General features: G+C 34.6%; 2 protein-coding genes across 2 annotated transcripts; both read right to left on the reverse strand.

The window, feature by feature from the left end:
• Window positions 1-18523: 18523 nt before the first annotated feature.
• On the reverse strand, window positions 18524-19966 carry LOC122306481 (anthocyanidin 3-O-glucosyltransferase 7-like). The gene has a single exon (XM_043118911.1). It carries the CDS (start codon window positions 19964-19966, stop codon window positions 18524-18526), a length of 1443 nt encoding a protein of 480 aa, XP_042974845.1.
• Window positions 19967-43119: 23153 nt separating this feature from the next.
• On the reverse strand, window positions 43120-57745 carry LOC122306482 (anthocyanidin 3-O-glucosyltransferase UFGT-like). Its single transcript, XM_043118913.1, has 5 exons — window positions 57615-57745; window positions 57376-57518; window positions 56099-56152; window positions 55323-55436; window positions 43120-44537 (listed from the first exon to the last, which is right to left on the reverse strand). Exons 1-5 carry the CDS (start codon window positions 57743-57745, stop codon window positions 43120-43122), a joined length of 1860 nt encoding a protein of 619 aa, XP_042974847.1.
• Between the last annotated feature and the right edge of the window lie 14344 nt (window positions 57746-72089).

Raw genomic sequence — 72089 nt, forward strand, 5'->3', positions numbered from 1 at the left:
GAGGGCCCTAAAACATATAAGGACGCCTGTAGTACAATAAAATCCAAAAAGTCCAGAGGATGGGCCCAAGGGCCATAGAGGGATAATTAATGAGAGTTTGAAGGAAGATATGCATGGCACCACCTTTAACGGAAAGATAAAGACAGTAGGAAGTGACTCGATTAGTCCAAATTCTAAGTAGTGATCCGTACTGGTAAATCCTGAATGAGATAGGTACAACAAACGAGCCTATATATACAAGTAACCTTTGATAATTAGAAAAAACTTGAATACAATTACCTCTTAAACTGACTTAAGCATCGGAGTATTTGTAGGAGAAGCCCTCTCAAATTTCATCAACGAATTGCGGCCGCGCAGTGGTAGATTGGAAGTGAGACATGTCCTTAACAATAACAAACGTCACTCTGAAATTCACTCTATAATTGAAACAGTTGCGTTGGATTCCTATATTTGATATATCATTGATCAATAAATAGCCGTTCGAAATTTGTACTCATAATTGAATACACTTTTTGTTTGTTATAAGTGATGATTATTTAACAAAAGTTATTGTAAACATATGATTATTGAGTACAACTTTTTTGCATTTATATATATTCTTTACCTTCCTATTGATCATACACAAGTATTAAATTAATATCATGTAGGAGCATTTCTCATATTTTGAGAACATTTTAACACAAACTTCACAAAGAGAATAGGTGATTCAACTTGGTGCAGACCATGATCAACTCAAGCAACAGTGTCACAAAAAAATGCATGTGCTTCAATTAATCCCATAGAAGAATATACAACATGATCAATTATCCTCCAAACAAGCCAAGCAGTATTTTCATGTGCTAAAAAAACATTTGTATTGTCTATTCTACTTTTGGAAAAAACTAGGACTTTAATTTGTCTATGTTACTCGACTCTACAAATTGTATTAAACTATGGTCTATTTTGAACAAATCTTTTTGATTTCTAATCTATCCAAACATATAATTATTACACTTTACTAACTTATCATTATCCAAAGATATTTCTTAAAATTTGTTTTTATGTTTTTGTGCATTAAATTATGCATTAATTAATTTTTTATGTAAAAAAATCATATTATTTTTATTAAAAACCTTATAATTTTTCTTAAATACAAATGAAGTTAAATTAAGTAATCAACTTTGAATTCACAGCATTGCCTTCTTATCCATTTATAATTTAAGGTGATTATTGATAATTACCGTCATGATGGTTTAATAATTCATTGTGTAGGCTTGTTGATGACATGGTGGCAATTTTTAATTTTATTAATTTGAAGATATTTAAATGTTGAGGAGCATATGGCGTTGAGATTTCATGCATATATGCTGGAGTGAACATAAATTAGAACAGTTAAGTACCTGATTAAATATTGCAAGCCATTCAAATGTCATCATATACAATGGCACTCTCAAGGGGCCTCTCTATGTAAACAAACCACTAAAATCAGTTTAATATCTTATAGGTGGTCTAACGGACCACACGATATTAAATATAGTTTTTAGGGGAAACATTCCAAGCTAGTGGCACGTTTGGCCTGATAAGTTGAATTGATGCACGGGGCTGGCACATTCTATCAAAACCCCTAATTACAACAATTTCTAGCGAGAAATCATTGAATTAAACACTTCTTTTTAAATTATTTGAAATGCACTTCTCGAAATTTCTTTTCAAGTATCTATGCACTCTCAAGATTGGCCAGGACTTTTGTTCTTGAACACCTAATAAAAGTAAAAATTTATGTGTGAATGTAATTTTCCCTTCCCCCTAATAACTAAACTTGCAACTCTTTCCTCTTCACTGATTTTTCTAGGGATTTTCTCTCCAGGTGTTGGTTGATGACTTTTTTTTTTTGGAAAGGACATATCATTGATAAAATTGATCAATTACCGAGTTTGTCTAACAAGATATTACTTGAGATAATCTCAGGACCCTCCTCAATCATTACAATCTCACTCTCATAACAAAAACTTAATTTAGCCAGCTGATGTGCCACACAATTTGCTGTTCTTGAGACCCATGACACTCTCCAATTTGCCCTCCTTTGAAGCATTTCTTGTATATCTTCCACAACTTGTCCAAACCAAAGCCAATTTTCACCATTTGTATTCACTACCTTCACAATTACCTGTTCATCACCTTCAAAAATAACATTACTGAAATTAAGCTTAGCACAAAGTTCCATGGCTCTACACAAAACAAAACATTCAGCTAAAACTGGTTTGGAATGGAATGGTTTGTTAACAAACAAAGTTGCCAATATCTCTCCTTCATGATCATGCACAATCACACCAATTCTCATTCGCCTTGCACCTTCATCCACTCCTGCATTCCAGTTAGCTTTAATAAAGCCTTCAGTTGGTCTCTTCCATCTTTGAGCTATAGGCCTTGTGGATCCCCCTTGAGAAACCCCCTGCCTTTTGTCCTGTGCTTCATGAAATAGCACCAGTAACTCATCAGCACCTTGGATTATATTTCTGGGATCCTCCATCTTGCCTTGAAACAGGAAATTATTTCTTCTTAACCAAATCCTCCACATAGCAACAGCTACCCATTTCAACTCAGCTTTTGTCAAACTGTCTGATAGTCTCTTCCATAGCTCCATGAACTCACTTTCATTCACACTCTATTTCTAAACTGGACTAGTGTTGTCCACCCAAATATCGTTAGCTGCAATACACCTCCACAGCACATGAGTGACCGTTTCTTCCTCTACCTTACAGATCAGACACATATAGTCCTTAAGAACTTGTTTTTTATAGAGATTCTTACTAATGGGCAGAACATTTCGACATGCTTTCCACAAAAAATGTTTCATTGTCTCTAGAATCTCTAGGCTCCACATCCTCTTCCAATATTTCTCTAAACCACTCGCCACTGATGATTCACCCTCCTTCATTCTCTATTGTTTCAGTGCTGCATAATATCCACTTTTCACAGTGTAAGTCCCATCATTTGTATACCCCCAGTAACATTTATCAAGATTTCCAAAACGACTCATTGGTAAGTTACAAATATGCTCAGCTTCCTCATTCTCAAATATTTCTGTTATGAGTTTTGTTTTGCAGCCATGACGATCACTATTAATAAGCATATGAACTGAAGCATCTTGATCTAACACCCTTATTTGAGATTGAACACATAAAGTAGTTGGAGATTGGAGCCATTTATGCCTCCAAATCCTTATATGCTGCCCATTGCCCACTCTCCATCTTAGTCCTTCTTTCAACAACCCAATGACTGACCATAAGCTCCTCCATATCAAAGATGGTCCCCTGCCTAGTTTAGAGTCCATTATATTCTTCTGTTTGTAGTACTTTTCTTGGAAATTTTGAGCAACCAACGAGGAGGGAAATTGCATCATGCACCAGCATTATTTGGCAAGTAATGCTTCATTAAATCTCTCCAAGTCCCTAAACCCCATACCACCCTCATTCTTTGGTTTTCCCATTATGCTCCAGCTCTTCCAATGTATCTTTCTCTCCTTCTCTTTGCTTGCCCACCAGAATCTTAAAATTAGACTTGTGATGTCTTGACATAACTTTTTTGGCAATCTAAACACACTCATAGTGTAAGTTGGCATGGCTTGTAAGACAGATTTAATGAGTACCTCCTTTACAGCTTGAGTTAAAAAAGAGGATTCCAACTACTTATTTTTTGCCACACACATTCCTTTATGCTTCTAAAAGTCTTGAATTGTGATCTTCCCACCAACATTGGCAGCCCTAAGTATCATTCATAACTTCCACACACACCCCCTCCAGCTGCTTTGATGATATCTTCTTTGTCTTTATTTGTTGTATTTGAACTAAAGAAAAAAGAAGATTTCTGTTTGTTAAGCTGTTGACCTGATGCTTCCTCATATCTCTGCAAGATGGCATGAATCTTTTCCCATTCCGAGATCTTTGCTCCACAAAATAGAATGCAATTATCCGCAACATTAATGATTTATGCTAATACCACCTCCTCACTAAAACTCCCCTGATATCTCCTTTCTTTTCTGCAGCATGGATAAGTGAGCTGAGACCTTCAACACATAGAATAAACAAATATGATGACAAAGGATCACCTTGTCTCAAGCCCCTCTTGGGAAAGAACACATCTCTTGGCTTGCCATTGAACAACACAAAAAAGCTTACTGAACTAATAAATTCCAAAATCAGCTTGGTGAATTTGCCACTAAATCCAAGCTTTTCCATAAGTGCCTCCAAGAATCGCCATTCTACCCTATCATAAGCTTTGGACATATCAAGTTTCAAAGCTAGATTCCCCACTCTTCCTTTCTTGCGAGTCTTCATAGAATGTAGAACTTGGTAAGCAATCATAACATTATCAGTTATTAACCTTCCCAGAAGGAAAGCACTTTGGTTACAAGAAATTATAAAAGGTAACACTTTCTTAAGTCTATTTAGCCACTACTCTAGCAATTATTTTCTAAATAATATTACAAAGGCTAATAGGCCGAAAATCACTCACAATTACAACATTTTTCACTTTAGGAATTAAAGCTATAAAAGTGCAATTCAAGTTAGAAAGTGTACCCCCTTCATTGAGGAATCTAAGAACTGCATTGCTCACATCATTATCAACCACTTGCCAATGCTTCTGGAAGAAACAAGCACTGAATCCATCGGGTCCAGGAGATTTTGGAGCCCCCATCATTTTTATTACCTTATCTACCTCTGCCCTTGTAAATTCTGCATCCAACAGCTAATTCAACTCAGGTGTTACACGGGCTTCCATATACTGCAAGCAGCTATTTATAGCCTTAGGTGAAGGCTCGGTAGAGTTATAAATGTTCCCAAAATAGTTCATAAAAGCCCTATCAATATCTGAGGCTTTTGTCAACACATTCCCATGCCCATCTTGCACTGATTTGATAGTATTTTTTTTCTTTCTCTCTATAGCACATGCATGGAAATATTGTGTATTCTTATCTCCTCCTTTATACCAGTTCCTTTTAGCCCATTGCCTCCACTTTACATCTTCTTGTTCTAGCAGAACACCCAATCTTGACTGGATATGCCGAACCTCAGGGATAGTATACTGATCTTCATTGTCTTGTAATTTCTTCAACTGATCAGACAAAAGTTTAACTTCATTCTCATTATTACTATTCTTTTGACTATTCCATCTCCCCAATGCACTACCACAGTTATCCAACAGCCCTCTTACTTTAACCAAAGGATCAGAGGATATCCTTCTATATTTCTAGTTTGCACTAACCACCCCTCTAAACTCATCATCCAAATCCCATTTTGCCTCATACTTAAAAAGTTTTGCACTATTGCTGCATACCTCCTCCCCTTTATTAAATCTCATTGGCAAAGGTTTATGATCAGAACACCTTGCTACAAGCCCTTCTATCACATAATTTGGGAACCTATATGTCCAAATGGGATTTGCAACCACACGGTCCAACCTCTTTTGTATAGGTGTCACCACCATGTTTATTACTCCACGTGTACATATCCCCTCTAAAACCAAGATCATATAATTGACATTTATCTAGAGCTTCACGAAAACTAACCATCTCCGCTTCCTTTCTTGGCATTCCTCCTTTCTTCTTTCAGTTGTACAGGATTTCATTCAAATCCCCACACACACACAATGCATTTTGAAAATCTGGTTTCAAATGTTCTAGTAGGTCCCAAGCTTCTATTCTTTTAGCAACCTCTGGGTGGCCCTAAAATCCCATAAGCATCCACTTTGACTTGGTCTCCTCATTAGTAATCCAAGCACTTATGTGTCTCTCAGAGTAAATGAAAATATCAACATTACACTCAGACCTCAAGCATAAGACTAAACCTCCACTCTAACCTTTTGCATCCACCACAAACCATCAAACCCCAATCTCCATTTTAGAAAGTTAAGTCTACTTGCACAAAGCTTTTTTTCCATAAGGAAAACAAAGTTGGGTTGCTTATCCTTCACCAAGAGGCAAAGGTCATGAACTGTCCGAGAGTTCCCAAACCCTTGGCAATTCCAACTTAGGAGAATCATTAGACTTGGTTGGGCTGCCACGCAGCCACCGCCTTAACTATTTCTTCTTTCTCTTCGGCATTTTCACAAGCACCTCGTAAACATTTTGAGCTTTTATGATTCTGTGCATTGGTTTCTTCCTCAATTAGTGCTCGTTTCCCTAGCCCTCTCAGCACCGCCTCACTTATACTTTTTTCCTTCCCTCTAGCCCTTCTCCTCCAATTTCGAGTAGAATACCCGCCAAGTTCAACACTTCCAGTTTCTGACTTAGCTTCCCCTCCTCTGGTATCGAAAAAATGTGTGCTGTCTTTAACCCCCTCAGACCAACTTATTTCCCCCGGCCTCACGATCATCACTGACTTCATAAATTGGGCCCATTCGCTTAGGGTTCACTAGCCCATTATCTTCATTTATATAAGTAACCTTTTCAGCATGCACCTCCCTCGTTAACGTATTATCAAAGGATTCCCTTTCCATAATTCCTTTGCCAAAATTAATGCAAGAGTCCAACCCCTCCATGATCTCATCATTATTTTGAATCCTATCAACTGCGGTAATTGAATGCTCCATAATCTCGCTATCCTCATCAACCCTCGTAACCCGTACATTTTCAAAATATGAATTCAATTTCCCATAACTGATTCCCCCTTCCATGACAATTCTTCCTTCTGCCTTCACCCTTGCCTTTAATAGTGCATCTCCAGCAGCAATGGCTAATTCAATATATGGCATTTTCCAGTACTTAGGAAAAGGATCCTTTTCATACCGATGAGAACCTCCACTTGAATTCCACTTTTTTGTTGATTCTGCACGTAACCATGCACCGAATTGTGCTTGATCACTTTCATCTCCTACGTCTTTCCTTCCAGCATTTGGACAAACATTCTTAAAATGCACTATGCGACCACATGTAAAACAGATCTTTGGAAGCTTTGCGTAGCGTAATGGAATCCATGCACGCCTACCTTGTACATTCACAGTACGTCTCTTGCAATCACCTTTGTTAAGCATAATTCAACCTTAAGGCAAAGGAACTTCTCCCATCCCACTCCATCGTCCGGTACATCCTTTTCAATGAGTTTTCGCAATGAATTGCCAATACGCAATCCACACTTCTCATTCATATAGGCCATTAGTAACTGATGTAGTTGCACCCAAAATTGTTCATGCTCAAAATTCATTAGGTGCAGCTGTGTGTATGCCTCAAAGTTCTTTAGAACTAATATAGAATTATCAAAGAGCCATGGCTGTCCCGCCATAACTTTCTGTTTATTAGCTTCCGTTGCAAACGTGATAATAAAGAGATTTTTCTAATATTCCGTGAAAGATGCCAGCTTACTGATCTTTCACACCTTTCCCATTGTTGAACTCAATACTTCTCTCTTAATGCTCCTTTTTGCCCACCCCTTGCCCACCACACTGCGATCTCCTTTTCTTTTCACTCCTTCAGGAATCTCTTCTTCCAATTCCAGCGTCACATCCTCCTCCTTTATTAGCCTCAAACTCTTCCATTTGTCTGCTATCACCTCCATGTTAAGCCGAATACTCTTAGTAACCTAAAGGTAGATCCTTTGACTACCAACTTCTCCTCATACTCTTAGAGAGAAAGAGAAAGAGAGAAGACTTTTTTTATCTATATGCAAATAATTTGGTTGATGACTTAAAGATATAGTAAATGCACCATCTTGTACTTCCATTGTTTCTTCCTTAGTCAAATTATAGAGTCAGATTTAATAAATTATAAAATTACGAATTTATCTAGGGAGAGTATTAATTAGGCATGCAACCCGAGCAACCCGTCCATAATTTTAGCTCAAGGCAACCCTTATATATGAGAGTATCAACCAGACCCGACCTAGAATCGGGTCCTTTTTATTATTTTTTCTGGTAGCTGGTTTGGGCTTGTATGAAAATGGAAATAAACTCTTTGTGACTAATTATTACATCCATTTTTCCAGTATGCATAAAATTAAATCATCTTACAATCTATTTAAATTCATGAGTTGAATGAATATGTGCAAATTTCAAATTAAAGAATATCTAGAAAGGAAAATTATCAGTTAATTCCTACAAATGCAGTTTTAGATTCAAGATTTTTTCTATTCTTTTCTCCTCCGCTTTCCACTCTCTCTATTTTCTCCGATCTTCTGCTGCAACTTATTCCGAAATATGCAAATAAAAACAGTAAAATACTCAGTGAAATGAATGAAAGGGAGAGTATTAAATATTAATGCTTAAAACAATAACAAAAGGGAGATAGTAAAAGCAAAATGCAATATCTTTTTCCTTTCTGCATGATTTATTGAAAACCGATGCAATCTGTGGACTACAAGGTGAGACAATAACCATTTCCTACGCCAACACGGCCAAGGAAATTCAGTTCCAAAAAGTGTCAAAAGCAAAATGGGCCTTAATCATAAACGAGCCATACCATAAAGCCCATGTATATCCATTTCTTGGGCCTGTTGAGTGGGTCGAAGATGCTACCATGCATCCACACCATTAAATGTGGGCATTGGGCCGAAGGATGGTTGCACCATCCATCCACAACCAATAATGCAGAATCATAACATCTAATTATATAATAGGATACAAAAATAATAAATTAAAAATAACTCTAGTTTTCGAGTTTTCGATATGGAGTATTTAATTTTGCGAATAATAGTCAAATTATTTGAGTTTTGGACATTTTGATGTTTTATTGGTTTTGAAAATTGAGAGAAAAAAATAGAATAAAATTTTTACAATATTAAAAATTTGTTTAAATATAATTTTTATTTCTATGTTTATAAAATTTATATTGATTTTCATATATTGTTTTGAAGTTTGTAAAAATTGTATTGATTCTTGTATTTGTATAACGATTACATAATTATTAGATAAAGATTTTGAAAATTTAAAATTGAAAAATATTTTATATTTGAGTGAAGTTTGAGAATAGAATTATAAGAAGTTTTGATAATTTTAAAAACTCTTAGCCTATCCAAAATTTTCAATAAATTTAGCCCGAAAATTAAATAGGCCAGGCCATCTTTCGCATAAGAGTAATACTTTTAGAACGATGACTTACCGATGATTTTGACCGATGCTTTATTTTTTTAATTTTTTTAAGTAATTAAGAAAGTGAATGTTATTTAATTTATGTATTTTTTTGTAAAAAAATATTTAAAGATATTTAAAAAATACTTTAAAAAAACAAAAAACAAAAATTGAACATATGATTACCGTGTGAGACATTGTCCGGTACGTAGCATCATCCTTCCCATAATGTTAAAACATTGCAGTTAATTGGATGGAGGGCAGATCGAACGAGTTCAACAACAACCGTTGGTCTATTTCAGGTGGTTAAGGATGTTTATGTTTTTGTTAAGAATGTAAATGTAACTATTAATAACTATTAATGATTCATTATATATATAATGGTTATCATTACTGTTCAATTATTGTGTAAAAAGTCTGTGAAGATGTAAGTTTGGACTATGGTAAAAAATCAGACCCCAACACCATGGTACATGCCACTCAAATAAAATGGTATATTGATCAAAATTTTGAATTCTATTCCGTAGATCACTTGGACTTGGATACTAGAATGTAATATTTCAATATCGATACGTACCAACATACCGTTTCCATATTATAAAATTTTACACATATATATTTCATATTTATATAAAAAAATATTTATATTTATTTTCATGTTTAAATTTAAATAATATGTCTTTAAATTCATCTACAATAACTTATGCATTTCTAAATTTTTGCATAGCTATAAAAAATGATTCTTCAATCACTTTTCACTCTCTAAACATTATTTTTAAAGTTTTTTCTCTCTCCAACCCATTAAAATTAACTTTGTGAAATTTGTATTAAGATAATTTTGATATATGAAATTTGTATTAAATTGATGATACAAAATGTTTTTCAGTACATATTATTATTTATTGATAAAATTGATCATTTTGATATATGAAATTAGTAATATTTACATATATGAAATTGATATTTTTGAACGCATGATGCTAATTGTAAAATATATAAAAAAAATAATAATTTTAAGAAAAAAATAAAAATAATAATACTTTTTTATTATTTAGTTCAAAAATACATAATTCAATGTAGAAATTTTTGTTGATATGTAAAATTAATCTTCAAAAAATATAATTTTACAGATACGTATAGAAAAACCAACGCTAGACTGCTAGTGATCTTAATTCAACCTATATAATATCCAAACTTAGATCTCTAAAAATAGATTTTTAAAACTTAAAGTACTGTTTCTAATTTAAGTAAGCAGGATGATCTCAAGAATTTTATTATTGTTGTAAAATAACATTGTAAAATTGTATGACCACCTTGAGCTAGCCATCAAATGCACAGTACATAGTGCCAGCATAGTACTGCATAGTAACTGGCATAGTAAATGGCCGACATAGCACAGTGTGCATAGTGTCAGCATAGTACTGCATAGTAACTAGCATAGTAAATGACCGACATCGCACAGTACATAGTGCTAGCATAGTACTGCATAGTAACTAGCATAGTGAATGACCGACATATGCACAGTGCCAGCATAGTACTGCATAGTAACTGGCATAGTTCCCTTTGTACGCCTATATATATCGTTGAATTCTTTAAGAAATTCATAAGTTTCATAACTTCTCTGAGTTCTATCTCTCTCTCTCTCTCTCCTTTCGATAGTTTTATAATACGTTATCAGCACGAGAGTTCTGACGATCTTAAAGCTAATAGTCCTCTACTTCAAGTAAGTCTTTCAATATATTTTTTTGTAGTTTTCAAAATGAATATGAAATATTAAACATACTTATGTTCCTGATTTATATATGTAGAAAATGTCAAATCTTACAAAATTGGAATTTGTTGCTTTTGACATTTCTGGGAAAAATTATTTATCTTGGATCCTTGATGCTGAGATCCATCTAGATGCAATGAACCTGGGAGATACAATTAAAGAAGGAAATCAAGGGTCCCTGCAGGACCGTGCTAAGGCAATGATTCGGCACCATCTTCATGAAGAATTAAAAACTGAGTATCTAACGGTGAAAGATCCACTTATTTTGTAGAATGATTTAAGGGAGAGATATGAACACCAGAAAACTGTAATCCTCCCAAAAGCTCGTCATGATTGGATGCACCTGAGGTTGCAAGACTTCAAGAGTGTTAGTGAGTATAACTCTGCACTCTTTAAAATTAGCTCGCTATTGAAATTATGTGGTGAAAAAGTCACTGATGATGACTTGTTAGAGAAGACATATACTACTTTTCATGTCTCGAATGTGCTCCTGCAGCAGCAGTATCGAGAGCGAAAGTTCAAGAAATATTCTGAACTTATATCTTGTCTTTTATTAGCTGAGCAAAATAATGAGCTTTTATTAAGAAATCACCAGTCACGTCCTACTGGTTCTATATCATTCCCTGAAGTGAATGGTACTAGATTTACATCATTCTCAGAAGCGAATGGTGCATCTTTTCAAAGAAAAATAGGGCGTGGACGTGGTAAGAAAAACTATAGAAGTGGAGGTCCTAGAAGTGACCACACTAAAAGGAAAAATAATAGATATACACCGTACCACCAGAAGTGGTTCAACTCAGAAAAGGGCAAAGGTCCTCAAAATAAATTTGTAAAGAAATATGAAGATGAATGCCATAGATGTGGTATGACTGGACATTGGTCTCGTACCTGTCATACAGCTAAACATTTGGTTGACTTATACCAATCTTCCATAAAAGAAAAAACAAAGAAATTTGAAACAAATTTTGCTGAACCATCATATGCTTTAAATTCTATAGATGGAGAAGATATTATAAGTCTTGATGTTTCTGATTTCTTTGAGGATTCTAGTGGTAGAGTTGATCATGGAAGTGTTCCTTTTTAATTAATGTATTTCCTTTATATTATTGTAAAATATTTTTATTCTGTAATGTTTTTTTTTAGTAATGAAAGTTTTATATATTTTGTAGAATCATGAGTCTTATTGATGAACTTTCTATCTCCGAGATGAATAATAAAGATGTATGTCTGGCTGACAGTGCTACAACTCACACAATTCTTAAGGATAAAAAATATTTTCAAAATCTAACATTGAGTAAAGCCTATATTCATACCATCTCCGGTTCATCGAATCTAATTGAAGGCTCCGGAAGAGCTTATATTGTGTTGCCTAATGGCACCAAATTTTGCATTAATGATGCTCTATTTTCTTCACAATCCAGAAGAAATTTATTAAGTTTTAAAGATATACGTCGTAATGGTTGTCATATTGAAACCATTAATGAAGACGATAAAGAGCATCTTCTCATTACTAAAATAATTTCGAGCCAGAAGCTCGTATTAGAAAAACTGCCTGCCCTCTCATCTGGATTGTATTATACAAAAATGAGAACAATTGAATCACATGTTGTAATGCACCAGAAGTGCATTGATCCCAAAATATTTATGACTTGGCATGATCGCCTTGGACATCCGGGATCAATAATGATGAGACGAATAATTGATAATTCGTATGGGCATCCCCTAAAGAATCAGAAGATTATCTTACCCAATGAATATCCATGCTCTGCATGTTCTCAAGGTAAATTGATTATCAAACCATCTATCTCAAAGGTTGGTTTTGAATCTCCATTTTTTTTACAAAGGATTTATGGAGATATATGTGGGCCTATTCAACCATCAAGTAGACCGTTCAGATATTTTATGGTTTTAATTGATGCATCAAGTCGATGGTCACATGTTTGTTTACTTTCCACTAGAAATGCTGCATTTGCTAAACTTCTTGCACAAATAATTAAGCTACGAGCACAATTCCCTGACTATCCAATTAAAACTATTCGATTGGATAATACAGGAGAATTTACATCTCAAGTTTTTGATAATTATTGCATGTCAATAGGAATAGATGTTGAACATCCAGTTGCCCACACACATACTCAAAATGGTTTAGCTGAATCATTGATTAAAAGGCTTCAGCTAATCGCTAGACCTTTACTCATGAAATCAAATCTTCCTATTTCTGCTTGGGAACATGCTATAATTCATGCAGCATCATTAATTCGAGTTAGACCATCAGCATATCACAAATATTCACCATTACAGCTTGCATTTGGTCAGCAACCAAATATTTCTCATCTTCGTACTTTTGGATGTACTGTATATGTTCCAATTGCACCTCCACAACGTACAAAGATGGGCCCTCAACGTAGACTTGGGATATATGTTGGGTTTGATTCTCCATCTATTATCAGATACCTTGAGCCTCTTATAGGGGATATGTTTAAGGCACGTTTTGAGGATTGTCATTTTGACGAATCCATTTTTCCAACAATGGGTAATGAGAAGTCGGTGCCTGAAGCACAACAAATATTGTGTAATGAGAAGTCGGTGCCTGAAGCACGACAAGAAATTACTTGAGAAAATAAAGCTCTTTCCCAATTTGATCCTCGTACAAAAGAATGTAATCTAGAGGTTCAAAAGATTATTCATTTGCAAAGTGTTGCAAACCAATTACCGGATGCATTTACTGACACTAAAGGTGTGGTAAAATCATATATTCCTGCTGTTAATGTTCCAGCAAGGATTGCAGTCCCTGAAGGACAAGTTGCCAAAATAACAATAGGCGAGTCTAAGATACGCCTGAAGCGTGGACGGCCTATTGGTGCTAAGGACAAAATTCCTCGGAAGAGGAAAATACAAAATGAATTTGGTACTCCTGAAGAGTCCATACCAACACAGGCCATAAGAGTAATTGATGCTCATGAAGAGAGTAAATCTCCTGAGAAAGAACCTCCTGAAGAGGTATTTCATGAAATGTCTTCCCTTGAAGAGGGACAGGTACCTGAAAATAACGAGATCTCGATACATTTCATGAGTACAGGAGAAATTTTGAATAGAAATAAAACTGTTGTCGACAACATATTTTCATATAAAATGGCTCTTGACATTACCAGAAGTAATGAAGAAATTGAGCCAAGAACTGTCGAAGAATGTCGACGTAGAAATGACTGGCCAAAATGGAAATCAGCTATTGAAGCTGAATTAAACTCGCTAGCAAAGCGAGAGGTCTTTGGACCAATTATACAAACACCAAAGGGTGTAATGCCCGTTGGATATAAATGGGTATTTATACGTAAACGAAATGAAAGTAATGAAATTGTGCGATATAAAGCACGACTTGTTGCACAAGGTTTCCTGCAGAAACCGGGGATTGATTATGAAGAAACATACTCTCCTGTTATGGATGCAATCACATTCAGATATTTGATTAGTTTGGCAGTTATAAAAAGATTGGATATGCAGTTGATGGATGTGGTCACCGCATATTTATATGGATCATTAAATCATGACATATATATGAAAATCCCTGAAGGATATAAAATGCCTGAAACTTCTAATCTGAGTACATCCAGAAGTATGTATTCTATTAATCTTCAAAGATCTTTATATGGGTTAAAACAATCCGGACGCATGTGGTATAAACGCCTTAGCGAATATCTATTGAAAGAAGGATTTGAGAATAATCCAATATGCCCATGTGTTTTTATTAAGAAATCAGACTCCAGATTTGTTATTATTGCGGTTTATATTGATGATCTAAATCTTGTTGGAACTCCTGAAGAGATCAGAAGAATCCCTACATATTTAAAGAATGAATTTGAAATGAAAGATCTTGGCAAAACGAAATTTTGTCTTGGCCTGCAGCTCAAGCATTTGCCAAACGGAATTCTCATTCATCAGTCAAATTATACAGAGAAAGTCTTGAAACACTTTTACATGGACAAAGCTCATCCCCTGAGTACTCCAATGGTTGTTCGATCACTTGATGTGCAGAAGGATCCATTTCGTCCTTGTGAAAACAATGAAGAAATTCTTGGTTCTGAAATACCTTATCTCAGTGCAATTGGAGCCCTGATGTATCTTGCAAATTGCACTCGGCCTGATATTGCATTTTCAGTTAATTTACTTGCAAGATATAGTTCCGCACCAACTCGAAGACATTGGAATGGCATTAAACATATCCTTCGATGCCTTCGAGGTACGGTTGATATGAGATTATTTTATCAATATGGTTCAAGTCCACAATTAGTTGGATATGTAGATGCAGGTTATCTTTCAGATCCACACAGAGGTAGATCTCAGACTGGATATGTATTTACTTATGGAAATTCTGCTATATCATGGAGATCTGTCAAACAAACACTATCTGCTATATCTTCAAATCACTCAGAGATCATTGCAATTCATGAAACAAGTCGAGAATGCATTTGGCTAAGATCAATGATCCAACATATTCAAGAAAAGTGTGGTCTTCCAGTGATTAATGATAGTCCAACAATTTTATACGAAGATAATGTTGCTTGTATTGCTCAAATTAGAGGAGGATATATCAAAGGTGATAGAACCAAACATATTTCACCTAAATTCTTTTATACTCATGAACTTCAAGAAAAAGGTGAAATTAAAGTCAAGCAGATACGATCAAGTGATAATCTGGCAGATTTATTCACAAAAGCATTACCAACTGCAACATTTAAGAAGATTGTGCAGAACATTGGAATGCGGAGACATGAAGACCTTTTATCATGCACTTTTCAGGGGGAGTAACGTCTTGAAGACTTATGCTGATTGTACTCTTTTTCCTTCGCTAAGGTTTTATCCCACTGGATTTTCCTTCGCAAGGTTTTAATGAGGCAATCTTAAAGCATTTTACGGTACACATGAATATTGTACTCTTTTTCCTTCGCCATTGATTTTTTTCCCACAGGGTTTTTCCTTGGCAAGGTTTTAACGATGCATATTCATTATATGTGGTCATCCAAAGGGGGAGTGTTGTAAAATAACATTGTAAAATTGTATGACCACCTTGAGCTAGCCGTCAAATGCACAGTGTGCATAGTGTCAGCATAGTACTGCATAGTAACTGGCATAGTAAATGGCTGACATAGCACAGTGTGCATAGTGCCAGCATAGTACTGCATAGTAACTGGCATAGTAAATGGCCGACATCGCACAGTGCATAGTGCTAGCATAGTACTGCATAGTAACTGGCATAGTGAATGGCCGACATATGCATAGTGCCAGCATAGTACTGTATAGTAACTGGCATAGTTCCCTTTGTATGCCTATATATATCGTTGAATTCTTTAAGAAATTCATAAGTTTCATAACTTCTCTGAATTCTATCTCTCTCTCTTTCTCTCCTTTCGATAGTTTTATAACAATTATTATTATTATTATTATTATTATTATCATTATTATTGTCGTTCACAGTATTGCACACTTTATAAATGACTACGTACCCACTTCATTGTAGCATTCTCTCGAAAAAGAAAGGAGCAAAACCACAGAGACAACAAAATGAACGCCCCAAACGTACGTACAGGGTTTGAAAGAAAATAAGATAAAATGAAAATGACAAATTATTTGGAGATGGTGATCATGGTACTGATAATTTATTGAGAGATTAGCTCAAGCAAAGTTTTGAAATCTTTGGAAGCAATCCCATCAGGTCCGGCAGCTTTCACTACAAGCTCTTTAAGACCTCTGATCTTCTCCCTCATCCTCCTTCCATGTTGATCATGTCCCAGAACGAGCTCCAAGCTCTTGACCATTCTCTTCTTTGTAAACACCCCTGCCTCAACCCTAACCCCTATCCCCCACACGTCCTCTACCATCCGTCCGTTCATCTTCTGGTCGCCAAAGATCGGCCGGCAGATCATCGGAACCTCACCGACAAGGCTTTCAAACACAGTGGTATCCACAGTGTGTAACGAATATTAATAGCATCACACATAATTCCAAACTCTTCGATTGTGACTGTTGACGACAAATATTAATTATTGAGTACGTACTGAATGGTAGTTTTAAACCTAAGTCTGATTGGTAGCCAGTTAGATTAGCACTCCCGCCAGCTAACTTTACCCCAATCTTAGAGCATCCCCAATAATTAGCTGACCTTACTCCAATCTTTGAACATCCTCAATGATTAGCTAAAATTAAAGATTTTTTTTTTTTTTTTTTTATGAATATGAATTGAATTTAACTATTACCTATATCATTTATATAAGTCTTTACATTAAATTATTTATTTATTTTTTATATAATAAAATAATATTAATTTAATATATTTATTTATATCATATTTTACCATTATATTAATTATATGTTAATTAGAAATTATATTCTAATTAAATTATTGGTTAACAACTCATATTTTTAATGGTAATTTAATATTAATAATTATAAATGTCTAATTAAATTTACTTAAAATTTAATATAATATTAATAACCCTTGTTGATATTAATTATTGGAGTAAAAGCTAAAAAAATTGAGTGTTATGAGAAAATATTGAGGGACGAGAGAGAGTGTTACCAAAAAAATAAATATTTAATATTAATAATTATAAATGTCTAATTAAATTTACTTAAAATTTAATATAATATTAATAACCCTTGTTGATATTAATTATTGGAGTAAAAGCTAAAAAAATTGAGTGTTATGAGAAAATATTGAGGGACGAGAGAGAGTGTTATCAAAAAAATAAATATTTGATCATTGAATAGTTCAAATTAAATTTGACTCTACTTTTATAAATACTGTAGTTAAAAATTAAAATTTTCAACTTTACATTATCTATTACAATTAATTTTTGGTCCATAATAACTAAAAGTAACTTTTTGTTATATATGCATATTCCATCAACTATACTATAAAAAATTATTATTTTATTTACTTCAAACTATACATTAATGCAGGGTGCATCTTTCTCGATCGTGGTGAGCAGCCTTATTTGATTCTCTCTTAGTGTGCTGAGCAGATCAATTGGCTCCAATCTGTTTCGTTCTTACTAAGATTATTTACCACTTAAAGAGCATCTTTTTCCGTAATTTGAATTCCCATGTCTTGATAGGATTCTGACATTGGATTCTGCAGTGAAAAGACTGGCAGATAAGATTGATGGATCTGACATTATCTTTTAAGTCAGAGTTCCACCAGCACCATTCCACCAAGTTTTCCACCAGCACTATTCGTGGCAGCAACTCCTTCTCTTGTATATGATGGCCTCCATTAGATTTTTAAAACTTAATGTACTGTTTCTAATTTAAGTAAGCAGGATCATCTCAAGAATTTTACTTTTTTTTAATTATTTTTTAATATTTTTAAATATTTAAAAAATAAAAAATTTTTATAATAATATTAAATAATTTTTTCTTAATCATAAAAAAAAATAAAAAAACTGGAAGCATTAGCTCCCAGGGGAAATATAGTATTATTCTTTATTATTATTATTATTATTATTACTATTATTATTATTATCGTCGTTCACAGTACTGCACACTTTATAAATGACTACGTACCCACTTCATTATAGCATTCTCTCGGAAAAGAAAGGAGCAAAACCACACAGACAATAAAATGAACGCCCCAAACGTACGTACAGGGTTTGAAAGAAAACAAGATAAAATGAAAATGACAAATTATCTGGAGATGGTGATCTTGGTACTGATAATTTATTGAGAGATTAGCTCAAGCAAAGTTTTGAAATCTTTGGAAGCAATCCCATCAGGTCCGGCAGCTTTCACAACAAGCTCTTTAAGATCTCTGATCTTCTCCCTCATCCTCCTTCCATGTTGACCATGTCCCAGAACGAGCTCCAAGCTCTTGACCATTCCCTTCTTTGTAAACACCCCTCCCTCAACCCCAACTCCTATCTCCCACACGTCCTCTACCATCCGTCGGTTCATCATATTGTCGCCTAGGATCGGCCGGCAGATCATCGGAACCTCTCCGACAATGCTCTCAAACACAGAGTTGTATCCACAGTGTGTAACGTACACGCCTACTACTTTATGTGACAAGACATGAGCCTGGGGTGCCCAGGGAACTATTTTTCCTTGCTTCCTTGTCCTCTCGAGGAACCCGTTCGGCAGAAATGCTTTGAAGTTTTCCCTAAGAGACCAAAGAAAAGGAACGCAACTCGCTTCCAGCGCCTCTGCTAAAGCTGCAAACTCGTGGGGTGGCACCGCCGCCACTGTTCCAAAGCTTATATATGCTACCGATGTTGGCTTTTGCTCGTCCAACCATGGGAGGCAGCCCGTGGCGTCTGAATGTGATGGGGGTAGGGGTGGAGTTGGGAATATTAATGTGAGAAAACCCACGTACAGAATGTCTTGGAACTTGGACTTGAGATCATCGGTGAGTATGGTTGAGTTTAGTTCTTGGAAAGAGTTCATGACAACAGCATTTGCTCGTGGCAGGACCTCCCTAATTCTGTGCAGTTCGCGTGCTAAAATTGGTGAAGAATTTGAGTGATTACCTTGATCAAGTATTTCTTGGGGTAAGTCACCGAAGCGCATTACGGAGAGTCCTGGAATGGCATCTAGGGTTTTGTCAATAGGATTTAGATCTCCCCCTGCACCGCCATTACCATGAGCTTCACCGCCACCGCAAGCTTTAGCATAAGTCTCGTGGATGAGAGCACTGTAAATGTAGGCAGAGAGGTCGTAGGGTGCGGGAACGTATAAAGGGACCCACTTTGCATGCATGTCCGCAGCCATATCGCAACCAAAGACCAAGAAAGCATCGTTCAAGATGCAGGTTATCTTTTTCTGCCCAGTCTCGGCCACTGCCATATCCATGCCTTTTCGGAAGCTCTCAGGTGCAGCCTCAAGGAACAGATCCAATTCCTCGAGGGGATTCTCGGGAGTGAGGACACGTCCCTCCGGCACGCCATCCGCAACATCGTAGGATCTAAGGTTGTGTGGGAGGTGAGCTCCTGAGGTGGCAGAGAGCTTTCGGTTGGATTTGGCAGTGTTAAGGAAGGAGAAACTCACGTCAGGGGCGGTCGATGCTAATCTGGAAGTTAGGTTGAGTAAAGGCCAGGGATGGCAGCCAAATGGAAATGCCAAAACTGCAACATGTTGATTTTTTCCTGATGAGCTTTGATCACTCATTTTTTTGGGCTTGACTTGATTTGCTGCTAGATAAATCGGACCATCGGTATGCAAGAACCGAGGGAGATTTATAAAATATATTAATAGCATCACACGTGACAACAAATATTATTGAGTACGTACTGAATGGTAGCTTTAAACCTAAGTCTGACTGGTAGCCAGTTATGTAAGCACTCAACTACTATTACTCCAATCTTCATTAATAGCAACAAGATTATGATGGCTTCTGTTAGTATCGGGTGGCTCAATACAAATTGAAATTTAAGATGAAATTTAAGTTAGTTATCCATATTTATATATGGAATAAAATATAAATTATTATATAAAATATTTTTATAATTTTTAATAAAATAAGATTTTATTTAAAATTTTTAAATAAAACTTTTTTGAATTTATATTAAATAGTAACTTAAAATAAGGCTTCAATATAAATTTAATATCTCAATTTAGTAAAATCTTAAAAAATTATTTGAAATATAAATAATTCATTGTAATAAATAATAAATTTAGTATTATAGACCTTGTAATGTTGAAAATATAAAAATTATTTAAAATTTTATATAATAAAATAGTTTTTATTTTTTTTTAAAAAAAAATTAAGAAAAATACATTTCATTTTTAATTTTAAAAACTTTATATAAGATGGAGGGCTTATAACTTTACCATTAATCCGGGCCTGCTTAGTATTAATAAAGTTTTGAAGCTCCACTTTTGTTTTGGGGACAATAGAGTTTGGGAGAGAGAAGCACGCCTTTCCCATGTATAATATTATTCCTTCTATGGCAGATCAGCGGGGCAATCATAACATCTTTATATAGCTCATCATGCTGTAGATTTTTTTGTAGCTGGCTCCATACCTCCATGAAGGAATTGCTATGGCATGAGAACATTCACATTGGCTTCATTAAAGTTATATTTAAAATTTAATAAAAAGTACAAGTTTTCCATAAATTTAAAATCTTTATATCGGTAATCCCACATTGGATTAGCCATTGGACATATGATTACCGAATGAGACATTGTCCAGTAGCATCATCCTTCCCATAATGTTAAAACATTGCAGTTAATTGGGTTGAGGGCAGATCGAACTAGTTCAACAACAATCACTACAAGAAATTAAGATTTTTTCAGCGATTTTTATTTTGTTGTAAATAAAAACGCTGCAAAAAGTAAGTATTAGCAGCGATTTAATTTTCATCGCTGCATATGAATCCCGACTTTACGATTAATAAGGAGCGGCTGTTTTGGCAGTTAATTGCAGCATTTTTTGAGTTATTGCAGCGATTATTTTCTTTGAAAAAATAAAAAACATGTTGCAACAAGCTAACTATCGTTGCAATATCGTCTTGGGTGCCAAAACTCACGAATTGTTTTATTTTCCCCCGTTGAACCTAGTCATTCCGATTACTTTCCCTCTCAGTGAATTTCTCTCTTCATCCCCATCCCGAGTACATACCATCGTTGTCATACCCACCCCGCACGGCTTGACCATCATCTTCAATCCCACCCAAATGACCTATTCCTCCATTTCGTTAGCCTTTTCAGCGGAAGCTACAGTACGTCGTCTTCTCCTTCCCTTACAACTGGGTGCCCTGCAGCGATTGGGGATTTGAAGCATTTGGTTTTTCAACCATTTTGAGCAAATCGAAGGTGGAGATTTGTGGTGATGACTCTTGTTTACCTTCCGCCATCACAGGTATGGTTGCAACGATTTATCGTATCTCTTCCCCTTCATCCATTATTGTTGCAGTGTAAAAAATTGCCATTTTTTTGTAGATTAATTTCTAGGTTTTTGAGTCTGCAATCATGAACTTTTGTTCACGAGATTTTGATTATATACCTGCATTTTGTGGACGTGTTGATGTGGGTTTAGATTTCTAGGTATCCTCTTGTAATTTGTTGGGCATATTGTGGGTTCTGGGTGGTCCAGGTCGAATGTATACAATCATGTATGGAAGCTTTCGATTGCCATGGGATTGGGTTGTTTGCATCATGTGGCTTATTAGATATCACAATCTCAATATCAAGTTTGTCACACAGCAGACCAACCACACACGCACAGCACAACAATCATGTCCACTAGAATATGCACTACAGATTTCATATGAGATTGCTACTCTCTGTTGTGCCATATAACCAAAAATATTCTTTTCGATTCTTCTATAAAGTCTATATATAGACTTTGATTCTATAAGGAACTTGAATGGAAGAATCCTTGTCCAATTCCATTATCTTCACACGGCTCTCAATTAATGGTTTTTTTGTTTTTTTGTTTTTGGGAAAAAAAGAAGAAGAAGAGTGGTCATGAAGATTTAAGGGTATAGGTTGACTTGATTATAACCTAAAATGCAAGCTGAGGCTCTCAGCCTCTCTGCACAACTCACATTAATTTAAATACATTTAAACCAATTGTTGCTGAATGTACATAACCATGCAACCTCCATTGACTTGGAAATTATTCTTGAGAGCAACGTTGTGGATCAATCTTCTTATCATTTGGGTAAAGTCAGACCCTTGATCAATTTCAGACACGCCCATATACATAGTTACTTGTATTTACTTGCAGCGATTTACCTGAAAAATGATGAGTATATCAATATTGGTAATTAGCAGGGAATGGCTTTTTTTTGTTTACCAAAGGTAATATTTGATTGATATTAGGTAGAAAAAGTCATTACAGATTTTATATTTATTAATAACATGGATGGTGTAACTGGTGTGCCGGACCATTTCTCTGCTTTATGATGTCTTTTTTGGGCTTATTTTTAATTGGAGAGATGACAATGTGACTCTACCTAGAGACCTTTTCCCCAACATTTATGTGTGTGTGAAAATATTACACAGTCCACTTTTGACAGCTTTTGCTAATTAATGTTGGGTTAGCCGCTTAAACAATTAGGGTCACAACTGATGCTTAACCTTAAGCTGTAATTTCAATCTAACCCATCTCATTATATTAAAACCATTTCATGTCCAGCAAGCTATTTTCCTGAATAATAGTGGTTCTTAAAATGTTGGGTAAAAATGAGAAGGCTAGGAGGTTGGACAAAGGCTTTAATGGGCGCATGGATATGTTGTATGTTGTCCATGCATGCATGATGGTCAAAGCTGGCATGTAGTACATGAAGCTAAACTTTGAGTTCAATCCCTATTTGGGGATGTCAAAGAATAAATCTCATGTTACTCCAATGAATACCCAGAAACAACCAAAATAAAATATTTTTATTCCATTGAGAACCAAACTGTACATGAGGAGTTTCCTAAAGTTTTTTTTTTTTTTTTTTTTTTTTTTTTTTTTTTTTTTTTTTTTTTTTTCAGATTAATACTTTGGTTTTAATGTAGATTGAGAGTGGAATTTACTAATAGATATATTTATTGATTTGTTGGAGTCAATGTTGTCTTATATCTTCTTGTGATATACTCTATTTGGTATGTATAATAAGGTATTTTCCAATTACCAAGATTCTCTCTCTGTTTTTTTTTTTCCTTATCTAATCTCTTTTCATGCCTGTTAATTTGAATGAATATTAATGCTTGTGGGGACTCAAACTCAAAAACAAAGTTAAGTCCAATGAATGAGTTAGATGGCAAGGAAAACAAAACTAGTATATATTAAATATCAATTATGCAGATCACTTAAAACTCCCATGCAGGAAGAAGCTGCCACTGACAGGGCCAAATAATATTAATAATTTGACTACATTGGTTATCTCATCCCATTAGAATATTAGAAGAGCTTCCACCCATCGATATTTACTATAATCTGCAGTGAATTTCTTTGTTTTTTAAACAATAAGGTTCATGCCATGATTGTTCTCTACATGTGTTTAACATTTATTTTATATTTCAATTTACTAAAACTTATAAAGAAATTATAAAAGAAAGAGAAGTGGCCTTCAGCTTGTATTTTTTGCATTCTACTAGCCTTTGGTTCTGCTTGCACTACAAACTTCATCTGTTGTGTGGTTCTATTTCAGTGCAGTGGCGTTTTAGTGCACATAATAGTTGTGGTTTTGTTTTGTGCATCTGAGTTTACTTGCTTTTCTGTGCATCTGTGTTATGGGGTCTGTTTTGTGCATATTAAATCGTGGGTCTGGGTTGGTTTGTCAATTATTTTGGTTTTTAAAATATACTACTACCATGCCATGGAATTGTGGTTCTGAGTTATGGTTCCAGTGCATGATAGCAGCTTTGGTAATGAAATTTGTATAAAAGTTATTTGATTGAAAATAGGATTTCACAAACATATACCTGATCAAGCAGCAAGTTAATTAATCAAGCTGCAAGTTAACTAATCAATCCACATTGTATTCTAATAAAAAGATCACTCTTCTTTTAGAAGAGTGATCTTTTGGCCTTGGCTCTTAGCATAAAGTCACCCACATATCAGAAACTATAGGGAATGGAATGGGGTTGAATTGATAATGACATCATGCATGTCCTAATTTGAAGGGAGAAAAACAAACAAATAAATTACATGAAATGTTTTGGCGATAAGTTTGGTGCCAATTAATTAATTTGGCAGATCAAGGCAGTGAAGTTGATAACCTAGGGTTTTTTATAATTGCTTGATTTACAACTAACTAAACTTGGATAATACAGTACTTTCATTGCCTTAATTTCTTGTCGATCATGTAATTGTAAGCTGGCAGATAGTTTTGTGAAGAAGACATTAATGGTAGGGTGATTATGGTCTTAAGCCCATTTGCTCTTAAGTTTGATTGTTTTTATTTATTTTTCTTAGCCAGTTTAAGACTGTGATTGTGCTATTAACTTGTATGATTTATCATGTGATATTTTCTTATTATCTTCCTCTGTCACAAGGAATACGAAACAGTTCATTGTCTTACTACTTAGAATCTTATCTTGTATTCTAGTTGTTCAAGTGAGGTTGACACATTTCCTTCAATTATTACAGAACACATTGAGAGCATTAAACGCCATTTGATGGAAGGTTTGAATGGTTTAGTAGCTATAAGCAGTCTTCCTTTCTTCATTTCTCAGTTGTTATAACATATGTATTCTTGCCAATTTACTCCAGGTTGTCCCTCTGTTATTTATTTTAGTTTGTTTTGGTCTTGAGCTGAAATTCAATTGAATTTGAGGTCTTAGCACTGGTGTGTTTTTTTTTTCAAATGATTTAGGTATTTTTGGGGGATAACCTTCTGAAATGAGCAAAGAACACCATCTGGATTTCTTCTTTTGGACTGTTGAGGTATACTCTCTCTCTCTCTCTCTCTCTCTCTCTCTCTCTCTCTCTCTCTGGTTCTAATAATTGTGGATCCTTCTTCTTTGTTTTTGTTGGTTATGAAATATTTTATTGCCCTTAGATGGCAGTTTGTAGAATATAAAATTAAGTCCAAGTTTTCACAATAATGGGCGAAGTGGATTGTAAATCATCTGGACTTTATGTACTTAATTAGGTTTTTCTAGAGATATTTTATAGCTACTAGAATTTCGTGCTTGAATGGTATTGATCCATCTTGACTGCATGCTTTTGCTGGGTAACTGGTGTAGTCTTTTGCCAAGTTTCAGTTGTGACGGTTGTCAAGAATTCGCCGTGGGCTGGATGAACAGGTGATATCATGATTCCCTAACGTAAATTTCTTTTAGAATGAGTTGATTTTAGGTGCTAAAGTTATTTTAAGATATTGAATGGTCTTTTAATATGGAGTTGACTTAGCTGCTATAGTCTTACTTTAAAGGCTGCAGCTAGTATTTTTTTACCTTTATAATATTCTTTTGGTTCTATACTCCATATTGATTATGGCCTCTTGCATAAAGCCAATAAGAACCAAATGAGTAACACTGGTTCCTAGTGTTCCCTTCAAAGAACACTGTCTCACTCACTAGTATAATCATTTTCTAATAAACAGAGATGTTTAGCTTAAGAACTTCCACACTTTAATGAAAATAATTTTAAATCTCACCCAGCATGATGGAAATAAAGATGTATGTATCATTTGAAAAGAAATGGTAGATCCTGATAATCAATTAGCATAAAATGCATCCGAGTACATTGGTTGCCTAACAAATGTTAGATGCAATGGTATTGACCATTGCTGAAAGGAATGCTGGGGAAGTGTAGGACAAGGTTGCAAAGTACATGTTCAGAGTCAAACCCTGCATGGCAATAATTGAGTCTTTGTTAGTCTTCCTTAACACATTTTAGACGCCATAGTTATTAGTGATTAAGTAGGTTATTTAAACTAGAAGAAATAAATGAACCTCTCAAGAAAACAGGCAAAATGGAACATAAATAGTAGCAGCAACACTCTGTATTTAAGTAATATAAAATTGGGGATGTCATTCCATGATTGAAGGAAGCTAGTGTGATAAAGTACATCCTTCATAGCTTTGGAACTTGATAGAGTAACAATCTCTGAGACCTCTTCACCAACAATAACTGTATCAGCTAGCAACACCTAGAATTTTTGAGTTTTTGGGTTGTTGGTCTTATGGAATAATAGTGACATGTTAACTACTATGCACTGGTTTTAGTATTTGATCATTCTTAGCATTAAGACTAAGACCCGACTCATGAAACTCGAGGTGAATTCTAGTCCCTGCAGTTTTAGTCATGCTTGCAGCCAAGTTCAGGGCATCCTTCTCAACTACTGAGCGAGCAGCAAGATATGCAGCACTGGCTTTGCTTCCAGATTTGGCATGCACTAATTGTTGCTTCTTGTGCCTTGAGAAGAACCTCATAAGCCTTGCTCTGTGAGGCATTGGCATCGATCAGAAAAGTTTTAGTAACATTTGAGCAATAGCTGTTATATCGAGATCCAATTGCACATATAATCACACTATTCGAATCATAGTAAAGGTTCTCTTTATTGCTTGAAACACTCGGTTTTAGATCAAATCTCCTCCGCTTTGAAAAATTGAAGGGTAACAAATATCAACATTCTCTGCATTCAGCTTGACCTTAATTCGTGTTGGTTCCATTATGGCCTTCTCTATGTTATCCATTAATGAAGCATGTGAAACCTTCTTTTCCTCATCAATAATCTTTGAAGTATTGGGACTACAAAACTCCTAATCACTGATGAAGTCAAGAATGCAGCTTTCTTTACATTTGTTAACTCAACATTGTCTTTCAATTTATTTATTGATCATCATTACATTTGTCAAAGTTTGCTAAAACTAAAAGTATTCAATGCAAGTGGTGAAAGATATGGAAATTCTACATATCATTATAAATGGTTTAATTATATATAGAGTTAGTGATGATGGGTCAGTTTATTAGTCAAATTGATGTTGTCGTAACATTGATATGTAGATATTGTTCCTTGCATATCTATAATATATATGGCTTATATAGAGGATGGTTTAAGTTTGTTCAATGTTGTTAGTCCAATGATTTGATACAGCCTATCTAAACCCCAAGAGTACTTTTTGATCTAAAGAGATACATATCATCTTAGTACTAGCTACTTGGATATAGATAATCAATATATGTTCTCCTATCATTTTACAGAGTTACAATAGTTAGTGCCTACACTTCACAATCCCCAAATCGACAGTACTGTTGGATTTCAAGTGTCTATATATTACTGATTGCAGTTTTGGTTGTAGATATGCATGCATGTTCTTAAAGATTATCTTTGGGTTTATCATGATCAATGTTCAGCAGCCTTACTAGAAATGGGGTAATTTTAGTAGTGACTATTTTTGTTTTAGCATAGACAAAATGCAAGTGAAACTATAAAAACATTTGTTTTTTACTAGAGTTGATGATGCTCCCACTGTAACAGGAAGAGGCTACTGTTTAGACACTCACTTTGTATTGACATTATGCAATCTTTAAATAATCCCAATAGGAAAAATTAATTTATTGTGGTGCGTTTTTTTCTCTTTCATACAGATTTTTTTTCTTGTGAAGAGGTGTTGCCTAGTGTGTGGACAAAAAACTACTCCAGTAAGGAGATAGATAGGCCTCTTGGGTTGGGGGCTTTTCCTAGGAATGGCAAATGGTTGGATGAAAGTAAAAACAACATTTCTCTTTGGTATTTAATTCCCTAATGATTCATGAAACTGAATTACCCTCATTACTCTCAGAGATTTTGCTTCTCTTCTATTGTCTCCAACTCTTTTTGCAATCTGTTGTGAATCCATTTATTGATTCCACAATCCTTGTAATTGTTAATGGTGATTTTAAGACAAATGACACTGGCAACAATTTATCAGAACATATATATGATCGATTGTATCACCAAAATAGATAACATTGTATTAACAAAAATTCTATTCACTTTTAAGTACTTCTTTGTGTACTCCACTTGGGATGATGATCAAGATCTATTTCACAATATTGAGGATGCTACACATGTTTTAGAGATGATCAAGAAGAGGATGCTACATAAGATGAAATTTATCTTATGGTTTCTTTCACCTATCATTTTCTGTTTCATATTAAGATATATGTTTTCTTTGTATCTTAATTTTGTTCTTCAAGTTAGCTTTTTAGTTTATTTTTAAAAATTATTATTCAAATTGTTGCCTAGCAGTTTATGGAGATTGCCTCATGTTGATTAGACAATTTTTTTTTTAAAGATTGGAATGCAGGGAGCAGGAAAATCAGCTGAGAGTGATAGGTGGAATTCTGATCAACTGTCTGGTGAAAGGTACAATTATGGTGATATCAATGATGTTGATTCACTTTCAAGTATTGGATTCAAATTGGTCCACCCCAATGTATATAGCCCATAACTACATTAATGTGAATTTCCCACTGGGTTTATCTTTGGATGTGTTTGATTTATTATATTAGATGAAAAATGTGCTCAAAGATTTGATTTATAATGAAAGTTCCAGAATTTTTCTTTATGTTTCCCATTTCTAAATTGGGTGTTAGATAAACACTATAAGTGTTATATAACAATGGAATAGAAAGAATCAAGAATCATAGGTTTATGTGTGATCATTTCATGTAGGTGAAAACTTGTGGTAATTATTATAATTTGGATTATGATTGAAAAGTGTTCCACAATGAATGATGAATTAATCTTAATTTAAATGACTTAATTTAAATGCAGTTTAAGGTATTAAAAAAAGTTAATTTATTGTTTCAGGTTTTTTAATAAATTGATTAAATAATTATTTAGTGATTGACATGAACAGGATAAAAAAAGTATTAACAAGATAAATAATATATTTCAGATCAAGTGCGAAAATGACACTTATATATATATATATATATATATATAAACAACATCTCTGGCGAGAGAGGGGGAAAAAAGATGCACCAAAATGCAATTGCAACGATTTACATGGTTTTTGCAGCGATTCTATATGCTGCAATTATACTTTAACAACGATTTTCTATACAGCCATGACCATATTTGCAACAATTTTTTTCTTTTTTCCAGCGCTTTTGATTTTATTTTCAACATTTACATTACGCTGAAAAAAATAATTTGTAACAATTTTTAAATAAATCGCTGGAATTGAACTTCTCAATTCCAGCGATTTTATAGTAATTGCAGCATTTGCTCAATTCTAGCGATTTCCATAGTTTTTGCAGTGATTCTAAATGTTGTAATTACATTTTAACAACGATTTTCTATACACTCAGGACCACATTTGCAACAGTTTTTGCCATTTTTGCAGCGCTTTTGGTTTTATTTTAAACATTTCTATTACGCTGAAAAAAATTATTTGCAACAATTTTTAAATAAATTGTTGGAATTGATCAGCTCAATTCCAGCGATTTAGAGAGTATTTGCAAGGATTTAAAATGCTGTAATTAAGATTTCTTAGCGATATAAAGTTATGGGCATGAGGACAGTTATAGCGATGTTGAGAGTATTAGCAAGGAAAAAAATTCGCTGGTAAAGCTATTTTTAGCAGCGAAATTTTTTTTATTTCTGCTTTGAGTAAAAAAGACGCGATAATAGCGGCGAACGTGCAAGGAATTTAAAATCGCTGGAAATGAGTATATACAGCATTTTAGATAGTTTTTTGCAACGATTTTAAGCGCTGCAAATGACCTGATTTCTTGTAGTGAATCGTTGGTCTATTTTAGGTGGTTAAGGATGTTTATGTTGATAGTTTATGTTTTTGTTAAGAATGTAAATGTAACTATTAATAACTATTAATGATTCATTATATATATAATGGTTATCATTACTGTTCAATTATTGTGTAAAAAGTCTTTGAAGATGTAATTTTAGACTATGGTAAAAAATCAGACCCCAACACCATGGTACATGCCACTCAAATAAAATGTTATATTGATCAAAATTTTGAATTTTGTTCTGTAGATCACTTCAACTTGGATACTAGAATGTAATATTTCACTATCAATAGGTACCGGCATACTGTTTCCAAATTATAAAATTTTACATATATATTTCATATTTATATATAAAAAAATATTTATCTTTATTTTCATGTTTAAATTTGAATAATATGTCTTTAAATTCATCTACAATAACTTATGCATTTCTAAATTTTTGCATAGCTATAAAAAATGATTCTTCAATCACTTTCCACTCTCCAAACATTATTTTTAATTTTTTTTCTCTCACCAACCCATTAAAATCAATTTTGTGAAATTTGTATTAAGATGATTTTGATCTATGAAATTTGTATTAAATTGATGATACAAAGTGTTTTTCAATACATATTAATATTTATTGATAAAATTGATCATTTTGATATATGAAATTAGTATATTTAGATATATAAAATTGATATTTTTGAACGCATAGTGCTAATTGTAAAATATATAAAAAATAATAATTTTAAGAAAAAAAAAATAATATTTTACTATTATTTAGTTCAAAAATACATAATTCAATGTGAAAATTTTGTTGATATGTAAAATTAATCTTCAAAATATATAATTTTAGAGATACATATAGAAAAACCAACGCTAGACTGCTAGTGATCTTAATCCAACCTATATAATATCCAAACTTAGATCTTTAAAAATAGATTTTTAAAATTTAGGTTCTGTTTGGTCACTGAGAATCACTACAACAAAAATAGGTTTTAGTGACAGATGAAACATGTCACAAGAAATGCAAAAAACGTCACGAAATATATTTGGTGACGGTTTCTGACCGTCACCACAACTGTCACGTAATGTGCCTCACGGATTACATTTGATGACAGTTTACTGTACAAGCGTCACTAAAAATATTTTTAGTGACGGTTGGAGATGTGCCGTTTGAAATAACGTTCGAACGTATTATTTTCTGTGACGGTTAGAATCTATCACAGAATATAACGTTCGAACTTAAAATTATACGTTCGAATGTAAAAAAGACAAGCTGACATCCGAACGAGAAAAGGTAACGTTTGTTGATTATAGTTCGGACGTATAATGTAAACGTTCGAACGTTTATACGTGCGAACGTTACGTTCGAATCTCGAATCCAACGAAAATGAAATAATGTCCGAACGTTTGTATCATGACGTTCGGACGTTAATTCGAATGTTAAGAGAGTAGAGTTCGAACGTAAAGTGTACGTTCGGATGTTTGTAACGTTAAACTTTTTTGACATTCGAACGTTTTTTTAAATTGGGTTTAAACGTTCGAACGTTTTGTTACTATTTTGCCTGGTTACGTTCGAACGTATTTTCGAACGTTTAATACTGTTGAAACGTATTTTTTTTACATTCGAACGTACATATCAGAAATGCTAAACTCATCCACTTAATAAACAAACCAATTGTTTCACATTACAGTACATATTTCACAACCAATATTGTTTGAGACTGTTTTCAAATTAGATGTTAAAAACGTAATACAGAAATAAGATTCATTTATTTTTCTTTCCTCGCCCAGCACGATTCTGTTGCAATGACATAACACGCTCCATTTGCAGCATCATCTCCCGCTGCACTTGCTCTTGGACCTAACTACGGATTCTTTCCTCATGTTCTCTTTGTTGGTCCTGCAAACGCGTCTCTAAATGAGACTGTCGCTCTAAGAGGGACTCCAACTCTTGCTGTCTAGACCTCATATACTCATTCTCGCGTCGTGCAGCTTCTAAATCTTTGGTAAGATTATTAATTTGTGATGTCGATGAGGTTGAGGAAGATGAACCGGAATGCTTGAAAGATCGTCCCAAACCTCTTGCCATACTAGAGTTGGGCCCAAGCACCTGTGAAAAAATGTCCAAGTCACTAGGAGAGGAATCCCCAGAAGCTGACTGCATCTCCATCATTTTTCCCTGCAGTTTGAAAGATCAAAACACACAATAAGTAACATATTAAAAGAAATACAAATAAAAAATAATTTAATCACGTGTTACATAATTTATTCAACAAAAGGAACACCGCTTACATAATTAATTGCAGCTGCAGGATCCATCCACTCACTATGCTCATTAGTGTAAGCAGCAGCATAGACATGAATGAGGGAAAAGTTTTCAGGATCATCACGTTTCTAAGAAAACGACATTAGCAATTTGAAAAAGACAATATTAGTAGTTATATAAAAGAATAATAAGAAAAAATATGAATTATTGCGTTTATTAATTACCATTTTTTCAGCAAGACGATGAAATGATCTTGAACCAGCACTATGGTGAATAGTCAGAGCAGATCTATTATTTGCATTTGTAGAACTTAAGTGCTACAAAAATAATTCTCACCGTTAATTGTAATATATGTACATACATATAATATAAACAACAAATATAAATGTAAATAATTATAGAAAATAAATCTAGAATACCTGATATTCTGGAGAGGCAAAAAGATCATAACACTTTATCCAGTCGTCTAATTTCATCTGCTGGAAAGGGGACTGTGCAGTCTCTTCAAACGACTCAAATTTCTTGAAATGGTCGTGACATCGTCCCTTGTGACGTTGGAATAGTGTAGCCATTAACTCATTCACAGTTCTCAAATCCTCGCTACGACCAAAGTCGAGGTCAAATTCATCCTAATTATAAATTAATTACGTTAAAAATATAATAAACTAATGTAGGTGAAAAAAATGATATAATAAGTAAACTCACCAGCACACGACTCCGAATGTGTTCCTTAATCTCATTCGGCACATCTCTCCAGGAGCGCACATAAAATGGAGCGTAAGCTCGAATTACTGTGCCAATATAGGAGGAAAGCGCTGCTGCACTATCATTCACTCCTCCAGTGGAATTATCAGGAATTGTGATTTTCAATTTACCATGCCTTCGATTTTTCTCAAGTGAGATGCCGCGTGTATAGCCACGACCGCGACGAGCCAATTGTTCATCAACTAATAGATGATAGTATAATTTTGAAGGTTATATATATTATTTATTGAAACAAACATCTTCAAGTATATATAGTATTAACGTAAACATTCCTTACCGGTAGGTGTCGACTGTGCATCGTTCTCTGTAATGTTAACTTCATCTTCGGGAACAGACTCCTCAGGTGGGGAGTCCTCAATGGGTTCAGGACTTGGACTCGGTGGAGGAGGCACATTTCTCCTTTGTCTTTTTGGTGGCATACTTGGAAATGATTATATATAACAAAAAAATATTATTAGAATAAATTTATATTTATTATAAAATTCTATAATGGCTGTATATGAATAAACTTTTAGTACTTTTAGTCTTCATCTTCGGATGTATTTTCCATGTTTGTTTTAGAATCTCTCTGGATAACATCTTCGTCATCATCATCAAGCTCTTGTTCGTCATCCTTATCCACTTCCCCCCCGGATTCTTGTTTGTCTTCTTCTTCTGACTCTTCTTCTGTACTTTCTCACTTTCTTCAATTGAGTGATAATTTAATGAAGACGGGTCGAGATGGATGAGTGGGACGTCATCTCTACATAAGGGGAGCAACTCGAGTGCACCGAGGTCAACAAATAAGTTAATACCCCCTCCTCCATCTTCCTGGTAGGCCTCTACATTGAAAAAGTCATCTTCATCTCCACTATTATCGTAATCTGCACTCGTTCCTACTTCATATATATTTCAAGGGACAAATTTTTGTACAACTCGCCAAGTTATCTCTCCACTATCTTCATCAGCACTTTTCATTGGATCAATCAAGTAATAGATTTGAGTAGCTTGACAAGCCAGTACGAATGGATCATCTTCGTACCATTTAGATGCAATATTGACACTCGTAAAATGATTATCCCTATATATCGAATCCCGACCACCGCCTAGATCCCACCAATCACATTTGAAGACATATGTTATAGACCCACCCAGATATTTCAATCCGATAATATCACGAATGACACCATAATAATCAATATCATCTGTTCCATGACTCCCCTCGACCAAGACACCACAGTTTTGAGTTTTTCTATTACGTTCACGGTCCAGAGTATGGAATCTATAACCTCGAACTGTGCATGCAGTGTATCGAAGTGCTCTGTTTGATGGACCACGAGCCAATGCATACAATTCAAAAGAGACTGATTCGGGATCACGAGCACGTTGTTCCAATATCTAACAAAATAAATAATGTCATTTATTATATATGCTCTAGAGTTAAAACTTTCATCATGTAACATATAGTATAGAGTTTAGTTCATACACGTTGTTCAAACCATCCAGAAAATTCTGACTCGTGTCTTGCCACTATATCCTCGACGCCTTCCATCTTAAGTTTGTCCATGTGCTCACTGTATAGTATATATTATCATATTATTTTACATAACAATAGTTAAAGTTGTATATAATCTTTAGAATTATTTAAACCTTGTACAACGACATACCTGAGATAGTGATCAATCTCCTGACAATTATTTAGTACGTACCGCCGAACTTTACCCAACTCTGTATCAAGTAAATCGTAATTCGTTTGTGCACCCAAAGGTCGTACATTTTGAGAAAACACTGATAGCTCACGAGAAGGCGGAGCAGCAAGATCAGCATTTCGTTCTTGACTAATAAATCGTGTCTCAACACCACGAAGATATAAAGAGCAAAATGTTAACCATTCATCGTGTATATAGGCCTTTGCTATTGAACCCTCAGCTCTGGCTTTATTCCTAACAGTGCGCTTTAGTCGACATAAATATCTTTCAATTGGATACATCCAACGGAACTGTACTGGTCCACCCAACATGATCTCCCGGGGTAAATGTATTGCTAAATGGACCATGACATCAAAAAATGACGGTGGAAAGATTTGCTCAAATTTACATAGTATAGTAGCAATGTCTTCTTCCAGTTTCTGCAGCATATCTCGCTTCACTACCCGAGCACACAAATCCTTAAAAAACATACACAGTTCAGTTATGGCAACACGTACAGCAGATGTTAGCTTCCCACGAATTCCCACCGGTAATAACTTCTGTAAAAATACGTGACAGTCATGACTTTTCAATCCACCAATTTTCCAGTCATCATGACTTACGCATCTACTGATATTTGAAGCATAACCATCTGGCAACTTCACACCTTGCAACTATTTGCAGAAGTCCATCCTCTCCTCCCTTGTCATTGTAAAACATGCATGCGGCATGACCACCCTCTCACCATCCACTCGTAAATGCAAATTATGTTTAATTCCCATTCTCTCAAGATCTTTCCTTGTCTTAATCGTATCTTTCGTCTTTTTATTGATGCTCATCAATGTACCCAGTATATTATCACAAATATTCTTCTCAATATGCATTACATCCAAACTATGTCGCAACATGCAGGACGACCAATACGGCAACTCAAAAAAAATACTACGCTTTGTCCAATTCAATTCTGCTACGCCTCGTTTTCTCTTGTTCTTTCCCCGACCTTTGCCAAAATTGTTCGCTGCCACATGTACCAATTGTTCCAGGATCTCTTCCCCAGACAACTCATTTGGCGCAATTCTATCTTCTACGTGTCCATCAAACTTAGCGGATTCTGTTCTCTATGCATGATTAGTTGGTAGATAACGTCGATGACCCATGAAACACAACTTTTGAGAATATTTTAACCACTCACTAGTAGTTTCTTTATTACACGTCGGACACGCTAACTTTCCTTTAGTACTCCAGCCAGAAAGATTCCCATATGCTGGAAAGTCATTTATCGTCCACATTACCGCAGCATGCATCTGAAAAGTTGTTGATGTGGATGCATCATAAGTTCTGACGCCTGCTTCCCATAACTCTTTCAACTCTTCAATCAACGGCTGCAAATATACGTCAATGTCATTCCCAGGTGATCTCGGGTCGGGGATAAGCAAAGTTAACAAAAAGTTGGGCGCCTTCATGCACCTCCATGGTGGAAGATTGTACGGAATCAACACTACAGGCCAAGTGCTATAACTTGTACTCATATTTCCAAAAGGGTTGAATCCATCAGTTGTGAGTCCGAGACGCACGTTCCTTGCTTCTATCCCAAACTCTGGATACTGATTATCAAAAGATTGCCACGCAAGTGAGTCAGCAGGGTGCCTCATAAATCCATCATTTTGAACTCTTTTCTCTTTGTGCCACTTCATATCGTGAGCTATTTTCTTACACATGTATAATCTTTGCAACCGGGGTTTCAATGGGAAATATCGCAATACTTTAACCGGAACGCTTTTCTTATCCTTCCACCTCGACTCTCCGCATACAGGACATGCTTGTTTCTCCTCGTTCTCATTCCAAAATAAAACACAATCATTCTTGCACGCATGTATGGACTTATACTCAAATCCTAATCCCTTTCTCAACTGTTTCGCTTCATAAAAGTTCTTCGGCAATGCAGATCCTTCGGGAAGCACTTCGTTAAATAAGTCTAATACCATGTTAATTGCTTTGGTTGACATTCCACACAATGATTTTATGTGAAGCAACCGCACAATAAACGACATTTTAGAATGTTTTGTACAACCTGGATAAAGCTCACGCTTTGCATCTTCCCACATTTCTGGAAAATTATCTGAATCATTCCGTCGCCCACTTGAGCCATTGTCGTCAACCTCATCCATAAACATCCCAGCTCCAATGTCACTCAACATCTCCTCCATCTCATCTCGCTCATAATCATCATCCACGTTGTGTAAATTTTCCCGCTGACTGAATAAGTCATCCGCTGATTCAGCATACGGCTCACCATGCAGTACCCATCGAGTATAGCCCAAATCCATACCATTCACAAATATATGACTTTCAGCATCATCCAATCCTATTGCACACAAATTTTTACAACCTCGACATGGACACTTAATGTAACCACGACTATCAGCAGACGCCTTTGCAAAATCAATGAAGGCCCTTACTCCACGCGCATAGGGTATGTAATCTTTTCCAAGTCTATCGCGTAGACGCATCCAACTTTTATCCATTTCTAAAAACATAATATTTTTTAGTAATTAAGGTAAAGTTAAATACACATGCATGTCATGATACATCATGTTCAAAGTACTCTTTCTCAAGGTAGTTGGTCCTATCCCATTCGAGATTATATCCTCCATATTGCACAAGTCCCGTCACTCTACTACTTTAAACGTTAGTAAAAATTTCGGCAGCACTTCCCCATAGTTCTCCAAGTATACATGTTCACATATAGGGATTATGACCCTAAGAACAGTATACCCGAAGAACAAATGAGGAAGACACCGAAACTTCATACTAAACGTTCAAAGTAGGAATAACGTTTATGTGCAATACAGATAATATAATCTCAAACTGTCCACACTGGACAATTCAGGAATTAATGTACACCTAAATGTACACTAATTCCCAAACGGGTCTAAGGTTATTTATGCAATGTTATACAATATCTAACAAAAAAGTCTACAAATAAATTAGCGCACATTGTTTGAATTATACCGATGTACTAATAATATTTATATTATTAATGATTGATAACACTTAGGAATTATTTGTAGACTTATATAATTCTTAATTTATTATATTATATGTCATTTATCAGCTATATAATATATAACACTAGTATAACAATAAAATATATATTACTATTATAAGTTACTAATAACACTTATATTTTATTTGTTATTATATAGCATAAAATGACAATTTTTACTTATTTATCTCGTATTTAATATAATAGCAAGTAAATTAGATTATAATTACTAGTGCCACTATATATTGATAACACTTAATTGTTATCAGTTATTATATAATTATTACTATTATTGCCAAAATTATTATAATTATTATAATAATTTTTATTATTAAATAAGTAATCCATATTATAATTACTTATCTATTTCTTATTAATCATTTTTTAATACTATACATTACATGATAATTATTATTATGGATTAATATTAATATATACTCTATACTATATATTATTAGATAAAATATTTAAAAATTATTGAGCTATTAGATAAGTAAGTATTATTATTTGATAATACTTATTTATATTATCATTTTAGTAATACGATTTTTTATATATACTATATAGTTATGCCTTATAATTGACACTTAGGGTCATGTGATAATTTATTATATTAGTTATTTAACTAATTATATATATAATTGTTATAATTGTAATATTATAATTTATAATTATGATCATCCAATAAATTATATACCAAAATTGTTATTCTTACACAAATAATCACACTATTTATTTATTAAATAAATTGTTATATATATTCTTTTATAACAACAAATTATTAAAATAGACACATAAACTAACAAATAATTATTATTCAAAAACATACACTATACTAAAACATTATCACATTAAGAATAAACATATTCAATAACAATAATTTTTCTTTTTAATTCATCCAAACAACACAAACTTAATCACAAATTATATCCACAATAAAATATAACAATAGAGTTTAGTATATATACCTTGTGCTTTAAATAAATTCTTCTTCAAAAATCACAACTTCTCAACAATTCACAACAAATGATCCTTCAAAAAATACACAATACTAGTTAGTTAAATATATATGAAATAAAACATTGATAATTATCATGTATATTACAAATAAAAAATGAGAAAAACCATTTACCTTAATACTTAAAAAAATACCTTTGCAAACATATACTCACTATATACCCTCCACTTCTTCTCTTCCTCTCTCTAAAACTCTCTCTCTCCCCACTGCTTTCCACTTCCCCGCTCCGTCTCTCTAAAACTCTCTCTGTCTCTCACTCTAACACGCACCGAGGAAAGCAGAAATGAATCTGCTTTCCCGTGCGTGAAAGTTTTATTTTCTGCTTGTTATGCGATTAACGTTCGGACGTTCATTAATAAACGTTCGGACGTTTAATTTTACGTGCGAACGTTTAAGCATTAACGTTCGAACGTAAACTTATTCCGCCCCATAATTATACAGTACGTTCGCACGTATGTACGTCCATCCAACGTATTCGTCATCAACGTTCAAACGTTTATATAGTACATTAGAATGTACTGTGCAAATTTGGTTTAAGCGGAAAATTTCCCTCCGAATTTATTATAACGTCCGAACGTCCGAATTTAAGTTCGAACGTTAATATTATTATTTACATATTATATATTTAGTATATTCCTCATAATATACTTATATATTAAATTATAAATTATACAATATTAATTAATATATAATTTGTACCAATTATATAATATATAAGTCTAATATTATATAAGAACGTATATATATATATATATTATAACTTTATATAAATATAATATATATAAAATATATATATATTTTATATATATAACTATAAAATATATATTATATTATAACTATAACTATAATATAAAATATATATTATATTATAACTATAATATATAATAAGTATATTATATATTATAGTTATAACAAGTATAGTTTTAATATATTATATTGGAAAAATTGTATATTATCCTAGTATAGTATACTTTAATATAATATATCTTATAACTATATTACTTTTCTAATAACTATATTAAAGTAATATAGTTATTAGATAATGTAGTATAAATATTATATAATATATTATCTATACTATACTTATAATATAGTATAAGTATTATATACTATATTATCTATATTATAGTCTATAATATAGTATAAGTATTATATAGTATGTTATCTATATATAATAACTATATAATATCGTATAATATATTATATAGTAAATATATTATAGATATAATATAGTACTAGTACTATGTTATATATACTACTTGTATATAATATAGTATATATACTACAAATATAGTGTAATATATAGTATACTATACATATACTTTATATGTATATACTATATATATTATATACTATATAATTACTATATAAGTATCTATAGTTATTATATAGATACTATAGTATATACACTATAGTATTGGATATATAAAATTACTATATAATATACTATAGTTATTATATAGATACTATAGTATATACACTATAGTATTGGATATATAAATAACTATATAATACTACTAAAAATATAGTAGTATTATAGTATTTTGAAATGCATATTTTGGTTGTTTGTGGCTTCAAAACATGCGTTTTGAAGCTTTCGGTAATGGCTGAGTCGACTCAGCGATTCCGTGTCGTAACGTTCGGACGTCACGACACAACGTCCGAACGTGTGACATTTTGTATTCTTTACGTTCGCACGTTATATTGTTACGTGCGAACGTATTAGTTTTATGTGCGAACGTATTAGTTTTACGTGCGAACGTTTTTATCCAACGCTTTAACGTAACGTTGGATAAAACGTTCGAACGTAAACCGTTGATCTTCTTCGGCTAATAAGAACGTCCGAACGTATGACGGTTCAAATTCATTACGTCCGAACGTTTAGGTAATACGTTCGGACGTAATGAACTTATTCGCACGTTTTTATCATTCGATAAGAACGTCCAAACGTAGCATCTTTGTATATTTGGACCTATTTTAACGTGCGAACGTACATTGTATTAACGTTCAAACGTTTCCTATTAAAATTTTTTTATATTGTTTCTTTTAGGTATTATTAGTTTATATATTGAAAAAGTGAGTTTCTTTAAAAGTTTTACTCACAAAATTATGTAAATTTATAAGGATGATATTTTAATTTTTAGTATAATCTATATATGTCATAATACGTATGTATCTGTGATTATAATCATTTTTTTTAAATGTTATAACTTATATATTTTTTTTTATTTTCAGGATATGGCTCAGTATATGACGACAAGGAAGCGAGGGAGGGATGGAGGCAATCCGGACATCGCTCGACTGGGGGCACGAACTGTTATGGGGGAACCAGAAATCCTCATTAATGAGTTTGATGAGCTCAGCTGGGAGCAAAAGACGCTGAGAGACGTCTTCGTCACCAGAGGCTGGGGCCCCATATGCACATTGAGGGGAAAGATTTACCCCACAATGGTTCGAGAGTTTTACATTGGGATGACCACCATGCCTAACGATGCATCATCCCATACTCTCAGTGTACGCGGTGTACAGTTTCAGTTCTCGGCGGATGTTCTTGCCGACTTGCTCCAGATTCAGCGTATGCTACCTGAGTCAACAGCTGCTCAGGCTAATGACATAGCAGCTGCATTTTCCCCGGGCATATTCGAGGCAGATCCAGCCGCTTCTGCTTCATCTTCGGGCCCTGTTGAGTTTATGCCCAGTCATGAAGAAGATCGACCCGAGGGCGATCCTATTGCTGCTGAGGTTGGTGAGGATGAGCGGGACCAGGATTTCTACATCCTCACTAGCACGGACCGCACAAAGCTCGATAGGCCGAACTCCTTCAGCCAGAATCAGTTGCTGCCTTTCTTTCGCATGTTGCACATTTTTGTTGCAACAAATGTAGACCCGGTGGCACATAAGAGCACATTCAGTCGGGCTCGTGCACAGTTCCTGATTGGCTTGGCACGTGGTGAGTCCATTGACTTGCCCCTTGTTATATTTGAGCGGATCCGTTACGAGGCCAGCATCGTTACCACGGATAATCTCCCGTACGGAGTCATCATCAGCCGCTTATTACTAGCCCGAGGAGTGCCACGACAGGCGGAGGAGATGGTGATAAACCAGATGAGCCCTATCGACATAACCACACATCGCCGGAGCATTGGACAGGGGAGAGGCTCAGCTCGGCGTCAGTCTGGTCCTACGCCAGATCTTGTTCCCCCGACTGAGTCTGGGGCCGATGTTGCTCACCCGTCGGCGAGTACTAGTCAGCAGCCGGGAGTTACATCTGCTGGGGATGTGCGACCTGCTTGGGTTGATACAATGATGACAGATATGAAGGCGCATATAGACCGACAGATCGATAGACAGATTGCACATATAGATCAGGCTGTCGCACATCTTGCACATCATGTAGATGTGCTAAACAATAAGGTTGAGACATTGACTGAGGAGTTTCGATCTTTTGTAAACCAGCAGTTCTGAAAGTGATTTGTAAAAATTTATCATTCGATCATTTTTTATTTTCGACATATGTAATGGACACACATATTTAATGTATGTATTGTGTAGCTTAATTTCTACTCTTAATTTTTTTTAATATCACGTTACTCAACCTTACTATTAAAAAAATATATATTATGGTTAATTTATGTAATTTAACATATAACGTTCGAACTTTATCACATTAACGTTCGAACATTGACGCTAATATATTTACGTTCGCACGTAAATAGTTAAAACGTTCGAACGTTCGCGCTAATTTTTTTACGTTCGCACGTAATTTATACATAACATTCGAACGTTACTGTGACGTGCGAACGTATTATGTGAAACGTCCGAACGTTTTGAAATTCTTGCCCAACATTTAGTGATAGTTCTCACAAACCGTCACAGTAAATACGTTTTAGTCACAGTTTGGAAACCGTCACTATTTATAATCTGTCACTAAAAGCCATATTTGTTGTAGTGAATTTTCAGATGAAAATTTTGAGTTTTAAGAGTAAATATTAAAATATTATATTTTAATATTATTATTATTTTAAGATTTAAAAAAATTAAGAAAAAATTGAATTATTTATTATATTTTGTATGAGTAATTGGAAAAGTTATAATAATAAAATAAGAATTTTGTATTTAATGATGAGATGAAAAATTTCAATAGCCAAACGGTAGTTTTGTTTCTAATTTAAGTAAGCAGGCTGATCTCATGAATTTTATTATTATTATTATTATTATTATTATTGTCGTTCACAGTACTGCACACTTTATAAATGACTGCGTACCCACTTCATTATAGCATTCTCTCGGAAAAGAAAGGAGCAAAACCACACAGACAATATAATGAACACCCCAAACGTACGTACAGGGCTTGAAAGAAAATAAGATAAAATGAAAATGACAAATTATCTGGAGATGGTGATCTTGGTACTGATAATTAGCTCAAGCAAAGTTTTGAAATCTTTGGAAGCAATCCCATCAGGTCCGGCAGCTTTCACTACAAGCTCTTTAAGACCTCTGATCTTCTCCCTCATCCTCCTTCCATGTTGATCATTTCCAAGAACGAGCTCCAAGCTCTTGACCATTCCCTTCTTTCTAAACACCCCTCCCTCAACCCTAACCCCTATCCCCCACACGTCCTCTATCCGTCCGTTCATCTTATGGTCGCCAAAGATCGGCCGGCAGATCATCGGAACCTCACCGAAAAGGCTTTCAAACACAGAGTGGTATCCACAGTGTGTAACGAACACGCCTACTACTTTATGTGACAAGACATGAGCCTGGGGTGCCCAGGGAACTATTTTTCCTTGCTTCCTTGTCCTCTCGAGGAACCCGTTCGGCAGAAATGCTATAAAGTTTTCCCTAAGAGACCAAAGAAGGGGTGGCACCGCCGCTTCCAGCGCCTCTGCTAAAGCTGCAAACTCGTGGGGTGGCACCGCCGCCACTGTTCCAAAGCTTATATATGCTACCGATGTTGGCTTTTGCTCGTCCAACCATGGTAGACAGCCTGTGGCGTCTGAATGCGATGGAGGTAGGGGTGGAGTTGGGACTATTAATGTGAGAAAACCCACATACAGAATGTCTTGGAACTTGGACTTGAGATTATCGGTGAGTATGGTTGAGTTTAGTTCTTGGAAAGAGTTCATGACAACAGCATTTGCTCGTGGCAGGACCTCCCTAATTCTGTGCAGTGCGCGTGCTAAAATTGGTGAAGAATTTGAGTGATTACCTTGATCAAGTATTTCTTGGGGTAAGTCACCGAAGCGCATTACGGAGAGTCCTGGAATGGCATCTAGGGTTTTGTCAATAGGATTTAGATCTCCCCCTGCACCGCCATTACCATGAGCTTCACGGCCACCGCAAGCTTTAGCATAAGTCTCGTGGATGAGAGCACTGTAAATGTGGGCAGAGAGGTCGTAGGGTGCGGGAACGTATAAAGGGACCCACTTTACATCCATGTCCGCAGCCATATCGCAGCCAAATACCAAGAAAGCATCGTTCAAGATGCAGGTGATCTTTTGCTGCCCAGTCTCGGTCACTGCCATATCCATGCCTTTTCGGAAGCTCTCAGGTGCAGCCTCAAGGAACAGCTCCACTTCCTCGGGGGGATTCCCGGGAGTGAGGACATGTCCCTCCGGCACGCCATCCGCAACATCGTAAGATTTAAGTTTGTGTGGGAGGTGAGCTTCTGAGGTGGCAGAGAGCTTTTGGTTGGATTTGGCAGTGTGGAGGAAGGAGAAACTCACGTCAGGGGCGGCCAATGCTAATCTGGAAGTTAGGTTGAGTAAAGGCCAGGGATGGCTGCCAAATGAAAATGCCAAAACTGTAACATGTTGATTTTTTCCTGATGAGCTTTGATCACTCTTTATTTTTTCTTTGGCTTGACTTGATTTATAAGGAACCGAGAGAGATTTATAGGATATATTAATAGTATCACACATAATTCCAAACTCTTCGCGACTGTTGACAGCAAATTTTAATTATTGAGTACGTACTGAAAGGGAGCTTTAAACGTAAGTCTGACTGGTAGCCAGTTAGATTAGGACTCCCCCAACTAACTTTACTCCAATCTTCGAGCATCCCAATGATTAGCTAACTTTACTCCAACCTTTGAACATCCTCAATGATTAGCTAAAATTAAAGGTAAATTTTTTTTTATGAAATAAATTGAATTTAACTTTTAATTATTTCATTCACACAAATTTTTATATTAAATTATTTATTTATTTTTTTATATAATAATAAAATAATATTAAATTAATATATTTATTTATATCATATTTTACTATTATATTAATTATATGTTAATTAGTAATTATATTATAATTAAATTATTGGTTAACAAATCATATTTTTAATGATCATTTAGTATTAATAATTACAAATATCTAATTAAATTCTAAAATTCAATATAATACTAATAACCCTTGTTGACATTAATTACTGTAATAAAAGTTAAAGAAACTGAGAATTTTTTGAGAAAATATTGAGGTAAGAGAGAGAGTGTTACTAAAAAAGTAATAAACTAAACATCTGGTCATTGAATAGTTCAAATTAAATTTAACTTTACTTTTATAAATATTGTAGATAAAAATCAAATTTTTTAACTTTACATAATCTATTACAGTTAATTTTTGATCCATAATAATTAAAAGTGACTTTTTGTTATGAGTTTTGCTACATATAAGTAAAGTCGCGTACTAATATGCGTACTAATACCGATTTCTTCATATTTAAAATTTAAATTAACACTATTTTTAATAAAATTTACTTTTTAACTAATCACAATAGATTAATACAATTAAATATAAATTATTATATAGAATATTTTTAAAATTTTTAATAAAATGACATTTTATTTAAAATTTTTAAATAATTTTTTTTTTGAATTTATATTAAATACTACAACTTAAAATGAGGTCTCAATACAAATTTAGTATCTCAATTTAATAAAATCTTAAAAATTATTTAAAATATAAATAATTCATTGTATTAAATATTAAATTTAATATTATAAGGCCTTGCAAACATTAAAAAAATATAAAAATGATTTAAAATTTTATATAATGAAATGGTTTTTATTTTTTTCAAAAAAAAAAGAAAATACCTCAATTTTAATTTTAAAAACCTTATATAAGGTGGAGGCCTTAAGCAATAGCTTAACTGGCTTACGATTGAGCCAACCCTGCTCAGTATTAATAAAGTTTTGAAGCTCCACTTTTGTTTTGGTGACAATAGAGATTGGGTGAGAGAAGCCTTTCCCATGTATAATATTATTCCTTCTATACTAGATCAGCAGGGCAATCATAGAAGCTTTACCTAGCTCATCATGCTGTAGATTTTTTTGTAGCTGGCTCCATACGTCTAAGCAGGAATTGCCATGGCCTGACATCTTCTATATCCTTTGGTCAAGGCACATGCCAAAGGTAACTTCTAGACCATTTTTTGAGAACTGAAATCAAGGCTTTAAAAAAAATAGAAAACCGGTAAATCAGACCAAACCGGTGGATTCAATTTAATTCTAAACTAGTCTTGTCCAGTACTAGTTCCTATTTAGCAAAATCAGTACTATTCTAATCTTGATTTTTATAGCACCAGTTTGAACCAAACCAGACTGATACATATATATATATATATTACTTTAAATTTTTTATATTATATCTAAAATATTTTTATATGATTTTTTATATTATATATAATTTTTTGAAGTATGCTTTTGTTTATCTGTAAAACTAGAAAATTTGAACTGAATTGAAATCGAAAAAAAGGGAAGCTTACATTTAATAGTAAATCGGTCCGGTACCGATATTTAAATTTTTAAAATCGATGTATACTAGTTTGGTTCTAAAAGAAATCCAAAACTATACCGCTACACCCCTAATCGAAATACTCTACACACTTCATCCTAATTTGGGCATTAGAGATATCCCATACCACACTAAGCCACCGCCCTTTTTTATTTTCTTCGTGCAAGTTGTCGGAGACCATTAGCAGGAATGCAAAACACGTTCACTACATGCAGTTAGCACCATACGTGGAATATTAGTATAACAAATTCAACATACTTTTTGTATGCCTACGACAATAAGTTATCAAGTAGGCTTTTTTGATTCTGATCATATATAGGCTACATGTCGGGCCCTTTTCCAGTCTTTTTTTGAATTCTGACCATATTAATGACCATATATGTTTGTTAATTGGATAGAACATATTCTATTGTATTTTAGATGATATTCCACATTAACAAGTTTATCCTATTACTTATCTTTTCTAACTGATTTTAATTTTAGGATCATCGAAAAACTCATTTCCTTAGATAATGTGTATATACGAATTCCGTAACTACTAATAATCTAAATTAAATAAAGCAACTAAGATTAGAAAAATAATAGGAAAGGATGATTAATTATGTCCAATCTGTTAGAAGGAAACAGAAACTAGTCAGCATGCTTTATGAACAATTGCAAGATATCATCCCCACAAACTCTTGTTGGACTTCTTTGAACTTTGCAATGGTGTACATATCTTGAATTTTTTTCTTTATGAGAGAAGGAGATATACATGAAATCATGCTATTAAAAGAATTGAAATCAGCTTTATCCTCATTATCAATCTTTTTTCTCAAAACGCTGTCAAATTGGTCAAAAAAATCCTTCACTATGGTCTTTGAGTGCAGAAAACCATCAAAATATGTATTCGCATTCTCACGCTTTCGCGTAATACTCATTCTAGCCCAAAATACATCCTTCAAATATGCCGGTACCCAATAAGTCTGTTCACTATATAACCCACGTAACCATGCATTGTCATCTGTTCACTATATAACCCACGTAACCATGCATTGTCATGAAGATTATAAGTATCAAGTAGCATTTGCCAGCTCTTCTCAAATTTATCACAAGTTTGAGAATCATATAGACAGTTCTGTATGACACTTTTTAAGCCACAAGTGTATTGTGCATACGATCCAAGCTTTTCTGGAAGTTTTCTCATAATGCACTATAGACAAAATCTATATCGGATTCTTGGAAAAACTATTGCAACAGCACTTTTTATAGCCTTATCTTGATCTGTCACAATTGCACTTAGAGTTTGACCATTCATGCATTCCAAAAATATTTGAAATAACCATACAAATGTGTATGCATCCTAACTTGATATTAAGCCTGCTCCAAAAAATATTGATTGACCATGATGATTCACACCCATAAAAACAACAATTGGTATTTTGTGCCTATTAGTCAAGTATATTGTGTCAAATGTAACGACATCCCCAAAACTTTTATATGTTGCCCTACTTATCCCCAAAAGGAACAATTGGTATTTTCTCAACCTATTATCATTATTAAAATTCATCACAGAATAAAAGCCATTACTCCTTCCTTCCATTCTCTGGAAAAACTTACAAAGTGCTGCACCACCTCATTTGCTAAGCTAAAGATATCTTTCCTCATCAATAAAATTGGGGTGATCTTTCTCTGTAGATGAAAGATTCTTGACCCCCTCTCCTTCAACAAGTGGGTTAAAGCTCTTGTTCATATGTCTTTCAGCTTAAGCTCAATCTTTCTTTTCATGATAGGATCTAGCTTCCTTTGGCATCTAAAAAAGATTGATTCGTTTTGGCTTAATGCATGATTGTGGGCAAGCTCAACAGTAGTTACAAGCCAGTAGCCAAAAAGAAACATTGCATTAATCTTAGCTTTACACTCCGTTTTTGTTGTTGGACATGGCTTTGAAATATTATGCGTGCTAGGTCTTGCCTTGCCAAAACGAGCACATGCAAGGGTGAGGTATTTAACTTTTCCACCTGGTTTCTTTTTAGATCTTTGATGTATCAGCGCAAAACCTGTTTTCTTGGCATATTGCCTGTAATATTTGCAAAGTTCTTGTTCGGAACTAAACTTCATACTGTACCTGGGTTCTTTTGTAAGAGTTTTATTTAAACTTTATGTCCCACACACCCATATCTAATGGGTTTAGATTAACTCAATCTTATCACTTAATTTATTAAGTTATAGTGGGACTAGAATGCCTCTATATCCAATCATAGTGGGACATAAAATCTTTAGATTTCATGATGGCCGTAAATCTATAAATAGCACTGAGGGGTTAAAGGGTTCTCACCTACAATATTATTGTACCTCTAGCCATTTGGAGACACTTGGAGGTAAAGTTATTAGGGTGATCATTTTCTCATAGTCAGGTCAGATTCTTTATCAAATAGATATAGAAATGTACGTATTTATTTATTATTATTTTATTATTGTGGATCATAGAAAATCGAAGATCTAATTATTAATGTTCATGTTAAAATATCTAACATGTGATATCAGAGCATCAGGTTGTAGATTTTTTATGATCTTCATAAAATATACAGTAAATAAATATTTGGTTTTATATATACTTTTGCATATGTAATTTTATCATTCTATAAAAGAATAAAAGATTGTCTTGTTTATCTGAAAGGGTAATTACGAGACTCTCTTTTATTGTAGTTTTTTCAAAAATCCATGCAGCGATACACATTCATTAATGTATTCAGTTTCCAGTTTATCTATCTCTCCCTTTGCCGTACTGTGCATTACTTTTGATTTTATTTAATGCTTTCCTCTGTGTATTGTTTACATTGATTGCATGTTGAGGAACCATGAGTCGTCAACTGTTGTGTTGTATGTGTTACTATGGGAAGGAAGTTTGGGAACGTGTGAGCCGCTATGTATGGTGTAGTTGTTGTGTATGGTGGCTGGTGCCTCAACACGACGCCGGGGTAAAGGGGCTAAGGAGCCCAATCACCGAAAACACGGTGCTACCGTAAAGGGTTTGAGAAGCTCAAAGTCCCTACCTATTTAAGGTTTTATCGGCTAAGGGGAGGTCAGCATCGCCATGAGGGTGAGAACCTCCTAGTCGATGCCTCTGTAATGGTGGCGTTGGGGGCTTTAAAAGCCCCAGTAACAGCAGCATAGAGTTTTTTTGTAACAAAAAAAAAAAAGGAATATGACCTAGAGGTCAACGATAGGAGGTGGACGGAAGCCCTTGCCTGCCTCTCCTTGCCGGCGCCAGACCGCAACTGCAGTCGCGCAGCTTAAGGGCTGGAAGAAGGTTGTGCGGCAACTAGAGGTTGAAGAGAAGAAAAGGGTGCAGGCATCTTAGGGTTTCCTTTCATAAGACCCGGTTTATGGTATTTGACCATAAACCGGGTCTCAAATCGGTTTTCTGAACTAGTTTGGTTCAGACTCGGACCGGTCAGATTAAAATACTCTTACTTTATTTATTTATTTAAAAAAAATCTGAAATTTTATTTTCTTTTATGTCCTCACTGTTAAATACATGTACGAATTGTTTAATTTTGTGGTTCTTATTTAAATTATTGTTATATACATGTTATTATTGTCATCTACATGTATGAAAATTTTATTAAATACATGTTATTATGTACATGTATGAAAATTTTATTCAATCCTATATACATGTTATTGTTATCTACATGTATGAAAATTATTAAATTTATATGCATGTTATTATTGTTAAATACATGTATTAAATGTCATATGCATGCTATTATTTACATGCATTAAATCTTATGTACATGTTATTATTATTAAATACATGTATGAATTGTTTATTTTGGTTCTTATTATCATGCCATATATATATATTATCCAATATGGAGCAAATGATTCACATTAAAATTAAAGAAAAGATTTGTTATCCAAAGGTACAAGACTTATCTTAAATTTTGGTGAAAAATCATTAAATTCCATAGTAAGGTGGATATGATCGAGTGAATAATTTTGTGTGTCGAGATCTACTCCCAAATGAGGGTCTTGATGACACTACTAGTTTTTCCATCAAATTAAGGTTGGAGTGAACAATTTTGTGCATTAAGATCTACTCCCAAAGTAGGGTTTTAATGACACTACTAATTCATCTATTAAAGAAAGGTTGGAGGGAACACTTTGTATATCAAAGTTTACTCCCAAAGGAGACTTCTGATGATACAACTAGTTCATCTATAGAATTTAATATTAGAGGAAACACTTTGTATGTTAGAGTTTACTCCCAAAAGAGAATTATGATGATACAACTAATTCATCCACAGAATTTAATATTGGAGGGAACAATTTGTGTATTAGAGTTTACTCCTAAAGGAGAATTCTTATGATACAGCTAGTTCATCTACATAATTTAAAATTGGAGGGAACACTTTGTGTATTGGGACTCATTCCCAAAGGAAGGACCTAAATGAACTTATTAGTTCATTCATAATAGTTTAAATTCTTGATAATGTATGATTTAAATTCTGAAATTAAAACTGGAAGGAACATTTTGTACATTGGGATTCACTCCTAAAAGGAGGGGAAAGATCTCGATGACACTATTAGTTCATCCATAATGATTAAAATTCTATTATTGTTTATGAGTGACGAACTCAAAATATTAAAGTGATCAAAATGCTTTTCTTGCAATAAGTATATGAATATCATTACAAGTTTCATATATAGAATGGACTCTAATAAAGAGAAACATGAGCATATCAAATTTACACTAAGAGCTTTTTATGTTTAACATCAATTATCATTAATAATAGTGATAAAGGTCAGAAAAGTACAATGTTTAACTACTTACATATTAAACTGTATGAATTTTTGTACATAATGGTTTACTTTAAAGGCATTATTATTTCATTAAAATAATGAGATATGAACAAGTTAATAGCATGGTTGTTAGCTAGATATAATTCATTTGACTAGTTAGTATTTTTTTTTTCTTTTTCAAAAAGGAATGAAATAATTATGATGAAAATATAAGAATTGTGTCAATTGAAGTTTGAAAGAAATAGTGACACATGAAGGTTTATGTGCCCTAAGCATAAGACATAATTCGAAGGAAAGGGCAAACCAAATAAGTTTGTTTTGAATCATATCTTATACATGTTTATACATACTTTTTAGGTTAAACTCGAGTGCAAAATTTTTATTTTGTCTGTATAAGTTTCATTCTATAAATGTTTATACTTATTTTAATTGTTGAACTCGAGTAAAAATGTTCAAATTTCAATTTGTTTCAAACTGCCATTTATGTGGTTTTTTTTGTCCCTTCCAATAAAATTTTATTTGTCATGCCTTCATAATAATGTTTTTGTTAAAAGTTTTTTCAGTCATGAGGTATGTACAGGAGCCAAAGGGAAAAATGATTTATGAAAGCTTTTACAATTTATGGCATAGAATTTGAAATATAATTTGTGGCATAAAAGTTTGGAGGATATCTTTAAGAAAAGTGAAAGAGATTAGTAAATAAAATATTTTTCGCATTTAGATTTTATATTCTCAGGACGTGTGTTGATTTGTATAAAAGGAAAATAAATGAAACATATCAATAAAAGATGCCATAAGAAATGGAGATTTTCTTAAGATAATACATATAGACGCATGTAAATCTTTTTCCCTATAATATTTGATATAAGTATTTCATTACTTTTATAGATGATTTTCATGATATGAATGTATCTATCTGCTACATGAGAAGTCTCAAGCCATTAGTAATTCTTGTAGTACTTCTCATGGAGAGGAATTACAGTTAGATTGAAATGTGAAAATCATTGAATTGGATTGAAATAGTGTCATGAAAAATATTAAGAATTGGGCTATAATGGTTTAGAACTTATATCATAATAGTTTAGAATTTATATTGTGTTTTTAGCCTTAATGATTTATTTTTAAATCATGAATTGTTTTAAGGCATATTCATGTATGGGTAGTCAAATTAAAGTAATAATTTATAACCCAAATGAAAGATTATTGAATCTTATAATAGTTATTGGGTACATTATTATTACTGATTATTTAAGGAGATTCAAATGATCTAAGCTGTATTGTTTCTACTTATGGTTGGAATTTTGAGAAAATTGAAATATCAAATTTCTTATGGTTGGCAAAATTAGTGGGAGTATGGAAACTATAAATGTGATTATTGTGATGTGCATTCTCGTACTTTTAAAAAATTTTGTAGTTTCCTTTACGATTATCTTAATGATAATATGGAACAACGAGCAAATGATCATTCACCTCATCAGAGAAATACCAAGCAAATGATCATTTACCTCATCAGAGAAACAACACTAAAGAATTGGCCATAGAGACATCAGAACAGGTAACCTCATGCAATCTTCTTGATTTACTATTTGGTTAAGTTATGTGGTGTATCTTTAAAAGTTGAATCTGATATAGAAATAAATAAAATTTTACATATGTTTTCACAAATTATAGAAATAAGTGATTCTATAAAAGATTGATGCATAAAAGAGTAATTGAAATCCATGGATCAATGTAAAGTTTGTAATTTTGTCTAAATTGTCTGAAATGCATGAAAAGTCGAATGGAAATGGGTTTTGGAGACAAAATCTTGACTTCAATGGCAATGTTGAAAGATATAAATTAAAGTTAAATTTGTAATTAAGGATTTCACTTAGAAATGAGCATTAATTAGAGATTTTTTCTATTAAATCTGAAAGAACTCATTGAGGATCACTATGACATTAGTAACTCATTATAGTTTAGAGTTACATCAAGTGAATGTGAAAACAATTTTAGAGTAAAAGTTTGAAGTCTACAAGAAACGAATAAAATGATTACCTAAAAGAGATAACACTTTTTTAAAAATTGGTATATGAAATTTAATAATACCAATACTGTTTTTGAGATTAAAAAAATATTTATTGTTAATGTATATACCCGTAAGTCAGTAGGAGTATATTTGTATTTATGGTCATGCATGTATGTGACTTTTTGACAATTATGAGTCATCGTTAGTAATATGATATTAAAGTTATGTCTCTAAATGAAATTTATGAATGAGACATCATTCGTAATTGAGATTGAATTTTAATACCAAAACTATGACTGTTAAGATTGTTTCAGTATCATTGCATAAAGTTTTGAAAGACTTTGCATGAAAAATAAAATGTGACATGCTCAGTATTTTATAGTATTCTCGAATTGATTAGGTTATTAAAGAAATTCTGTATATGCATTTTAAGGTTGAATATCAATTTTTCAGTCTGCACCTTTGGTTGTTGCCAAAGTAACATAAGGATGTTTAACCCAAAAGCTGTAAAAAGAGTGCAAGGTTATTTGCAAGAAATTAAAGACTATATTGTTGTCTTAAGAAGAACTGATACTCTTAAGGTAACTGGATATTCAGGCCCTATTTTATGGGATTACTCTAATGATGGAAAATACAGTTATGAAAATGTATTTTGCTATCTAGTAGAGTTATTTATAAAAAAGTATGAGGCAAATCTTTTAATGCTTCATGTGCATTAATAGGGATTGAGTTTCTGGTATGCTCTGAGGCCACAGTTTATAGTATCTGACTGAAGAAATTTATCTTAAGACTTGGAATTGTCAACTTATAGCCAAGCTGCTAAAAATGTATGGTAAGAATTATTCAGAGTATTTTTTTTGCTCAAAATGATGAGTATTTAATGAAATTTTAAATACCCAAGTGTTAAGGAGAAAGTATAAAAACAAATATGTCCATATCAATAGTGTGTTAACGACTATAATTTAAAAAACATGTTGAAAAGATGGGTTCAGTGCTTATACCCATAATGTGAATATGTTATATAAATCATTGATATGATGAGTATTTTGTTACTGGACATTGAAAGATATCTATTATGGATGTTTATGTTTTCTTGTCTTTTCACTTTATATGTACATTAAATGGTATGGATGAATAACGACAAGATAATGTCTACAATAGACATGAATTGGAACCCAAGACATCAAGGTATTGGGCTTAATTGTCTCAATTAAAGATCGTGTTAAATTAGTTACTGATGTTGTGGTACATGGAAGGGAATTTGTTCATTATATAATAAAGGAACGCCATGACTCACATTAGTAGTTGATTCGACATTGATATTACGGAACTCATGTAATGTATTTTGAGCTAAGAAAGTTTTCTGGAAATGAATTTGTGCAATATGGTTAATTTCCTATAATAAACCCAAAAACAGAAAATGTTATTTTATGGGTGTATGGGCTAAGTGGGAGAATGTAAGAGTTTTATTTAAACTCTATGTCCCACACACCCATATCTAATGGGTTTAGATTAACTCAATCTTATCACTTTATTTATGAGTTATAGTGGGACTAGAATACCTCTATATCCAATCATAGTGGGACACAAAGTCTCTAGATTTCATGATGGCCGGAAATCTATAAATAGTACTGAGGGGTTAAAGGGTTCTCACCTACAATATTATTGTGCCTCTAGCCATCCGGAAACACTTGGAGGTAAAGTTGATAGGGTGATCATTCTCTCATAATCAGGTCAGATTCTCTATCAAATAGATAGAGAAATGTACGTATTTATTTATTATTGTGGATCATAGAAAATCGAAGATCTAATTATTAATGTTCATGTTAAAATATCTAACATCTTCAACACTTTCATGTTCTTCCATGTCATTGTCTCCTTTCTCACCCAACTCTAAATCACATACAGTTTCATTTCCATTTATATAAAAAAAAGAATAAAGCAAAGTTTAATGAAAGTCATTAAGCTAATGTTAAGTAAATGAAGTTTGCAAAACCTAACTAACCAACTTGAGGGACAAATGTGGGAAGAGGGCAATTAGTTTTAGGCATAGAGATGGGCTTCCCGTAAACTGAAGCTTTAGCAGTGCCACCAATAGTGGTACTCTGAGCATTGGCTCCTGTAAAAGTTGTAATGAGCACAAAATTATCAATAGTCAAAGTAACATATGAAGGAACAATTAGGTTGAGGATGAAAAATATACCATCCACAACCATCACCTAGAAATCATCCTCTCTACTTCCAGCAAAGTCCTACAGGGTTTGGCATCAATTTTATAAAATATCCAATATGGTCATGTGATACTGCAAAAAATATTAACATAGATATGGTGTACCTTTTGGTCATTATTTTCATTCCTTTAATTTGACGTACCCTCAGTACCACTTTTAGCACTAATAAGAAAATGAGACGGGGAAAAAGGGGAGGAAGCAGATTTTTTATTAGCAATTTGTTTAGTGTTGCTTGAACTTCCATGATTATATAAAGTAGGGTATGGAGCTGATGTCCCATATGTTGGGATCAACGAATGCTACAAATTTGCCAAAAAAAAAAAAGATAATAAAAACCTTTACCATGTAGAAAATGTATTGCGCTACATAACCTAAAATGGGAATATATTCACCTGGCTTCCCCTTAGATAGGGGTGGGGAGTTGAAGAAGCAACGAAAGGTGGAAAAAATGAAGGTGGCATAGCTTCATAATATTCCTAAATGAGAGCTCATCAATTAGCTTCTAACATTAATATCCACAATCGAAAAAATAAGCATTGCCATCACAAACCTGCATTGAGCTTGACCAGCTTGACCAATGGGGATAAGATGTTGTTGGTATTTCCTGAGAACACATATAAGAATGTTTAAAAACAAAAAATGAAATGAATAAATAGAATAAAAATCATTAGGTGGGTAAGCAGGAAGATGAGGATACCTGAATGCAAGAAGATGGTTTAGAAGACTTAGGAGTTCTGCTTTCTTTCCCTTTACCCAACTTATTGTTTCATGAAATCCCTTCAGGTCCCTATAGGGTCTCAACCATAAAACAAATATCACTTCCAAACAAGTGGAGAAAACATCTTGATAGACAATGGAGATAGCAAGTCACTGGTGGTAAAAATATTGAATACTTTGAGGCATGGTGAAGAACTTTAACTGATATCCTAGTGAACATCGAATTAAGCAAAAGTTTAAGAAAATTTAACTATAAATTAGAGGTTCATCCAAAGGGTTCAAGAAAAATAGATCATTGTCATTTTTAAACTGTATAAATTGACTCCTAATGACAACTCACTAATAATTTACTTGGATACGTAAACAATCTTTATAATGTTCACAGATATACTAGTTTCCTACAAATTTGTTGTTGCTTTGCACTCACAACTTTGTGCCCTAAATCTTCGTAAACTTAATGAACACCAACTAACTTTGGAAGCTAAAGAGCAAAAATTGCAATTAAAAATTGAAATGAAGGAGAATGGCTCATATGGCTGAACCCACATAGTTTCATATGGTTTACCTTTAGAGCATTTGTAACCATTCTATGCAACTTTAATGCTGAGCTAGATAACAATAGTATTGCTCTCAAATTTTCTCAAAAATTGAAAAAATGGGAACCAAAACGAGTTGATGCCTTGATTCTCTATACATTTGTTACAAGATTTTTTGGCCATATAATATGGATAGCAATTTAAGTTTCAAGATTCTCACCTAGATCGCCAAAGAAATGAGTAACAGAGGCTTATATGGGGACATTGATTGCCATCTCAAGGTAATATGTTATTAGAAAGCAAGTAGGTTTCTTTACTATAACTGCAGATGTAATCAGTTGCTTTAAAAATATATCAAGGTGTCAATATGCAAAGTTATCATTATCATTTTGTTAGTAGAAAATAAGAAAAGCATCAACTAATTCATCTCAAGTTAGATGAATATTTGACTTGTAAGTCAGCATTTGCCTTCTTAAGAGTTTTCACATTATAGTTATCACAACAAATATATGGATATATGACTCCGAGAACCTGAATGATTTGTAAGTCTGCATTTACTGGGTATTTTGCTTACTCCTACACAAAGATGGCTTGGAAGTCTCAAGCTTGTTTCCAGGCCAACCCACCAACAAGATTCGCAAACAAAGATCATAAAGAGAGAGAGGGGCCTTATCGAGATAGCGGAAGAACTTTGAACGACATTCGCCGTTATTGCACCTACCATCAGTATATCACCCATAACACCGAAGATTGTCATTCCTTGAGAGGAGGAAGAGACCGGCTGGATTGGCTAGCACAAAGATATCTCCCTACTCGACTGCCATAATAGGTGTGGAGGAGGGTGGTCCTGATAGAGAAGCACCGAGAGGGACAATAGGCCAAGGGGAGAAAAGAGCCCGAGGCAAACGGTATCTAAGCAAAGACCCCCATGCAACCTCCCCCATCCTCTGCGACAAGAGGGACCCCCGCAAGGGGAGATCAGGACCATTGTGGGAGGGCCTCGTCAATGGAGGTGTGACCTCATCCAGGGGAAAGGCTCACGCCCGATAGGCTAGATACAGAGAAGTGTACTCAGCCGAGTACTGCCAGGCCAAGTATAAAAGAAGCGAGCCAACCTCCACAATCTCCTTTAGAGAAAGCGGCGAGAAAGGGGTCCTTAATGCTCATGATGAAGCCCTTGTAGTAACCATATTAGTCACCAACTTTACTATGAGAAGGATCATCATCGACCATGGCAGCTTAGCGAACATCCTCTTCCAGGGAGCGTTCACCAGGATGGGGATGGACGCCGCCAGACTCCAACTAGCTCCAATGCCACTCAAGGGTTTCTCCAGAGAGACAGTTCAACTGATTGAGACCATCATGTTATCTGTCTTTACGAGCAATGCTCCCTACATGACCTTCACCATGGTCAACTTCTTGGTGGTGAAGGCCCAATTGTCCTACAAAGCCATAATCGGTCTGCCAACCCTCAACAGCCTGAAGGCAATCACCTCTACCTACTACCTGAAGATGGAGTTCCCAACCTCTCAGGGGGTAAGGGAGAGCAAGGGAGAACAGGTCCTAGCGCGAGAGTGCTACATGCAGGAGCTGAAGCCTAGAGCTAGCGGGGTAAACCCAGCATGCCCCCCAGCCCTTTGAGAAGGGTAAAGCCTCGTACGAAGAGGGCGGCGAAGGAAGTGAGATATACACCTCACATGAAGCTGCGGTCGATCTTAGTTGACAATTCGCCTTGTCAGGCTGGAGGAGGAGTGGAGGGGCGCATATCACGAAGAGCAAGGAGAGCAAACCGCCACGATCCTAGAAGCCTTGCAAATTTACACTTTTGTCTTGTATAAACTTTATTAATGAAAGTATGAATTTTTTTAGGAGTAAAATGTGTCAAACCGATATCACCCTCAACGTATATCTCCATCAATGTAAATCTTTGTCAACAAAATCTACAATGACAAGTTACCTCCCGCAAAGCACCAAGGGGATAAATAATGCCTTAGTGCTGCTCTATCCTTCTTGTGGACGAGTGCGAGGTAGCTTTCAGCTGCTCTACAATTTACCTTCCTCATGAGCGTCAATATGTGGGAGCGGATGCAATCCCAAACTTCCGATACTTACCTCCTTGTGGGGCTCCAAAAGGCTAGTTCACCCTCCTAAAGAGGAGAGCGGGTCAGGCCCTTCGGCCACCTGATAACTTACTCCAACTTCCGCCACGACGAAGAGTGGGATCAGCACCAACTTATCCCTCACTTACCTTCTATGTGATGCCAACGGACGAGAGTGGGTACAGTTACAAACTGCCCCAACCAATCCCTACGATGACCTGACCTTCTCTACGGAGGAGAGCTAGTCCAACCCCTCGGCTACACAAACTACTTACCCTGTCCCTGTCATGGCGAAATGCGAACCAGATTCTTGGCCGTTCGATATTTACCTTCCTCGTGGGATACCAAAATGATGAGTGTAATAACTAAAGCTGATTAATGCCTCCTGCGGTGAAGTGCAAGCCTGTCCTCAATTGCCTGACAACTTACATTTCTTGTGACCGTCAATAGGCAGGAGCGAGTCCAATTCCAAACTGTCCTAACAGATTACCTCCCCTCCAGGGCCAGGGTCCCATCAAAGGACCTTAGCCCTGGGACATAAGTCGGCCTATGAAGTCGAACGTGCGGGAAACCTGTCATAACATAAAGGAAGGGGGAACCCATTACCTTAGCATCCCTCTATGGAGCTTAATCCCCTGTAGCTTTAAGCAGGCCAGTGGGTGCAAATCACGGGGAGCCCTTGATCCTCTAATGGATGGAAAAATTAGAGTATGATGGTGTTCACCCATAAGATAAACGGTGCAGAGAGCCACACCACATTAATTGCACCACCCTAGAAGCCACGCCTTATTAAAAGAACCTGATTGAAGGAACTGTTGATGGGACACATCCCCTTAACACAGAGCATGGGCAGTCGACCCCTAAAATCTATTATTAAAGGCAACCCCCATGAACTAGGAAGTCTCTTTGAACTCTCTCTCTCTATTCTCTTGCATTAAACTCTAAAACGATATTGACTTTGACATTGGAGACTCCTCGGCCCCCACCACAACCACCATTTCAGGGTGTTCTCTTTGTGTTTGTAGGTCCCAGACCGAAGACTCGAGTCACTGAGAGCCTGGCCCAAAGGCATGCAAAATAGAACGTTAACACCACTAATTATGCATTTAAACTTTTCATAAGTTGCAATTATGAGAAGAGGTTGAAATATGGAAATGATTTATTTATGAATCATAAGAAAAAGGTAATATATGTAAATTATAAACTAAGTTTTGTATTTTGCTATATGGCAATAACATCATATATTGAAAAGTTTTTAAATTTCGCAATTGAACACTGCATAGATGGAGAGTTAACTCTCAGAATATTTTTTGTATGATATCTTGAGACATAGAATGCAAAACTCTTATATCGAAGAGTTGGGCCTCGTTGGATTTTGAGATGAAATAGAATGAGATGAGATGAGAAATCTGTAAATAATAGTGAAATGATTTAAGTTAAAATGTTTTATGAGATTTTAGGAAAAGAGAGAAAATTTTAAATAAAAATATTATAAAGTTAAAATATTATTATAATATTATTTTTATTTTGTAATTTTAAAAAGTTAAAGTGTATTTTGTATTCTATTTATAAATTTAGGAATGTTATAATAATTAGGTAATGATTAATTGAAAAATTTGAAGAGTTTAAATTAAAAAATGATTATATTTTAATGATATTTAGATGTTAAGATGAGATGATGCACGTTAATTGCTCTGTGGTTACATGGAGAAGCCTTTTGGAAAGATGGAAATTGAGTAGAGCACACCAACATAAAGGAAACTAGATTCAAGGATTTTGCTTACGTCCAAATGAAGCTCTGTATTTATCTCAAATAAAAATTACTCCAACAATACCAAATCATATTGAACCAATGAATTACAAGCTCTGATTCTTGCAAAGATGTATCATCTCACCTCCATATGCTTCAAACTGGAAGTAAGGAACACATGCTTCATTCTCTCTCTCTCTCTCTCTCTCTCTCTCTCTCTCTCTCTCTCTCTCTCTCCACTATGCACCCATCAGCCATCAATGACCAAACCCCTTTTAGTTTTTTCTTTCTTAATTTTTTTTTATTCCAATTTACTTTTGCTTTGAACTTTGAGTTGTTCGTGCTTCATTCCATGCGTTCGTCTCACTTTTATCATATTATATAACATGTGACCTTTTTATTATCATTTAATTATCATGTGTCTTTTTTATAAAAAAAAATTAAAAATTGATTTACAATATCATCTCATCAACGTTAGATCAAAGTCGGATGAGAATATGGTATATAGTGACTTTTTTAATTTTTAACATATTATCTGCACTACAAGAAATTGTAGTTTCAGCGGCAATTTATAATCGCTGCTATATAAAACGCTGCCATATATATACATTTGGCTGCGATTAGAAACTCACCGAGCAGTTCTAAAAATAAGCAAGCGCATGTAATTAAATGATTTTAGCGGCGACTACAAAATCATTTTACAACGACATTCCACGCCGCAACATGGAATATTTTCAACCTTCCTTTCATTTAGTGTTGGGATAGGACCGAAGGGTGCCAAAATCACTCTTTCCCCCCAACTTATTTCCCCGCCCTCATCTACGCATGACCAACTTCGGGACTTCTATGTTGCGGAATCAGTGACCAAAATCGTCGCCGGCAACCTCCCCTGACTGAAACCCTACCTCATTGGGAACCAATTTCCACTCCTAGTTTCCCTACACTGGTCTTCTCCTATTTGTTCTAAACCTTCCCCTGTTTCACAGTCTCCAAAATTCCACCGGTGTAGAAGACCCTCGTTTGCATACGCCATTCTTTAAGGAAGAAGCCCAGTCGTTTCTCGTTGATGCAGCACCACGCAAGGCAAAACCCAGCCATTTTCTCGCTCAGCATCTGGAGGCGCCTTAATCTTTGAAGCCAAAGCCACAGTCGTAAGTCCCTCCTCCTCACTTACTGTTAGGACCCCCGAATTATACATTTACTTTATCCCTGACCTCCCAACCCCAAATGAAACACTGTTCTTCCTCAAATCATTTGCTGGGGAAGCGATTTTTCACATAATAATTTCTCTTGGATTTGACAGCGAAACCCCTTTGTTGGTTTATATTTTATTTTTCTGGTCTTGAGTGGTGTACTTCTTGTAATTAGTCAGTGATTAATTTTTGAAGCTTGGCAAATTGAAATTTTGGATCAGAAAACACATATTCATCACTGGTTTATTAGAAATTCATAAATTATTGGATGAGTAAATATTTAATATTAGTGGCCATACATAACAGATAAATTGGGGTTTTCTAATAAATTGGTGTAGCTGATGAAACCAAGAGGTTTCATCAGCTACACCTGATAAATACAGTTTAGTTTTTCAGGACATTCTAGGAGTCCTCATTATGAGTTAGTAAACTTGTAGAAAGAATAATTTGAAAATTTTCGAAATTGTGACTATGCAAGATGAACTAATTAATTTGGAATGGGGCTGAAATCCTCAATCTCTATATATCGAGAAATGGGTGAGGATTATTAATAAATATTGTGGAAGTAGGTGAATGTTATCACCTACTATTACTTCATCGATCCTTTGAACTATGCTTACACTGACTTTCTTAATAAGTTGTATTTTCATTGACTTATGTTTGATTAACTTATGTTATATGCATGGTGTACACCATTGCATACCATTAATTCTCCATTGTAGAGTAGATAGTACTTTTCTTTTTCCCAGAACCAAACAAAAAAACATTTCCGCTTAATATGCGGATATGTTTAATAAATCATTAATATATTAAAATATATTCTTACGTTTTCTTGTTGCATACCAGTAAGTTTCTTTGGTTGTTTAATTACCTAATACATTTACTGTTGTACATGATTGCACTGATAAAGTAGCACCATGCTGTCACCCTCTGTTGAGCAAGTGCTGAATGTTGTTAATGCTCTCACTTGTGGCTTTATATCTTTTATTAAATGCTCTGATGCCAGCAATAGGAGGTTAAGGTTGTCACCTACTGCTTTTAAGAAATGTTTTGATTACTTTCTTTGTACTGTATAGAGGATGACAAGAGATGCAATTTAGTTTGAATTTCCTATTTAGGTTGACTGTACTCAACCTGTTTTGAGACTTTTATCCTTACACTTTTGATTATAAGCATGAAAGAAAAAGAGAGAAAAATCATAATTTTCCCATCTCGGTGCAAGAAAAATATTTTCGTTGCAGCTATATACATATATAGTTGATTTCACAGTGTTTCGATCTTTGAAACAATATATATATACACATTTATATATTATAGATTTATGTTTTGAAGAGATTTTAGTATAAACTATCCATCTTCATTAGTACTCTTCATAGATGGATTACGTTCTAACTTACAAATTTACAATTTGTATGAGCGCGCGTTGAACAATATTTGACTACAGTATAGGCAACACATGCTGCTAGCACGTGTAATTATTCCCCACCATTTCCATCTTCATTGAACATGAAATTAGTTATTTTATTTCATGGGATTCTCTTTTGATATATTTGCTTCCTATCTATGATTCTAAATATATATTAGTGATGTTAAAATCCAAGACGGTTTTTATTTGGTTGTCTCTAATCGTTTCTTTCCTTTTTTTCCTATTTTTTCTGTTGCTTTTGTTTTCAGGTTGGTAGGCATCCCAAGCTGTAATTTTGAAACAGTACCCCAAATGTCAAAGGCTCGTGAACTTTAAGTGGACAATGAGGTTTGCTTATAACTATACCTACTATGTTTTCTTTTAAAAAGATTTGGATGAGTCCTGCAGCTAGCCTAACTCAGTTAGTGACTTTGTTATGATATGGTATATGCGTTCACATGCATTGAATTTGTACTTTGTTGGATGCATGGATTGGTTATTGAAAATAACAATATTCTTCCAGCATTCTTATTAGCTCAGAATTGCTTATTACCAGTAGTAGGATCATGGCAGTTATTGCTTAGTAATAGACAAGGAGAAGTTTGTGAGTTCAACATTCACTGGATATGTGCATAAATTAGAAATCAGAATGAAAAATATTTCAAATTATGCAGGCAAACAGAAAATTTGAGCCTTGACAATGATAATAAAGACAATCCCATTCTGCAATGATCCTGAACCCACAAGTTTGGAACCTACTCAATTCGAAGGCCTCATGCTTTTGCAAAAATTACAGGGAGTAATAGAATGTGACATCCCATTTTTACGTGTATTTTCACTGAAGGAATATTTTAATTTAATTAATATAATAATTCTTTTATTTTAAATTATCGGATTTTAATTGGATTTTAATTGCTGTTTAATTTATTTTAGCTTGTCTTTGGATTTAAAATTAAATAGTTTATTTTTACTAGTTAATTATTATATTTTAGCTTTACGTTGTGTTTAAAATATTTTCTTAGTTTTATTGCTTTTAAACTTATTTTCGTTGGATCAGTTGTTGGACTCCAGAGGTGAGGATTGAACCTCATTTCTTTTCTTTTCTTTTTCTTTTTCCCTTTTTCCTTTTCTTTTCTTTCTTTTCTTCTTTTTTTCTTCTTCTTTTTCTTCCCGTTTTCCCTCTCTCCCCATGCGCAGCTCTTCTCTCTTTTCTCCTTCCCATTGCAGCCACTTTGACCGGCCAGTTCTCCGCCGTCCGGCCACCGTTTAGTGCACCGCCACCACCATTCTCTTCCCCTTCCACCAGAGATCATGCCCACCAATTTGTAGAGCCATCGGACCAGCCGTTAGCCTTCGAGAGCCGCCGGAAGTCGCTGCACCTGCTCTATTTTTACCCCTGTCGCCGGTTGGTTTCGCAGCCAGAACCGCCGCTCGCCGGCGGCGTGGCCTACACCACCCACCTAGTTTTCTTCCCCTCTCACCGGTGAACACCCCCACCAAGTTTCACCTCCATCCGAGCCACCGTTAGCCGCCACGAGCTCCTCCAAGCCATACGGTTTTTCACCGTTTCCGGCGCCGTCGCACCACCTCCGGCCACCATCTCTTCACAGCTTCTTCCCCTACCTCTTGCTGACCTAAACCACCCATTTCCGGCCTCGATCCATTGCCGGAGCAGCTCCCACGAGCTCAACTCCGTTCAGCCCTTTTTTGGCCTTCGACCGCCATTTCCACCACCACCCACGGCCAAAACTCATTTTCCTTAACTTCATAAATATCTCAAGGCCATTCCCTATCAATCCCGAGCCTTGGTTTGTCCCCGTTCAAAAGTGGGTATATTACAACCCACGGCCACAGTGTAAATTACACTGTTACGTTGCTTTTCCTCCACCGTTTGCAACGCCGCGAGCTTTCAAAAAATACCATATAGCACTGTAAGTATTTTCCAAACTCTACTCTTAGATTTAAATATATTTTGCTCTTACAATAAATTATTGCTGCTGGTTGGTTGATTCCGGACTGAGTCCGAGGAGTTCGGGGGTCGGATGGATTGAGGACGGAGTGCTTGGTTTTGGTTGTTTGTGATTGCTTGATTTATTTGAGCCATGAGGCGTGAGTTGCATTTTGTGTATATGTGCATTTTATTTATTTGAGAAAATCCCGTTTTATTGGCGTAAATGGTTTTTGGGTGTGTGTGTTACACGAGCCCAAGCCGGGATAGGTTATTATCTCGGTGGAGCTCCTCTGGTCACTCGGGAGTGGACAATACTGAGTGAAATCCCCTACGATGACCGAATCGCACGATACGGTAACGCTGTCGTGTCGACTCCGTGGTCCCTAGAGTGGCGGGGACTAGAGGATGGCTTGGCCAGGTACGCGCGAGGCGCGAGTCTAGGCATCGCTCGTTTAGGTGTCACATGTGTAGTCGTTACCTGCGGTGTGACACAGAGCCAGGGTATGCGGGTGATCCCTAGGGGAGATCATGGTGCTTGCATAACCGGATTGTTTTTATGGTTTTCGGATGTGGGCCATTTTCTGGAAAAATGACGATGCTTGGTTTTCGAAGTTTTTGATCCATTTTCTGGGAAAATGGTGGTTTGGGCCATTATCTGGGATAATAACGAGGCTTGGTTTTAAGGATATGTGTTTTGGCCAAATGGGTTTTTGGCGTGCGTGGTAAAATTATGGTTTTACGGGACATGTGCATTGGCTTTTCTTGCATACATGTTGTTTGAGTTCTATATGTTTTTATCTAGTAGTATTTGGATTTTACTTAGCTGCGGTACCATTTTTGGTTCCGTAGATTTTGGTGCAGAGTACGAGGAGGAGGAGGAGGCTGAGCCCGAGGATGCGGCTCCGCCGGAGTTCTGAGTTGGTTTATGTTTTCTATTTGGCTTTTGAACTGTATTTGTGTTATGTAATATTTTATTTATGTATGTTTTAAACAGCTTGTATTATATTAAGAAAAATTCTGGTACTTAGTTATATGACTTTTGTTATCCGCTGCGTTTCCTTTTGCACATTTGTTGCTCTTACACACACTTGGCACTCGTCTTAGGGTGGTGACCCGAGTTGTCATCATCCGGACGTCTCGATTTTCCCGTGTCCGTGCGTGGGGATTTGGGGGCGTCACATAGAAAGTGCATATCCTTTATAGCTGCTAAATATCTGTATATGTAGATGACATAGCAATCTAAATACTGGCCATCTGAGATACTTGATTGGAGACCTGATGGTTTATAATCATTGGAGACTTGATGATAGGTGTCGCAATATTCTAAATGTCCACCATCAGATGGCACCTCTTAGCAACATGCTCATGCTTGTTATCCAAACCTTAAGTAGAGGTTCCCATATAAAAGCAGCAATATGATTTGAATATTTTAGAAGTGGTGGCTGGAAGAAGAGAGAGAGACGAAACAATGAAAATGACTCCTTTTTATCACACTTCTAGGTAGATGTATAAACAAGATTCATCAAAAGTAAAGATCACAGTCCTGATCAACAAATAGGATTTACCTTCAAGCATATACAGGAAATCCCAAGAAGTCCATAACTGCAGCCGAGTTGCAAGAATCACAAAATTTTGCAAGATTAACAGCAAATACGATTAACAGCAACGCATAAGTGAAGGAAGTTATAAAATCACGCAATTGTTAAAGCGCAAGTAATAAGCTTTCATACAATAATAATATTGAAAAAGAAGTCCAATTAAAAAACTAAGCATCATTTAGAATCATATTTGGATTAGTTGTCTGTATATACATGAACATTGAATTAATGTAACCATGCTTCTTTGCATGTGGTCATGAATAAGACAATCCCAGCCGATACATATGTTTTCCCGTAAGAAAACACCATGGAAGAAATACTTTAAATTTTCCATATTAGGACTGAATGTTACCCAAGAAAAAATAAAATTAAAACTTGTTGCTAAAACAACAGTTACTTTTTGGGATAAAAAATCTTCAAGCTTCAGAACATTAAAAACATGTAAGAAATGAATGATTTTATTTTTTTACTTTTTGACATGTCAAGGAATGCAATAACATTGAAGCATGAAATAGCAAGTAATGGAATTCCCTCTTTAAATGAATTACCTCAAGTACCCTTTTTCCTCTAAAACAATTTTGTCCATCACGAATCTCATGCTTAAGGATATTAACCTTTAAGATCAATAGTGTTGTCGCAAGATGTCAGGTGTCCTACAAAACCATAAGAGCTTTTAGCTTCTAAAATTCGAAACTATCATTTATATACATCTTTGCATAGAGAAAAATGACACTGCAGAAAATATATATGGTCAATATTGGCATATAGAATGAGATTACTAAAAAATACTAATATTAAGGCTAATCAACAGTAGATCTGAATTGGAAAGCTTCACATGAAAATGAATACTGGTGTCAGGTACCCACCATTAGGTTTTGAGGAAATCATTTCCAAACCATTGAATCCAATGATATCAGCAACACTAACTCTTCCTGAAGGAGATTATAAATGGCATGAATAGAGCTTATTAAACAAATGATAAATGGAAGGATCTTAGAAGTATAAGCTTGCTATATTAACACTAGTATATGTGAGAAACATGCACTAATTGAAATTAAATTGCATAGGCCATAAGGCTGGTTTTCGAGAAATAATCCAATTGTTCATTAGACCTGGACACATTTGGCCTAAAGGTGACAGGTCATGAGCCATAGGTCAAATTCATATACACAAGGGAATGGAGACTTTTTGGGTTCAGAAAGGCCACCCCACATAGAATTCCAATAATACTTGCTCAATATTACAAAATAATTGAAAGAAGTTTTCCAGAAAAGCTGGAGGATGATATATTTTCCAGAACTAACATTCCATATGATCGGTTTATAAATGATCTGTGCAGCATGAAAATTAAAAACAATTCTGCTCATAAATTTCATTGCATAACATATAAATCGCTGGACCTATACCCGTGTAGGAAGGGAAAGATTATACTTTGAGCTCACCCCCACCAACCGCCCATCATATCAATTGCAATTCATCTTCCACAAACAGACTCTACATGTAAAAACAAGAGACTACATAAATGCTAAAAAGCAAAGTTGTCAAGGTAAGGGTTTTGACATAACCTTGAACATATTGAGCCCATGTAAGTCTACATTCTCTCCAGCATACTTGTATGGATGAGCTGTCTGCACAATAGAAATATACCTGGAGTGTTAGACCTCTGAACAAAATCTAACAAACATATCCCCCACCCAAAAAATTTATAGCCCCAGATGAACAATCTCCTTATGCATGAACAATTGTTCCTTCTCCTGACACCTTTAGATTGGAAGGGTTAAAGGTGGGGATAAGCAACTTACCTTAGATGGGATAATCTCAATGGCAGGTGAAGGGAGATACAAATCTCCCTTTGATATGGAGGATGTGCTGTGACTTCCTCGATCAGGGGTCACCAACTTGGGCAAACATTGAGAAAGCAATGCTAGTGCACGCATGGTTACTTGACCTTTGGAAAAATGTCCCTGGGAAAGAATAACTCAACCTTTTATAGCAGACCACTTCTTAATGAAATCCATGATATATACTTAGTAATGACAAAAAATTTGAGTTAATAATACAAAAGAAATTCAACTGAAACTTTAATGAGCAGTAAGACTGATGATGCTAACAAAATATGTAATATTATGAGCAGGCTTTATATCTAAGCAATTACAGATCTAAACAGCTCTGCACATAACCATTCTACACTATAACAACAAGAATAAAATATCCGGAGGGTGAGGTATCATCATAGAGTGTAGAAATTACAAGTTATAACCATAATAAGGAGGTAGTTATTGAGGGAAAAAGAAACATACAGAAAAGCAGTATTGGTTAAGAGAATAATACTCAATGATCAAATCCGAATTTGATCCACAATACAGAGACATGCTTATACTACCCACTTCAGAATAAAAATGAGGGCATTTAATACAAAACCATTTCTTGCTAGAAAACCTCAAAAGAGAGCTATTAGAATCAGGTTTCAGCAGTCAGAACCAGAGAGTATGCATGACATGTAATCAACTCATTGAGATACTATGAGCATCCAAATACCCAGCTAGTAAAAATTTCACATAAATCTTTGATAGGTAAAACATAAGTGTTTTCTCTGTTTTTGTTTCATACATACATGTATATGTGGATATGCTTGTATGATGAGTATATATATCTATATATATACTCATAATACACTCTTTTGGCTTCTTCTACAAGAAGTCACACTCAATTTCAGCTATGATCGAGTGAATATAAAACAGGCCACTCCTATCAATAACAAGCTTTAAAGTGATCATTTAAAGCAGGGAAGAATCGAGGGGTGGGAATATGGCCTTTGAATCTAGTCGAGATAATAATATAATTCAAAGTCATTGTATAAAAATTGAGCTATATAGCAATTTGTTGATTTATATTACTCAAAAAATAATAATTATAACTTTCTCTTTGGATTGCATCGACCAACAGTTCTATTTAGGAACTATCTTTAGTTTAATCATGCACATGTAGGTTTCCCTTCCTGATGTGTTGTAATGTACTTGCTGGTTGGGATGCTTTTCCAACTTGTTTGTCGGATTGTATTTTTAACCTGCCACATCAACTAGAGCCTGTTCATGGACAAGTAAATAGGCGTGACTTGCAACTTGCCTCAATAGCAAGTATGTATAAGTTTCTTTTTCTGCATAAATGTTGAAAGTGAAAGAGGTGCAATGGTCCCTTCAACAAGACCATTGCACCTTCTATACTGATATATATATCAGTACAGCATCTATATGACTGGTTGTAGATACAAATGGCATCTTTGTCTAAAAGTTCATTGTCGTTAAAATGTCTGCATCAGTTCCTATTTCGATGAACTATTTCTGTCATTTTGCTATATTTATACTGGTATTACTTATTGATATTTATTTCTACTCTTTAATATTGATTGGCTCTTCTGTTGTTAATATTGAGTTTGAATTAAGGGTTTTGAGAGCCTTTAACCCTTTATGACTATGTGTTAAACTAGTATATTCCATTATACTAGTTTCCTTTGATAACATTTTTCCCCAAGATTCAATTGCCTAAGTAATCAATGAGACTTTATTCAATCCCATACGTTCAATCATAATTTTCTGACATGCTGAGAATCTCCGCTTGCTATTTATGTTAGATATTCACTAAAAAAATCAGTTTCTTCCCAAGTTTTCTTCAACTCTAGTATGATTGGTTTATATACTAAATTGTTGTGGTTGAGGGATGTTTAACATCATGAACGTTAAACATGATGTTTAGCTGTCTGTGTTAGTGCAGCAATCTCTGCTTAGCACTCTGTTTTGGGGCATCTATCAGTCCATTTCATCCCCATTTTTGCTCCACATGTTAGAAATGTGGAAATGAAAAACTATTTAATCAAGGGAAATGAAACCAACCATCTTCAAGCTTTAGTTCTTCATTTAATTATTTGGAACAAGTTATGAAAAAACTATCAGACAGAGAATTTTGGTTAAAATTTCAGATTAAATGGGAAGCTTACTTGTTTCCTTTCATTTCTAATTAATTTCCAATCATTAGAAAATTCTTATAGTCCTTTTCATCATTTATCTGGAATGTTTAAAACTCAATATCCTTTAGTGGACAGTAAGCATGCTATTAATTTCCTTCATCGATTCCTTTACCATGATATCCTATAAGGAGTTTTAAACATTTGGCTTACTGCTGAATGTATGGACAGCAAGTTAAATGGGTTGAGGTTGTAAATTCATTGTTTATTTTCCCCAAGTGAAGAGTAGGTAAGGAAATTAATGGCAGATGATTTTTCCAACTTGGTTTATGTAGTCCATATTGTGATAACAACAATCTTTGTCTATAGTTTTCTAGTGTATCTTTTTCTCCTGAATGAAGTGATAAATATATTTTGGTTCGCCCTGAAACTAAAAATGACTTGGATTTTCCCTTGTAGAGTGCAACTGGACGTCGAATGCTTTTGAGGCCACAAGGCATTCATTGAGCCTTTGAGAATTGTCATTTGTTGATCCATTTTAGCCAGGGGTGAGTCGAAACTCAACATAGTCTACTGGTTATTAAAGATAACGCCAGCATGTGCATCTGCTGGTTCCTCGCTTTACTTTCATTCCCACGAACTATAATTTCATATATGGATGTTTTCTGCCTTTGTGAAATAATTAGAACCATGCTTCCTCGTTATAACTGACATTGGGGTACCTACGTTGTCAATTCTTCTCATAATTCTCTATCTACAACGAATAAGCTTCTTAAATTTGAAATTTTATGGCCTGTAGTTCTCATATAGGGATTGTTTCACAGTTTTACTCATTACTTAGGATAGTTTATAAAAGTTTCAGGGTATGTATGACTATACATATACATATATATATAGTTATACATATATATATCGGTATATTCTCTGCTTCCTATGTTGCGGCTCAGCTGACCAATGCATGTATGCAGTACTGAAATATAAATATGATTGCAGAAAATAAATAATGGAAAATATAAACAAGTACTGAAAATAAACAAGTTTATTAAAATAAACAAGTTTAAACAAGATTACAGAAGAATATTTGGAGAGGTTAGGGATGGAGAAGAAGAGAAAGAAGGTGAGGAAGAAGAGAAGCTCTGGGTGTAGTACCTAGAGTCGAGGGAGAAGCTCTAAAAGAAGTTGTGCCTAATGCTGAAGTCAGGCATTCCTTTTATAGAGCAAGGAAGCACTGTATACAATCATTAAAGTAGAGATACAGTGAAAGTAAAAGTAAATGGTACTATACACAATCATGAGTAGAGGTTTTTCTGTACACAATAAAAGTAAAAGCA

Source organism: Carya illinoinensis, chromosome 4, assembly GCF_018687715.1.
Source record: "Carya illinoinensis cultivar Pawnee chromosome 4, C.illinoinensisPawnee_v1, whole genome shotgun sequence".
NCBI classification, from domain to species: Eukaryota; Viridiplantae; Streptophyta; class Magnoliopsida; order Fagales; family Juglandaceae; genus Carya; species Carya illinoinensis.

Coding starts and splice junctions, on each gene's coding strand:
- LOC122306481 (XM_043118911.1), bottom strand. CDS start 19,966: ATGAGTGATCAAAGCTCATCAGGAAAAAATCAACATGTTGCAGTTTTG.
- LOC122306482 (XM_043118913.1), bottom strand. CDS start 57,745: ATGGGGGAGGTTGCATGGGGGTCTTTGCTTAGATACCGTTTGCCTCGG. Junction 56,153..57,375: donor CAAGCCATCTTTGTGTAGGA/GTAAGCAAAATA, acceptor ATGTGTTCTCAG/GAAATACCAACAACATCTTA. Junction 44,538..55,322: donor CACATTTGTCCCTCAAGTTG/GTTAGTTAGGTT, acceptor AACATGTTACAG/TTTTGGCATTTTCATTTGGC.